This window comes from Mya arenaria, chromosome 10 (assembly GCF_026914265.1).
Source record: "Mya arenaria isolate MELC-2E11 chromosome 10, ASM2691426v1".
NCBI classification, from domain to species: domain Eukaryota; kingdom Metazoa; phylum Mollusca; class Bivalvia; order Myida; family Myidae; genus Mya; species Mya arenaria.
This window is the reverse complement of record NC_069131.1, coordinates 7522054-7594142: the sequence shown is the minus strand read 5'-3', so window position 1 is coordinate 7594142 and position 72089 is coordinate 7522054. Positions and strand designations below refer to the sequence as shown.

At 35.9% G+C, this 72089-nt stretch overlaps 3 protein-coding genes across 3 annotated transcripts; all 3 read right to left on the bottom strand.

Moving 5' to 3' along the window:
• Positions 1 to 4072: 4072 nt before the first annotated feature.
• LOC128205036 (cytochrome P450 2D28-like) lies at positions 4073 to 10094 on the bottom strand. Its single transcript, XM_052906436.1, has 6 exons — positions 9511 to 10094; positions 6916 to 7128; positions 6415 to 6550; positions 5723 to 5988; positions 5305 to 5432; positions 4073 to 4523 (listed from the first exon to the last, which is right to left on the bottom strand). Exons 1-6 carry the CDS (start codon positions 10069 to 10071, stop codon positions 4298 to 4300), a joined length of 1530 nt encoding a protein of 509 aa, XP_052762396.1. The 5' UTR covers positions 10072 to 10094; the 3' UTR covers positions 4073 to 4297.
• A 21194-nt stretch (positions 10095 to 31288) lies between these two features.
• LOC128205384 (methyl farnesoate epoxidase-like) lies at positions 31289 to 45747 on the bottom strand. The gene is made up of 5 exons (XM_052906966.1): positions 45605 to 45747; positions 45028 to 45163; positions 44111 to 44376; positions 43694 to 43821; positions 31289 to 31610 (listed from the first exon to the last, which is right to left on the bottom strand). The coding sequence occupies exons 3-5, from the start codon at positions 44225 to 44227 to the stop codon at positions 31385 to 31387; spliced, it is 471 nt and encodes a 156-aa protein (XP_052762926.1). The 5' UTR covers positions 44228 to 44376; positions 45028 to 45163; positions 45605 to 45747; the 3' UTR covers positions 31289 to 31384.
• LOC128206032 (cytochrome P450 2D26-like) lies at positions 44243 to 69041 on the bottom strand. Its single transcript, XM_052908157.1, has 8 exons — positions 68481 to 69041; positions 66107 to 66319; positions 65552 to 65687; positions 64660 to 64900; positions 63559 to 63733; positions 45605 to 45817; positions 45028 to 45163; positions 44243 to 44376 (listed from the first exon to the last, which is right to left on the bottom strand). Exons 1-8 carry the CDS (start codon positions 69039 to 69041, stop codon positions 44243 to 44245), a joined length of 1809 nt encoding a protein of 602 aa, XP_052764117.1.
• Positions 69042 to 72089: the final 3048 nt, after the last annotated feature.

Here is a 72089-nt window from a genome sequence, read left to right as displayed (position 1 = left end):
TCAATGAGAAGACAGAACTTATGAGGATGAGGGTTGGGGAGCCTGCTATAATGACGTTTTTAAAAAGTCGCTGTCGAACATTGTCCCTATTACATTTTTTTCAGAATTACAAAAGTAATTCTTTGAAAAGTTTTATTCCAAAATTTATAGTAGTAGTTTTATATTCGAAAACGAGATACCCATCTTTTTCAAACCATCCAAACGCTGAGCTCTTATCACATTTGAAATTAGTTATTAATGATGGACCATACTTTTCCACTTAAACATTGAGATTATTATCGAGTTATAAAACAGACCGCAAACTAAATACAATTAAAATAATAAATAACTTCACTGATATAAACGAGTGTCAGTGTCATTGCTCAACTTTCATATAAGGTCGTATTCAAATGGTTATGTAAATGTAAAGTGTTCAAAAAACTGATGTATGATTTGCCTTGAAGTTTTTCATACCGCATCATCAATCAACTACCTTTACTTATTCTTTTTGTTGTCAGTATTATTAAAACGAATACATGTTTAACTTTCAAAGGCAGTTTGATATTTCCATTGCGTTTAATCTCCATCATAATCAGCAATTTCAACAGTGTATGCATGATAGAACAAACGATATTGCGTTCAATTACAGTGAAAATATGTCATGATGATTGTATTCAAAACTTAATAACTGTACGAATATGGAAACTAGGACTTACCATTCTTTGTTTCTAAATCCACGAGTCATAGTATCTATAACTGGCGAAGTCATCGATACTTACATCGAGATTCTTTCTATGTTTTATTATGTTTTCTATTTCATTTCATTTTATGCCAAACATAAAATATTTATTATCTTAACCTTAAGTAAAGACAAACAAAGGAACACAATATAGGTGTGCCAACAAGCGGGGTATTTTATTTTGTATATTCTGACAATTCAATAACATTCACACAGGCACTGATTCCCTGAATAGCCATAACATGGTGAATGGCTCAATGTTCCTATACACAGTGATGAATGCTTCTGCATTGTAGTAATGTCCGGAATCAATGCCACTCACAGCCCTCTACACGAATAAACTCCCATTCGTACGTTGGTAACACAAACAATACCAAACTGAAAAATAAATATGCGTTAATAACACAGAAACAATCATCTATTTGTATATCATTTTTTGTAATCAATAAAACACGCTACTAGTGTACAATGACACGATCCTCTCCGTACCCCACTTGCTTATCGAATGATTTCCCAAATCAGCACATAACCCGATACTTGTAATTTCCTCGAGGAAAATGTAAAACTTATATAAACTACAGTACCCTACAAAATCTACCTCACAACCGAATTTTACATTATCAATTCCGATAATAAATACATTTATGTTTTCTATTTCATTTCATTTTATGCCAAACATAAAATATTTATTATCTTAACCTTAAGTAAAGACAAACAAAGGAACACAATATAGGTGTGCCAACAAGCGGGGTATTTTATCGACAGTAAAAGAACGGGTGCGTAAACAACAGTCAAAAATATATCAATGAATGAAATATACCTAAATTGTATAACAATACATGTAATCTATAAACCAAGATTAAGAGATACAAATTTCTTAGTGTCATCCGATTCCCTGACATAACGATCTTTTGCATATTCAGATTTCCATCTGCCATGCCTTTTGAACAATCGTTCAGGGACACCCCCATTAGCAGCCGCCGTAGCACCCCCTGAACGGAAAGATCTATATTCTGCAATGCATAAAATAATCCTCGCACTCAGAGTACGACTTCGCAAGTATCTGATACAAGCGGAACTGTCCAAGGGACTAAACATATTATGTTATACTTCGCACACAGTGTACGAACCTCATTTACATCAGATGTAAATGGTATAAGAAACACACATTTTCAAATAATATCTTTACGTAAGTTATTTTAAAATAACTACGAAATACGATGATAAAAACCTTTCCCTGGCTCTACTATACGACATGGGTTTAACACCCGATAATACACATCTTTTTGATTTTTGACAACACATATTTCTAAAAATATATTCTGTGGAACTTTCCTCAATACCAACTGTTATAAGATATTTTTCCAAATATGATACTGGACACAACAATGAGTTTGTTCTAGATATTGTCACCGTTTCACCATGACGTAGTTGATCTGTTTTGCTTTTACTTATGAATATTTTAACACAATCTTCAAGAATGGATAAATCTGATCTTTTTATAGAAACCAGTTCATTAAATCTTAAAAAACCTGAAAAACTTATTAGACACATAGTTACAAAACGAATGTCAACCAATGCCTCTGAACTTCCAAAATGGTGTACAATACATTTCATATCTTCTACAGAAAATGCACATTTTTGAACGACAGGTCTAGAATTTTATCTTATGAGACCATTTTTAGCAAACGTAACTAAATCGGAAGAACACGGATCTTCAAAACCTGCATCTATATTCTGCAATGCATAAAATAATCCTCGCACTCAGAGTACGACTTCGCAAGTATCTGATACAAGCGGAACTGTCCAAGGGACTAAACATATTATGTTATACTTCGCACACAGTGTACGAACCTCATTTACATCAGATGTAAATGGTATAAGAAACACACATTTTCAAATAATATCTTTACGTAAGTTATTTTAAAATAACTACGAAATACGATGATAAAAACCTTATTTTCTCATCTCATTCTCATTTCACCCAAACAGTCACTATCATCATGAAAGTACTTATCATTGTTTAGGCCCTCCGATGCCGCTCTCTCGTTTGACAGACGACCCGCCGACCAGCTCGCACTCCCGCCGGAAGTGTCCTTTCCGTCCGCAACCGAAACAGATGGCGTTGGTGTTGGCGTTGGACCTCGCTTGGTAAGGGTGGTAGGGGCGAAAAAGCTGCTGTCTATCCCTAACCATGACCATGGATGTCGCTCGATTGGAGAACGCAGGACTGGAGAAGTAGCCTTGGCCGGAAATCGCTGACGTCACGGTGGCCGTTGGCGGTGGACCAGCGCGGCAAGAAAATGAAACAAAGCTTGTTCTCCCTGGCCACGTGGCATGCCAGCTCCTCCTTCCGGTGTGTCGCTACGACCGGCCTCCGACTCCTTCCTCAAAACACTGCCTTTCCGTCCCCCCAAACATAGCCTGGCAGTGGCTTATTAAATTAAATAGCAATATTAAGTATTTAATTTCTAAATTTCCAATGTCCAAAAAAAATAAATAGTGTTCACAATAATAAAGCACGCTACTAGTGTACAATGACACGATCCTCTCCGTACCCCACTTGCTTATCGAATGATTTCCCAAATCAGCACATAACCCGATACTTGTAATTTCCTCGAGGAAAATGTAAAACTTATATAAACTACAGTACCCTACAAAATCTACCTCACAACCGAATTTTACATTATCAATTCCGATAATAAATACATATATATGAGTATTCAATTATATACTTTTTGCATGGATCAAATCTTTGAATAACACCTTTATGACCTTATTGTTACAATTTGTTATATTAAAGGGAAACATCATACAAATTTTGTATTGAAGTATATGGCAAACTTATCAAAATGTTTCTCATGTAATATTATGTTTTTTTAAAAAGACTCTCGGTGAAAACTTTACAAAAAATCAAATTTAACATTCTGTTATTTTTAAATAGACCTTTACCAAGTAATAATGAGTTGTATAAATAATCGATAGATAACCTTTAGTGAGTCTTAAAACATGTTGTGACGCCATAACTATAACAATATTGGATACATTTATGAGCACATTATTTTCATGATGTACACCTTTATACTTGTATTTAAAACATTTTAATTAAAATATGTAATAAAACAACGAAACACAAATAACAATACATTATATTTTCAAAAGAAATGTGATTGACAAACATTCAGATTTATACGACCAACCATGGCCTATTCTGAAGCACGGCGATTTTAAAGTACAAAACACACAATGATAGAGAAAATATTGAGGGATTCGCATTTTGTAGGATAGTAAAATAATTTATATGTCAAAGCATTTGATGAAAAGTCATAGCAATACAATTAAATGTATTAAAAGAAGCAGAACATAGGGGCAGGAGGATAGCGATAACCAAAGCAAACACAGGTGTTTGGTTGAACTAATTCTTGAAGTTATCCATCGAAAACTATAATATTATTGACAAAATGTCAACAATAGTCAATAAACAATATTTATTCAAATGTTCATGAACTTTAATTGTAAATCCAAATGTATTTTATATACTACTAAAATATTCAGAAATTGTAATGTTTCATTTTACGTTCAGTTCCATTCTCTTTTCTCAATGCGACACAGGTAGGGTTTGGGCCGCAGTGTTAATTCAATGTCAAAATTCTCCAGGTGTCGAGGATCATAGTCCCGCAGTGGCTGGTCCTTTGGAGGACAGAAACTCCAGTTGCGTAGCAGAGTCGCCACGTACAGGAAATAGCGAGCGCGGGCGAACGGTTCCGCAAGACAGGCGCGTTTGCCAATTCCGAATGGCATCCAGCTGAAAATGGAATAATATATATTATATTAAAACATACTTTTAGATGTATATATGCCTATTTCACAAAATGTGCGTGAAACAAAATTGGCTTAAATCATTTCAATCTAAAGGGAAAAGAGTAATATCAATAAAATAACAGCACTAACTTTATGAATATATTTGTAATAACTTATCTTCTATTGCACATTTGAAACATTTTCGGGTCTTTAATTTTACTGGGGCCGATAACCAAAGGGTGTACTTTATTTGCAAGTCAGATATCTTAATACAAACGTTCACTGTCTTAAACGAGGGGACCATCAATGGATACCAGATCTACAGACAAACGTACATTGATTCATACATGTGGTCATATGGTACATGATCTACTGAGAAACGAACCTTTTCCATACGGTTGATCCTTTTGTATTAAATTTGCAGACAAATATTTCACATTCAATACAGGCGACTCCTGTTACCAGATTTACAGACAAATGTACCCTTTTCTTTTTAGATGGTTCCTTGGTTCCAGAGGTTCAGGAAAATAAACATTATTCTATACTGGTGGTCCTTCCACGCGTTCAAGATTTACAGTAAAAAGTACCTTGTTCTATTCGGTTGATTCCTTGGTTTCAAATTTACCTAAGAACGAATCTCGTCTTATACGGATGATTTCTGGTATCAGATCTGCATACCTAATTTCCATGTTCTTTACGGGTGCTCCCTTGGAACCCGATCTACAGAAACACGTTCCTTAATATATACGGGTGGTCCTTGGTACCAGATCCTTAGGCAAACCTACCTTGTTCTATATTGGTGGTCTCTTGGTAACAACACACCATTTTGGTCGATGAAACGTTCTGGCCGAAATTTCCAGGGATCTCCCCAAATTGTTTCGTCATGATGCAGTTTCCACACATTAGAAATTATCTACAAGGATCTTAAAGTCTACAGTTATGTTTATCTTGCATTTTAAGAAATGTATTTAAGTAGAGACTTATGACAGTAATAACATGACTAACGGTAATTGCTGACTATCTTTTTATGAAAAATAATAATGTAACTGTATGGCAGCTTTTTGGAAAACAAACACACATGGAATGTATCCAATAGTTTATATTTTTCAAATAATCATAATGTAACATCATTAGTTTAATTCAAACTAAACGTTATAGTATTCTTATAACAGTTTACAAATTCTACAAGCAAATATATCTTACTATCGTTCCTTCATTTATTGTGTACCCTTTATACTCGACATCCTTTCTGGACACACGGGTTAGAAGCATTGGGGTGACGAGCAGCAAACGATGGGTCTCTAACTCAAGGGCTTCCATGAGTGGTGACTTGGCCTTGTCTCCACTTCTGACTGCTTCGCCCTGTTTTGTTATTGCCTGCAGTGCCTTGGCCAGGCGGTCTTGGAACTCGGGATGGTGAAGAAGGAGGAATATGGTAGAGCTCAGGATGGACCACGTCGTGGTTATTCCTGGATAAAAGAAGAATATAATAATGTAATAATGTCACTGGAAGCCATTAAGCAAACACGACAACTTCAGGAAACTAAACACAACTTGGTTGAAAAGGAAAGGAAATGGTCGCTACAAATATTGGGACTCTAAGCATAAAGGCTTTCTTTTCCTTATTTTTTATTGGTTTCAACAAGTATGATGCAGAAATCCGCAAACATTTTTAATAATCGGGATACGATTGTTAAAGTTCGGATATCCTTTTAAAAAGATATGTAAACGTATTACTGTAAGAATCTAGCTTTGTTTATATCTTTACTGTGCTTAGGTCACATTGCTTGCGCCCGGATTTTCAGCATCGATATAGCAAATACATATGCATGTACGGTGTTAAAACGCTTCATTTACAATACGCCTTTTATAAGCAAAATCTTGAAATACTACACCTGCTATGACCGTTTCCATTATGTTACATATAACTCTTTCGTCTGTGAGGACGACGTCACCCTTCGCTTTCTCCTCTTCTTGGGCATCAAACAACACGTCGCAGATACCACGCGGCTTTCCAGGGATGTGGGTTTTCTAATATTGGCAGAAAAAAACACTCAATCAACCACATTAAATTACAAATAGCTAAAATAAATTCGACTTGATTTTTGTAAAGTATTCTGCATTTACTTGTATCAGAGTCAATATGTCTGAAATAGGAACGATTTGAAAAAGGTAAGCTCATTCAACTTTCAATAATAAAATGCAGAGTTTAAAGAATTTATGAATAATTATATGTATAATAACAATGTTTTGTGTTTAAGAACAGAGAAAAAAGCAATGTTTTAAATAAAACTAAGCACGAGTAATTAAGCAAAGCACGAGCAAACAATGCGATTATTTTATTAATATCTGCAACAAAGAGAATTGGTATGTATTGACCTAATTCGTGCGAATACCTTCTGTGCAACAAAGTAGTGTTTAATGAGTTTCGCTTTGCTGTCGTTAAGGCGCTGCCAATTGCGTTTGTATGTCCCAGGCAAGAAGCGGAGCAACGGTAGGAACATCAGAACGGCGCTACGGGCATTGTCCATGAAGTATATATTTGAGTCGACGAAGTTCCAGAACATGTCCTCATCTTCGTCCCCTTCCGGTATCACCTCGCCAGAAAGCTGTTTGGCAAAGGTCAAATATAGTTGGGATTCGACTAGGTTGTACATCATGACTATAAAATGATATATTTAATGTTTTTTAACTTACTTAATTGAGACATTGATATACAGGGACAATCCAAAACAAAAACCTGCAAATTACCTACCAGATTTTGTTTGTGTTATCAAAACTATTATAATGACCATGAATTACTTCCGATATACAGTACTGTTCTGAACAAAATATGGTTCTGATTCATAAGAAAAAAACGTAAATAGTTCGTGTATTAAAACGGCAGTACTCGACACACGGCTCTTACATGATGCAGAACCAAAACATACAAAGGCATTGTACAGTAGTTTTCACGTTTTCTTCGCTTTGGGCTTTCGGTGCCGTTGGATATATCCCTATGTTCATTTCCTGGCATTCATTTCTTCTAAACATTCCTTTCCAATTGTCTTGGGTTTTGGATTGCTTAACACTGTTGGCGCTTTTTTCTACTCTAATCTAGTTTGGAAGTTGTTTTAAAATGTTGCATCGTCATTAAATCATTTCCAATTAATGCGATGGTTTCTTATTTTCTCTACCTTTTAAAAACAGATGATTTACACATAAATCAATATTTCAATATAGTGTGCTGTATTTCTATTGCTAGATATGCATATGGATATATTATAATGAATTGTCATAATTGCAAAACACATACAAGTCACATATCATGAAATGAGCTCATATTAAACACTACGTACTCGTCCAAAAATGTGTTCATAAACTATCAGGTTAGTAAATGAAAATATTAAAAAAAAAAAGACATTATCGTTTTGCTTAAACAAAAATAAGTGATTTTAAGGCTCAATCAAGGCACTTTTAGAATATGGTGATCGTTCCTAAGAACACGATTCAACACAAACCGTAATATATCTTTATCAATCATGTGCAAGTCGTCAACAATGCATCTCGCCAAGCCGACAGGGAGACAGCTCGACCCGACAAATTTAAAACTTTTTTTAACCTTTGTTAATTCGCCTTTTCGCTCCGATACCCCATCACTGTAAACTATGCAATTGCTGAAAGTGTGGACAAGAATACTTAGATAATTGGATACTAAGGTATTGTCTGATAACATTTGGCAAAATATGTGTCTAACTTATCAAATTAAAATATCAAAAAGTGCGTTGTCCAGAATATGTCATTGTCAGTATTTGTGGTTAGAATAAAACAATATATTGGCATAGCTTCTTGGAAAGCACTGCTTTTTAATTCAATATTGGTATGAATCGTTAGTTTAAACATATTTTATTGACATAAAATACACAGCATGTTAATAGCATATTCCTATTCATTATGAATCTAATCAATGTTTTTATACTGTTTACAATTATTCTAGATAAAATTGACATACTCGAAGATTGAAACAGGTAGGAAGAATCAATTATGATCTCCATTATTACTTCATTCGTGTTCGTTAATGTGTATGTAACTGTTGAATATCGCAGGGCGAATGCGAAAAGGTTCAAAGTGGTATTTAACAAAGAAGAAGATAGAACCTTTTCGCTTTCACTCCTCGATGTGCATTTAAGAATTGTTTGACTTGATATATTGCATTGACGTTTGGGTTTTGCCTTGCCTTTTAACATGGTTTATATTTCGAATACTTGGTTTGTTTCTGTAGTAATTATTTTATTGCCTTCGTAACATACACCTGGTCATGTTGATGGCGGACGGTGTAGGGGCTTGACAAGAACGTCAGAGTAGATACATTCGGATAATGTAAGTCTAAGTCTTAATCGCGGTCAAACAAAGATATTTTGTTTTACTTTGATTTCATATAAGTCACTTTAGGTTACTAACCACGTTTCAAAATATTGGTCATTTCATTTCGTACTATTAAACATTTCACATATAGTAATTGATAAATAAAAAAATAATAATTTTTTACTATTGTGAATTTGTTTCATTTTAGTATGTTGATAATTTGCAAACGTGTAAGGCCATTGATGTGATATACAGGATACAAGGTGAGGTAAAAAGGCAGTTGTTGTTCACTTGTATACAATAGTGATATACGGATAACGACTTCAACTTCGCTCGTGTACCATCCGTAAAATGTGTGTGGTTGAGCTTATAAAATGGCTTTCTATGGGTAATAAAAAGCCTGGCACAATTTGGGGCTGTCCAACATTTAATGATGAGTCGAGGAGATCTAACTGAAACACTATTTGAAGCAAATGGTGTTTAAAACCACACATAGTTCAAACTTCTACACCTACTACCAAGTGTTATGAATATTACAAAAAAAAAAAATTCTTTTTTCGAAAAGCCATCCTCCATAAACGATACTCTTTATTTTGTTTTCGTACAAATAACTCAATAAATTGATTTCAATTAAGATATTGACTTACTGCAATAGAGACGACATTCGACAGCGACCTTTGCAGGAGCGCCATCATATCAGCTTCATCGCCCCTCATCCTGATCTTTTCCATTTTCTCATTGAGATTTCCAAGCTCGGAGAAAATTTTATTCTCAAACATATCTATCCCGTCTTCTCCGTAGAAGTGTAGCCCTTTGACCATATATTTCCTCATAGTGTTGTGTACATGGCTGTAACCTTCTTTGTAGAAGGCCGTTCCCTGGCTGCCATAATGACCATACTCGCCGCAGAACGTCGGTCCACGGTCGTTAGTAAAGGCTTTAAGATGCTTGTCCATAATAACTTCTCTCATAACTTTCTCGGAGTTTAAAATCAAATAATCGATACCAAACATATTCACCACAAAAAAGTCCCCATATTCGTTAGCCAGTTCATTCAATTTCTTGAGTAAATTTTGTGAGTTAAACTCCAGACCTTTCCCTACGATTGGAAGACCTTTTGGACCGGGTGCTTTCTTAACAGAATAATTTGATCTTTTGAAAATCCAGTATGTTGCTAATAAAACGAAAATGAAGTATAACACAAGCATTTTGAGTGTATAGTTCGATTATGTAGTTGTCATCCTCAGACAAGCATTATTTCTATCATTGATTAGTTGCAAAATGAGGAGTAGTTGTCTATTTTAAACTTTCAAATTCACTCTTATGATAATGAGTAATGCATACATAGTCACGGTTTATTTATTTTTTTACTTAAACTGCTCTATGTTAAATAACCTTTACATTTGTCTGGTTTATGATCTTCGTTGCAGTAGCGATAATTTGCTTGCCTTACTGCATTGAAATCACGTGCGAATAGTTTCGAATTAATTATGATATTAGTGTTTAGTCGTGTTACTAAAGTATACTGATATAAAGTTTTCTATATCGACTGATTTGATGCAACATAAATTATGAGGTGAATTGACATTTTTGATAATCTACACTGAAAACTACACGGAAAGGTCCAGTAGTCGAAAATTAAAATATAAACCATGTTTATGGACACAAGGTAATGTGCAAAACAGTATTTAGCCGCACAAAACAAAAGCAACAAACCGTGATCGAACACACATTTTCAAAGTATTTTATTTAAAACTGTATGCGTTTTGGATAATTACATGAAATAAATTAGATGACAATAGAAACAAATGCTGGACGAAATCTGCACAGGTCTGTTATATCTTAAAAACATAGTAAATAAAATTACAGTGTATGGTAAAAGTGATTACATTTTATGCATCATTGTACAACTGGGGTGCTTTAATAATTCGACAGCACAGCCATGCATCTCTGATTATTTATATTGTGGATGAACATTATATCGGTACAGCCAAATACGTTATTCGAGAATTGGGTGTCAATAGTTATAAGATAGTTTACAAGGTTTGTGAAATAACTTAAGTATGCTAAATAACTCTGGCACGATCTTGCTCGAGAGAATATAGTCTTGTGATGTAGGAGTAATTGGAGTGCACATTTCCGGCTTGCCGCCCCACAACGATGCTCACATAAGCCCAGGCCCGGGGTCGAGCCTGGGTCGCAGTAATGGTATGCACTTCACCCTTCTATATGCTAAAATCTAAACTTGTATTTAAATGTAATGACTTTTTCATGTGTGCTGTTGCTTTCTCCTGAGTATTCAAAATTACAGGACTCCTAAGTCTCCTAAGTATGATCAGTTATTACATATTTAATGGTACGGGCCAAAACGGCATTGAACGAGGAACACAAACGTAAAAATACCACACACACACACACACACACACACACACACACGCGCGCGCGCGCGCATCGAAATAGCTTTATCGATAGAAGAAAGAGAAATTGCATGTATTTATGCCATTTAGAACAGGATTGTGCATTTATGTGCATGGGGACTGACAAATACACACCTAATACTAATGACTCTGGTGATATAAGGTGAGTCGCCATTTTCAAAATAGCTAAAAATGTGTGTTAAGTCAGTTTGATATATATATTAGAATTGGCTGAGAATTCTTGACGAAATAAGTTAGTCTACATACTATCATTTTGTTAAGATATAGCTGGTAGACATTGTAAAATCTCGAATTTTAATGTTTAACAGATGTTGATCCAAAATTAATGTGAGCATAATAATAAATCTTTGAAAATGTAAACGAGCATGAAAGGTATGTGTTACATAAAATGCACGGCATGTTCTCTAAACTGCATATCGATCATTCAATCGAACGTATACATAGCTTGAATGGTAGAAGCAGTTACATGTTAAGAAACATAGTCGAAAATGCATCGAGCAAAACCGAATCTTTAACAAAAGTGAAACAGAAAAAAGTAAATACAAAAATTGCCCATAGATACCAACACAGATTTTGTGAAAGCCAAGAGCTCCCAACTTGTTGAAGATGAAAAGCCCAAAGCTCTAAAATTGCAGAAAACGTGAAACCTACTTTTGTATGTAAATCGGATACGCGTGGAAGGACTACCAGTATAGAGCTAGGTGAGTTTTTCTGAAGATATTTAACCAAGGGAACATCCATATAGAACAAAATACATTTGTCTGTAAACCTGGTAAACAGGGATCGCCCATATCAAACATGGTATATTTGTCTGCAAATCTGATACAAAACGATCTACCGTATGGAAAAAGGTTCGTTTCTCAGTATATCAGGTACCAAGGGACCACCTGTATGAATCAAAGTACCATTGTCTGTAGATCTGGTACATATCGATGGAACCCTCGTTTGAGACAATGCACATTTGTCTAAAGATATTTGACTTGCAATAATGTACACTGTTTGGTTGTAAGCTTCAGTAAAATTAAATACCCAAAATGTTCCAAATTACATGTGCAACAGAAGTTCAGTGATTACAAATACATTCATGAAGTTATTTATGTTCCATTATTATTTTTTCTCTCTTTCCTTCCGATTGCTATGCGTTCAGTCAATTTTATTTTACGTACATTCTGTGCAATAGGCATCTATACGTCAACAAATATGTATTAATGTAGATTGTAGATTGAGCTGAATGCCTTTCGGAATTGGCAAGTACCAGCCACTACGAGACTACGACGACTCCTGGATAATTTTGACCTTGAATTTACACTGCGGCCCAAACCCTACCTGTGTCTCATTGATAATTGAATTGAACATTATACTTTCGGAATATATCAGTACTATATCGAATATAACTTTGGATACATAATTGTAGTACAAGTACATTTAAATATATATTTCATTCACTTTTCTTCAATAATATATTAGTTTTTCGTGAATAACTTTAAAAAGTAGTTTAACCTAGCACCTGTGTTTGCTTTGTTCATCGCTATCCTCATGCTCTCTTTTATACTTGTTTCAATAAATTTTATAGCATACCTATGACTCTTCATCGAACGCTTAGAAATATAATGTGTTATTGCAACTATCCTTCAAAATGCGAATCCCTTAATATATTCTCTGTCATAGTGTGTTTTGTACTTTAAAATCATCCTGATTCAGAATAGGTAACGTTAGGTGGTATTAACTGAATGTTAAATCTGTACTCCTGTCAATCAAATTGCTTATGAAATTACGATGTATCGTGATTTGTGTTGCGCTGTTTTATTATAATTATTTTTGATAAAAAGTTTCAAGTTCACGTATTAAGTTGTACAACGTGAAAATAATGTGCTTATAAATGTAGCCAATAACCTTTTAAACTATTCGAATCGACATGTTCTTACCAATTAACTATAATGATTTTAAGGAATACTGATATATTCTGGGGTCACCGCGTACCTAACAGGAATAACATATGCAGTATCATATGTTTAAGAATCACTAAAGTAAGCTATCCAATATTAAAACAAAACATTATTAATGGTAAAGGTTAATTTTAAAGTCACAAAATGTTAAATTTGATTATTTTTAAAGTTTTTCCAAGAGTCTTTTTATAAAGACATTATGCTATTGAAGAACCATTTAAATGAGATTGCCATATAAATAAATTGAGTTGTATTATTTCGTCTCTTATATGGGTCGTAAAGGTGTTATTGAAAGATGTGATCCATGTGAAAAATAAATAATGGTAAATTCATATATTAACACAAAGAAATAATCTCAATGTTAATTTCAATACTTTCGCCAGTTGTACATATTTCGACTCATTGATTTAAAAACAGATAATGGTTAGTCCTAGTTTCAATGTACGAACATATGCTATAAAGTATTCAATAAAATCATCATTGCTTATTTTAACTATTATTAAAAGCAAGATCGTTTTTTATATCATGCATAAAATGTTGAAAATTGCTGATCATGATGGAGATTAAACACGGTGAAACTCGAAAGACCATAATCGCCCTAAAATAACCTTACTATGTCTCATAATTATATAATTCCCGTCCCATCTCCCCAAAATAATCATACTCGCCCCATTATACTCATACTCGTCCCAATATAACTATTTTGGTCCCGTAATAACCATACTCGCCCGATTAAAGCCATACCCGCCCCTAATAATAACCAAACTCGCCCAATAAATCTCATACTCATCCCATTATTACCATATTTGCCACATAAAACATACTCATCCCATAATAACCATATTTGCCCCATAAAACATACTTGCCCCATTATAACCATACAGGCCCCATAATAACCACACTCACCCAATTATAACCATACCCGCCCTATAAATACCATAACCATCCCATGATAACCATAATTATCCCATTATAATCATATTTGCCCCATAAATCATACTTGCCCCATTATAACCATATAGGCCCCATAACAACCACAATCACCCCATAAGAACCATACCCGCCCCATAAATACCATAATCGTACCAATGATAACCATACTTGTCCCATTATAACCATATGCACCTGATACATACAATATTCTCCCCATAAATACCATATTCAACCCTTTATAAGCATACACGCCCCATAAATAACATAATCATCCCATGATAACCATACTTATCCCAGTATAACCACATTTGCCCAATAAATCATACTTGCCCAATTATAACCATACAGGCCCCATAATAACCACACTCACCCAATAATGTCCATACCCGCCCCATAAATACCATAATTGTCCCATGATAACCATACTTGTCCCATTATAACCATATTCACCTCATACATACCATATTCTCCCCGTAAATACCATAATCAACCCTTTATAACCATACCCGCCCCTTATAACCTAACTCGCCCCATAAACACCATACTAATCCTATTATAACCATATTTCCCCATTAAACATACACCCACATCATAACCATACACGCCTCATAATAACCATACTCGGCCAATAATGAACAAACTCGCCCCATTATAAGCATAGTCGCCCCATAAATTCGATACCCACCCCATTATAACCATACTCGCCCAATTATAACCATACACGCCACATAATAAACATGCCCGCTCTATTACAACCATAGTCGCCCACTCAATTCGATAGTTGTCCCATGATAACCATACTTACCCCATCATAACCATACTTACCCTATTATAATCATACTCGCTCCATTATAGCCATACACGCCACATAATTTCCATACTCGCCACATTATAACTGTACTCACCCCATAATTACTATACTCAACCCCATTGTAACCATATTCGCCCCATAATAACCATACACGCCCCATAATAACCATATTCGACCCATTCTAACCAAAGTCGCCCCATAATAACGATGCTCCTCCAATGAAAACGATAATTGTCCCATGATAACCATACTCACCCCATAATAACCATGCTCGCCCCATTATAACCATACTCGCCCCATTATTTCCATAGTCGCCCCATAAATACGATACTCGTCCATGATAACCATACTCGTCCCATTATAACCATATTCGCCTCATTATAAACATACTCGTCCAGTTATAAACATACGCGCCCAATTATAGCCATACTCGCCCCATTATAACCATTCTCGACCCATAACTACAATACTCGTCCCAGTATATCCATAGTCGCCCAATAAATACGACACTTTTCCAGGATAACCATACTCGTCCCATTTTAACCAAAAATACAATACTTGTCCCATTATAACCATACTCACCCCCAGTATAACCATACTCGTCCCATTATAGCCATACACGCCACATAATAGCCATACTCTCCCCATTATAACAAAAGTTGCCAAATTATTACCATACACATAATATAATAACATAATTCAAATCATGTTTAGTTTTTTGAGGCTCATCATCTGCATTCCTGAATATTGTCCAACATGAAACATCATTATGTTTCATACCTAATCATAATGGCTGGCATTAATAAAAGTATTGTGTAACAAAAACGTTCCTGACTTACCCCGATCTCAATACCACACCACAAGTATGCTTTTTCAGGTGATCAATGATGTCATTCAATCAGTTTTAAAAAAGTTTTAATTAGTTAACTTTTCATAACACATTATTAAAAGGATGGCAGTGTTAAGCCATTAAAACAAATTTGACGTCTACCATTTCGAAAGCCCTATCTAGATAGAGGAAGTGTCAAGGAAAGGCTGATGTCATTGCGTAAATGACTGAGAGGAACGCCTGAGAAATTTTGTCCAGGTGTTCGCAACTGATGCCGCCGGACGAAAATTCTACAAGCACTTGCGTAAAATAGATTCACATATGGCATAGTGCTTCTTTGATACGTGCAATGCTTTAAAAGAAATGTTCTTTGTAGTATGTACAGTAAAGATGGCCGACGAAGATGCATAACTTGATTAGATTTAGGAGACTTCTCACTCATAACATGTACCACGATGAGGTTGTCAAATCGCTTGACATCATTTCCATTCGCAATATGTTTGCCTCTCCAATAGATAGCCGATACAACCGAGCCTAACTCAAGAAATGCAAATATTTAAGTTAATGCATATATAACGCCTCCAACATTAATGACGCAACTCCATTGGACCTGGACTGGTCACGTGAAGACCGCATCTTTTTCCATATTGGGTCACCAAGTTTATATCAGTAGTAGGAAACTGCTGATCCACAGCTCCACATTTGATCCGCCCAAGAAACGTATGACCTTCGATGACCCCTTGATGGATCTGAATTATTCATTGACCTTACTGTGATCCGTTCATTGACCTTTGATAAGTACTGCTCGGGTGTCTGACCTTTAACATTAGATCCGATGAGTTGGATGTGGTTCATAGGTAATACAGTTGCCCCAATGGTTCTACATTATATGTAAGCAACCGTTTGTTCAAATAAACCCTAATTAAGCAAGGACAACCATTATACTTTTGAAACCATTTAATTTACTCAATGAATTTAAAAACCATTGTTCATTTTTAATTTCAGAAACAGAAACTCTAAAAGAGATGGTTATTTTATATCCAAAGTGAAATATAAATGTCATTATTTAAAAACACACTTCATGGTTCAGTTTTTATGTCCTCCCTATAAATTTTGATGAGCACAAATGGGTGAATGTTTAATATATATGTACAATAACTCAATCCCTACATTATGTATGTACATCGAGTGTTTAACACGTTCCGTATGCCTCTATTCTAATTTATAGCTCAGGTATACAGCATATATAACAAATGCTTGTTTGAATCATCTTGATTGAAGTTTGATTTTGTAAATCATTTAACAATGCACATTTCTTGATTCCATTTCATGTATTTTCTTTTTTTAAGTGTTTTATTTCGGTTTCCAGCTCACTAGAACCATCGGGATATCGAGATATTCATGGACCTAATATCTTCAATATACCAAAAACTTACCTTTCATCTTGCTACATTTGTTCAATTCGTTTAAAATCCAATGTGGCGTTGAAATATATATGTTTATATACATATATTTCATTAAGATAAAAACCTTGAACGGTCATCCACTTTATTTGTTCTGACAAAGGCAAGACAAACACAAAAAGAGAAGTCTGCTTATTTCAACTATTTTTTTATTTAAACAAACATGAATAAATCAATAGAAGTATATATGGTATTTGGAACTAGTAGAGATAGAGATTATAAGAATATTCTTAAGAATAGATGATCTGAAATTGATGAAACCAGATTTAGAACGTCGTTTTAATAAATAAATCCAAACTTAAATACATTTAAACATTAACAATTATATTAAAAGTTATAGCAAACATAAAAATCTCAAATGCTTTATTTTTGTAAGCTTATATTCCAACCTGAGTTTGCTTTAGTAATAACATATTCATACTAAATGTACTTCGCAGAAAATAACAACAACAACAACAACAACAACAATAATAAATATACAGAGCATTAGGCACTAATAAACTCTAAGAAATCAAGAGGTGGAAATAGAATAAGTTTACACTTTAATATAATATCAGTACATACACATGTATTACAAACATAAATTTTGAGTGATAAACCTTTAAACTATTTAATAAATAATGAAATTTTGGAGAATATTAATTACTGATAATAAGATTGCTACTGTGTATTTAATAGCTGAAAACGAAACAAAAACTTAAATGATTGGTGAGTGCTGAAAGATTTCATGTGATCTACTATCGTCTCATTAGGTTGAAATACCGTGTTTTTGCACATTTCTTTCAAATCAAACTCGGTTTCTTTCATAAGAACCATTGTTTTGGACATTTATTCATCATTATTAGTATATTAAAACAATTTTATTAATTGTGGTAAGTTTTATTTGGGAGTGAGAGTGCATATTTCAATAGTAAAAAAAAACAATCATAAGGGAGGTAAGATATTGGAAAGGGTGTTCTTTTTCTTCTTTTCAATAATTAAAACACCTGAGCTTTAACAATATAAGTAAATGAAAAGTGTTTAATTTGTCATATTATAACAATCCGAGTTTTCCTTAACTATTAACATAACATTTTGCATTAATGAACTCATATTTAAAAAAAAGATAATATAAAAGTAAACATTTTACTGATCATCGTAAAACATTTGCACACCCTCTGATGTTATGAATATTTAACCCCAAAAAACAACTTCAGTTATCTTCTTATAAAAATCGTGGAGAAAAGCATTTATCACATGCATACCCTTGTTTTCCGTGTAATATACCCATTACGAATATTTTTATCTTACACATGTGTAAGATAACATATCAGACATTTCTATTGGCTAGACTTATCACACGCGACCTAGATATCCCTCCGCATTGTTTGTAAACAAAATGGTGTAAACGCCAACAAATACTTACCTCAATAATGAAGCGGTAGGACTTCCGGGAGATAAATGGCTAACGAATCATAGTGCCAGAAAGCATCTTGTTCGAAAACTTTCTGATAACAATGTTCCGCCAACCAGATAATGCAGATTACTAGTCACAGAAATATCCAGTCAGTCAACAAATACAGCCACATTAGTGACAAACAACACGAGAACATTTCAAACATCTCCATCTTAACAGGCAATATGCGACCAATGCCATAAAATTTGCTTGCCAGCTGTCGGTTATCAAAACACAAATACGAATTCCGCAGCACAGGTTTCTCATCACACGTACGTCCCGAGACCGTAATTCTCGAACTTGAACAGCTTGTTCTCTGGAAAAATTCTTGATGGAACTTTTTCAACATCAACATCCATGCAGTGCAGAGTAAGGCTTCGTCGTAATCATCTGCATGTTGTGAAAATCCATGTACACTAAGAAAACGCTTCAAAGTCATCGTAGAAAGCGACAGCGAATAACTTTTAAATCCGTACACACAGTAAAACTTGACAGACCGATGTAGGTCACATAAACCGCGTAAAGCATGTACTCTCAGTATGACCTCATCAAATTGTGTACTGATTGTGATTTAATGGTTAAAATTGTTGGTTATTCATGTTGTTGGATATTTAACTACACATGTTTATACTTGTGACTTGTTCAGCGCTTTATCAGAATTAAAACTTGATAACTGCTAGCTGTTTTTGTCATTTTCATTTGGAACTATTTATAAGGCGCATCGTTGACATTCCACTCAGTGTACTTTGGCTGTCAAACAATGGGTTTAGAAAGTGGAACGTGGAACTAAATTGGTAATAAAAACACCGTTTTAAGCATGTGATAAAAAAGATCTGACACTCGTTGTCATTTTATACAAGATTTTTATTAAACTCGACCATGAAAGTTGTTAGTAAGCTCGCCAGAGACTCGCTTACTAACAAATTTCATGAACTCGTTTAATAAAATCTTGTATTAAATGACAACTCGTGTCAGATCCTATATATCTCTCCCTATCTTTTACCCGGATTATATTACGAAATTCACCTTTACCCGATATATAGTGTTCAAACAAATTTACCTGCACCCTGAGGTTAAACACGTGAGAGACCAGTCACCTGGGGTGAAAAATCATGGGGAAAATGAGATATGTTAACTTTCAATTTAAACATTTTATTACTGTTAAAACATAAAGAATGTTTACCATAAAACGGACACACACGAATGATGAACAGTGGAAACCATAGGCAACTCAAATTTAATATATTACTATTAATGAAACCATTTTCAATGAATTAACCATTTTTTAATGAATAAACCATTTTTTAATGAATGAAACCAAAACAAATTAATATTATCTAAAAAAGATATACGGATTTATCGAAAAGATTTTACAGTTGACAGAAACATGAATGAAGACCATTTAGGTTTGAAATCATATGTATTCAACCATTTGTTCAACTATACCTTAACTAAGCACAAATAACAAACTATTATAATATTGAAACCATTTTATTTACTCAATAAATTTATAACCCAAAGTTTATTTGGAAATAAAGAAACAGAAACAGAGAATCTCAAAGAGATGGATATAAAATTACACTTATCGATCAATAACGCACTCACCAGCGAAGAAGAAGAAGAAGAAGAAGTAGAAGAAGAAGAAGAAGAAGAAGAAGAAGAAGGCGAAGGCGAAGAAGGCGAAGAAGGCGAAGAAGGAGGAGAAGAAAAAGACAAACAATAACAACAACAACAACAATAACAATAAAAACAACAACAGTCACAACAACTGTTGCAAGAACAAGAACAGCAATAGCAACACGAACAACAAGAACAAGAACAATAAGAGCATGAACAAACTTTTAAACTCCAATGGTACATCTTACATCATCAATACAGCTCTACATCGATGTGTTGCGGTAGGTATACAAAGATTATTAAACATAAAACTACATTTCGTCGTCTGTATAAAAACCTGTTCGGTCTTTTAAGTTGATTACAATCATTTAAATGCGAGGGCTGCTCAACAAATTCATGAGCCTTTCACATACAAATGGAAGGTAAAAATATATATATACATCGCGATATTTGTCAGAGTTTCTGCTATTCATCCGCATGAATTTATTTTGGTATATCGACCTCTATATAAATATAAGTACTCATTTAATATTGGACAAGTTAGATGACGTCAACCGATTTATGTTTTAGACGAGACGAAAGCAACATTTATTAATGCTATTTTTTTAAAGAATATTTTTGTATGATTTTTTTTTTATGAAAAATTCACATTTCATTACATAAAACAACAATCATTTTCTTTATTTTCAAAATAATTGTTGTTGTCTTTTATCTTACTGAAGATGCGTCTTGTTGGACATCCAAATGACAATAATTTTCCACAATTTGTTAAACAGAATTATTTCCTATATGATATTTATTTTCTTTGAATAATACGTGCGTATTTAAGCTATTTGTTGACATGTAATTCTAAACTTGTTAAATGGACACACACCTTAAAGACGTAGTTCATATAAAGAATGATACACTTATACACAACTCAATGACGTAGCTCATATAAAGAATGATACACTTATACACAACTCAATGACGTAGCTCATATAAAGAATGATACACTTATACACAACTCAATGACGGAGCTCATATAAAGAATGATACACGTATACACAACTCAATGACGTAGCTCATATAAAGAATTATACACTTATAAACAACTCAATGACGTAGCTCATATAAAGAATGATACACTTATACACAACTCAATGACGTAGCTCATATAAAGAATTATACACTTATAAATAACGCAATGACGTAGCTCATATAAAGAATGATACACCTATACACAATTTAATGACGTAGCTCATATAAAGAATGATACACTTATAAACAACTCAATGACGTAGCGATACAGTTATAAACAACTCAATGACGTAGCTCATATAAAGAATGATACACTTATACACAACTCAATGACGTGGCTCATATAAAGAATTATACACTTATAAACAACTCAATGACGTAGCTCATATAAAAAATGATACACTTATACACAACTCATTGACGTAGCTCATATAAAGAATGATACACTTATATACAACTCAATGACGTAGCTCATATAAAGAATGATACACTTATATACAACTCAATGACGTAGCTCATATAAAGGATGATACACTTATAAACAACTCAATGACGTAGCTCATATAAAGAATCATTCACTTATACACAACTAAATGACGTAGTTCATATAAAGAATCATACACGTACAAACGACGTAGTTCATATAAAGAATGATACACGTACACATAACTTAAAGACGTAGCTCATAAAAATAATCATGCACTTATACACAACTTAATGACGTAGCTCATATAAAGAATCATACAAGTACACACACCTTCATGAAGTAATTCATATAAAGAATTATACACGTACATACACCTGAATGGCGTAGTTCATATAAAGAATCATACAGGTACTCACACCTAAACGACGTAGTTCAAATAAAGAGTCATAAACATTACACACACCTTAATGACGTAGTTCATATAAAGAATGATACACTTACGCAAAACTTAATTACGTAGTTCATATAAAGAATCATACACTTACACAACTTAATGATGTTGCTCATATAAAAAATCATACACGTACACACACTTGAATGGCGTAGTTCATATAAAGAATCATACACGTGCACACGCCTAAACGACTTTGTTCACATGAAGAATAATTCCCGCACACACACCTGAGTGACGTAGTTAACATTAGGAATCATACACGTACACTCACACACATCTGAATGGTATTGTTCATATATAGAATTCACAAGTCACGTTTCGTTCACAACATTTGTAAATATTGTTGTCGATAAGACATATTTCACAGGTAAGCACATATTACACAATATATGTATGTTAGACATTTGGTCAATGACAATAACTTTCTGTCTTCTATTTCAATTAATATAGAAGTGAGTAAAACTCAAGCTGTTTGACGTGTGGCCGTGTTACCACCAGACAGGAAAATATAAATAAGGACAGACAGACGTATGTATTGAATATCGAAGATATATATGACAATTTGTTGAAAATATGCTTAAATCTGTGACCCGGCTGTTTGACCGTTTTTGTTTGACGGTTTTACAGATTAATTTGTGGTATTCGAGATGTGTGTACCAATGGTAACAATGATATTCTGTGGCACGCATATGTTCGAAGCATAAGAGAGATAGCGAAACATAACTTGTACGGGAGCGTGTATTTGTTGGCTTCTTTTTGTGAACTGTCATTCAGCTGTGTGTGTACGTGCATTATGACGTATGTGAATTTCATCGTTCAGGTGTGCTTACGTGTCTTTTATGTGACAGCATCGTTTAGGTAAGTGTACGTGTATGAATGTTTGTTGTATATCATACATTTATGAATCAAGGTGTAACCACGAGCTGGTCCCTCCTCAGCTCTACCATGTATCTACTTCTGCATCACCCAGAGTTTCAACAACGACTTGCCAAAGAGCTTCAAACAGTTGCGGAACTTGGTCAGGAGGTCACAGCTCAGGACAAGGTCAAGTCACCCCTCATGGAAGTGTTGGAGTTAGAGACCCTGCTACCAGTAACTCAAACGTTTTTGGTTAGGATGGCTTCAAAAGATGTTGAATATCAGGGATATACTATACCGAAAGACACAATGGTGAGATCTTTTTTAATAAATAAGTCCGGTGGATGGCGTGTAATGAGAAACTATCTTCGTGAAATTATTCTTCGTAAAATGCATATTTCAATGAATATTATGCAAATCAATAAACTTTCAAAGTGAGGGTGCTTCCTATTAATCTATACATCTAAAAACAGTAGTTTTTACCGATTAAAAATCTCCTCGGTGGTTTAATAATGAGTCAAGTATAATGCAAGTTGTCAGAAGAAAAGTTTATATTGTAATACGATTTGTTCCATATGAGTTATTAATTTCGGAGCTTTCATGTTACTGTATTATGTTGTTAAGAGCCTTCAGTATTTAATATTTATACACATGAATATCACGTGATACGACATGACGAATTCATGACACGCTCTCTCTCTCTTTCTCTGTAGATAATTGCCAACATGTGGAAGGTTCACCATGACATTCAGGCCTGAGAGATTCCTCGATGCAAATGGCGAGCTTCTACCTAGGGACCACGTGTACAGAACCAGGTGTGGTTTTCCATTTGGATGATGAACGAGTATTACATTTTGTAGTCCCTATAGTCTTTTTTTAAATCATAGTATAAGTTCAAATGTGAAATAACCTGACTTTCGAAGCACAGTATCACAGAAAGGTCGAGAATGATTGATGCCGTGTTGACAAAAACATTAAACGACAAATAACAGCAACATATGGATTTGTTCACTTATATAACATTTAAAAGATCATTTCCCTATATCTTGGTATGAAAGTAAAGGTTTTCAAACAGTATATTTACATAACGAGTCGAAATATGCCACAGTATGAGTTTTGTCTGAACATAATGTCCATTCACGTGACAGGATTATGGTATTTGTTCTTAGAATTAACTTTGGCTTTTATTAAGTCAACCTTATCCTAACCTTTTTTCAGAATAATGTTTTTAAATGATTAAATCAGAATCCATCCGATTGGTAAGTTCCATTGGTAGAGACATGATCGTTAATAAATAATGGATAATTAAACTTTAGCCATTTCTCTTATATTGCATGTATATGATAAATACAAAAGGAAACCAGCTTTTAAATGAAATATAAACAAAGGGGGACAAGCCCTGTTTAATCCTTACATACACGAACATGTCTATAGCTTTCATTAATTTTAACGTTGATTTTTACTATTTTCACTGTAGATTGCAAGTGGAGATAGTATGCAAGCACAATCGTCCAACCAACGTTCATTTAAGCATTTTTACGTTATGAAGTATAAGTACATACTGGGGCGTAAAGATCGAATGAATTATGTCCTTATATACGAATGGACGTCATATTGTTTCTTTTGTAGATATTATCTTTAACTTATCATGATACATTGAATGAGTAAACAATCTTGGCTTTGTGATAAATGCACATATGGTGTTATGGTGACCTAAATAAATTGGTCCTTTTAGAGCGATACATTATACGTTTGCTGTAAATAGGTTTACAAAGCAAATATCAATTATTACTACAAAGACATTTTGACGTCACAACAGCGAATAACATACATATCTTAAAACCCAGGTTCATTTTCAATAGATTTTATATTGAAAAAAGGGACTCTTTATAGGATTTTGCTCATCATAGGGACTTGAAATTGTGGGTTCTTCGGCAATTTTATTAGGGGGTGGCAGGCGTTCGTGTCCCGGGGAACCATTTGCCCGTGCTCGGTATTTCCTCTACATCACAACCCTGCTGCGTAACTAGAAATTCCGCCTCCCGAAGAACCCACCACGGGGATTCACATCATTAAGCATGGATAACTTTAAGTACCTATATGTGTCGCATCGAAAGGAAAGAATTGGATTAAAGAGCTGTATACAAATGACGTCATACAAACTAGTGTAATAAATTTTAGCATGACGTTATTAATATTAAACTGAATGTATGATTAAAATAGAATATCACATTGTGCTCATTTAATGCGACATTTACATATATAGAAAAACATTATAGCATTTTTTTTATTTCTTTTATAAAAAAACGTATTTAATGGACACTTTTTGAATATCCATAATAAGATATTATATTTAAAAATTTGTTAATATGTTTTCATTATTTGTATACATGTATGTCAAACAAATGATTGTTGCTTCATATGTTGTAGTAAAATTTCAAATGTTAAAAAATTGACAGGGATCAATTTGCAAGTGATCAGGCTCCTTTAGATAAGCCGACACATTATTCCATACCTTAAAGGCTGTTTTTAACCAATGTAATGGCCATTTTTAGAGTAACAGTGATAATACATGTTCCAGAGTAACAAACATGGACTTAAAGTGACACTCTTTTTCAAAATCAATACACACACACACATGTATAACAAACATACATATTGAGTGATAAACCTTTAAATACTTACTAAATAATGCATTTATGGAAATTATTAATTACTGTTAACAAGATTGTGACCGTGTATTTAATAGCTGAAAACGCAAAAATATTAAATGATTTGTTTGTTGTCCATCCTATTTTGTCAATTAAAACAGTTGTCTTAATTGTGGTAAATCTTTTTTGGGAGTAAGAGTGCATCTTTAGATTTTTAAATAAGCGGATTTCTACGGATATTTTAGATTGGGATATTTCTTTAATGCGTGTTGTATTAATGGCTTGTGTTTCTTGTTTGGTGTTGTTGTTCGGCCATTTATCTGCACCTTTTCACTGGATCCTGGTTATTATTTGTATTTCTAGAAGAGCTCCTGTAATGCCAATCGTTTTGTCATATGAATTATATGAGTAATTAAGATCAAAGATTACTTATTATGTATATCGTAATTTTATATGAATTAGATACAAACAGAAGAAATAAGCGATATTTTTGTATTTTAAGCTAATTCAAAAGGCAGTTGTCTGGCTAATATTGTTCACAAACTAATTCAAACTGTACATGATGTATGCTTTAAGTCTATTGTTTCCACATATAATATGAACAATGATTAAGCCAGTAGTTTTAGAGGAATAGTCCAATGCGCTAAGTGTTTCAAATACAACAGAACACCATTATTTGATCTATAAATAGACTCAAAAATATAATTAACTTGTATGTGTGTGTGACGAATTTAGGGACGTGCGAAGAAACAATAACATGCGACGTTGGTGACACATGTATGTTCCTTTGGGGATCAACGCACACCATCGTCACTCTTGTAGAATGAATACTGGCATGGAATCACTGTGGTATAAAATATATGCATTCTAACATTATAACTGAATGCATGTTTGATTTTTGATGGCAAAATACAGACGTTTCAGGAGAGTAGCTGTACTAAAATCGTGGCATATTCCAGAATGATAGACTCGCATAAAAGCACATCATCTAGAAATATCCACTCAAGTTTGTCAGGGACTCATACATAATAAATGATCATACTGCATTTTGGGGTGCGTATTAAACATATGCATATCATTTATTTAAAATTTAAAAGCCTTCTTGAGCATCCAACGTATTTAAATTTTAAATACGTTGGATGCTCAAGAAGACTTTTCCCATACATATTTTTATGGGGAATTTAAACAAAATACTGGTATTATGATATGTGTTCTGAGTACTGCTATTTATCGGATTTAATAATAAACAATATTGAATCATTAAATGATCTCTGTATCATTTATTTTTGCAGTTATTGAGTTTTAAATACATTTATCAAAGACAGAAAACAGAAAATCACCATTGATTGAATATGTGATACCCGGCCAGTAGTCTCCCAGGCGTTGATTTCTTTTTTTACAACAGTTTTTATATTCCGGTTCATTTAAACACAGATCAAATTTTCTACAATGTATTGGATCAGGGACGTGATATATATAACACATGGACATTTCCGCCAAAAACAGAAATGCCTTAAAAGGGCTAGACACCCGTTGATATAATTTCATAAGAAAGGAATATTGTCAAAATATTACATTAAGTTGACATCATTGTATAGAACGCAATAAATCTTACTTACTCATGTATCACATCGCTTACGACACGTGCATCTTTCGCAGTATTTGCGCGTTTTTCCAATTCGAAATTTACTACAGTTTTCTACAACGTAAATCACAGTAAGTATAAATATAGCGTCGTTATATTTATCTGTACTCATAAACAGGTATGATTTAAACTGGCAAACCGGTATGCGCTATTATAAACGGGGAACACAGATGAGACAGCAGCATGATTGTTGCATTTTTTATGTTTCCCAGATCATATCATCGGCTTCCTACTAGCTCGCGTTGACAATTATTGGCTTGTTTTGAGGAAATATTGCATTTGACGATTTTTAAACCATCTGGTGTCTAGCCCTAAGCGGGAGGTATCCAAGGGAGAACGAGGGGTGTCTCAAAAGTTCTTGGCTTTTTTCAAACGTTCATTATATATTACAATAAATTATTACGATAGGAAACCTAGTTTTTAACAGTTATTGAAACAAAGGCAATAACGACGACAGGTCGCCCGCTACGTTATCCTACGTCAGTTTTCAATAATTTAATCACGCGACAATTTTTCTCGATGAAATCACCGGCAAGCTATACACATTTTGTGGCGCGAGATCCACTTACTTTAAGTAAGTTAATCATGAACATGAATCCGTTCGAGTCCCAGAAGTTATATTCTAACAGTGAAACGCCTGTCGTTCTGAATTATGTCTCTGACCATCCGCATCATCGTTGATCTCACATTCGGGGAACAGCCACACCTTCCATCTTCTGCGATAGACTAACGTCCGTCTTTAAATCATCAATTCCACTTATATACAAGGGATCTGTTGCAGTTCTTACCGGACACTTTAATCATTTAAAGGGTTTGTGCGGGCATTTTCCCCGAGCTCTTTACAAAATTGTATCACTAACCTTTTTTCAAGTCTCTCTTAGAAACGATGTCATTATTTATGTACATGAACTGTTTAAAAACATTAAAATAACAGGAAATGACGATGTGACGTTGCATTAACTGACACACAGAATTATGCGTAAAACACAGAGAGGAATTGTTATTTTGCGATTTAAGGTGAAGACATTGCTTGGAGTTAGTATAATAAAATTAGTGTGCGCCGGGTGGACGCTACTAGCTTTCCATAGTTATGTATTGTATGGATGGAAAATGCATCGATTTAACATTTGTTTCATTTCATCAACACCAAAGATTATTTAACGTCACAAATAAGTGTATCCGTTTAAACAAACTTCTGAGACACCCCTCGTTTATGTGACGGTTTAAAAAACCCTCGTACTGAGCTCTGCTCAGCAAAATGAAAATCGTAATCAAGTGTAACAAAATGACTTTATTTATGGGTGTAAATGAACCATGATCCCTTCAATGTTATTGTTGAAAAGTATTTTGTTGACCATTTAAGAGTGACTGTAAACAATGTTTTGTTAATATCCATGCTGGTCCACAACAATTCCGAATTAATTCAAGTTAAAGACTCCAAAGGTTTATTTCCTGGTGAGATTAATATAAGGACTTACCAAATCTCAAAAGGTCAAGGGTACGATCAGACGTTCCCTTTAAATTGCATACTGATTTTGATCCAACCAAGCCTATCAGTTTGCAATGTGACATCAGCAAAGTAGGTAAAGATGTACTATATACGTCCAGTTGATTGTGCGTCGAAATCTTTTACAAAATGCGATATAAACAATGCTCGAATTAAAACGAAAATGAATTATATTATGTTTGGTTGTCGTAGATTTGACTTGTAGGTCCACAAAATAGAGGTCATATTTAACAATAACAATATTAATGAACTTATAATAGAGGATGAAATGACATCATACCAAAAAAAAATTATATATATACTGTAATATATATACATCTACAATAGATACTACTTTCCGTAGCTTTAACTAGAAATTTCTTTTAAGAACAATACCAACCAACCAACAGCTTTTTAAATTGAAACTTGTAGCTTATGTACATTCTGTAATTCAGGTACTGAATCTATTGAACATTTGTACTGGGAGTGTTACGAGACACAACAATTATGGAATAAATTAAACATTTTCATAGATTCAACAAACAATTAATATAATTACAGGTAAACGTGAAGCCTTATTGGGAACAAGGACAAAAAACAAACACAACAACATATGCAACGTTCTTATTATTCTAATGAAATTTTATATAAATTCAACCAAGTATAATAATAGAACACTATCCTTTGATGCATACTTGACGTATTTGAGATTAAGGATTAAAATAGAAGAACAAATTGCGTTGAACAAAGATAAACTTGAAACCCATAACAAAAATGGGAAGTATTCAAACATACAATATAACTTAATAATAAAAGACACAATTAGCCATACAAAGAAATCTTAGACTTAAACAATACAAAAACATTAATATAATATATAAGCTAATACAGGGGACATCGATCGTATAAACACCATACGATCGGGTGTGTATGCAATGTGTATGTGTGCGTGTGTGTGTGTGTGTGTGCGTGCGTGCGTGCGTGCGTGCGTACATGCGTGCGTGCGTGCGTGCGTGCGTGTTTGCGTGCGTGCGTGCGTGCGTGCGTGTGTGCGCGTGTGTGCGTGAGAGCGAGTGTATGTGCGTGTGAGCGAGTGTATGTGCGTGTGCATGTGTGTGAGCATTATTGTCTCAGAATATATGTATATCCTATCAAAATACATAGATATGTTGTATATTTTGAGAATTTAAAACTGTACTGATATATATATATGAAAAATAAATGAGATAAAAAAATATCTGAGGTCAAACAAATGTGTAGTGTTTTCAACTTCCTTAAAAAAGGGTACTACAATATAAAATATCGATTTGCACCAAAGGAGATCTCTGCAAACCCTTTAGAAAAAGATCGTCACATTGTAGTATTAACTCAAATCGTGCATCTGCCTTTTTAAGCCTGTGCTTGTATGTACCTTTTTTGCGACAAAATGTGCCGCACAATTATGATATATCAAAGCACTGATACATCCGATATTGTATTAAAAGACGTTTTCACGAAATGGTCTAAACCAATGCAGATGGTGAATGCCTACCTGAAGGCAAAATGGCGTTTAATGGCGTTGCAAAAATGCGACAAATGGCGGGGAATTTATTCATTGCAATATTATTTCTTATTATCGCCCCACCACTTGACGCATTTCCCCGCCACTTGGCACATTTCCACCCCAGTACTTGACACCTTTGAGCCTATGGCGTGAAAAAGGACAAACATCAGCGACCATAAAATCAACTTCTAAACATCAACCACTAAAAGCACTTCGCGATTCTATTAAAGAAATTTATGTTTTAAAATGCGGATAAGAAGACAATATAATTTCACAAATAACACATGTATCATTAAGGCTTATTAACACCATATCATTTGTTTCGAATCGCCAGCATATTTTTTGTCTTTTAAACATTAAGGCACCACGAAGTGTTTGTCTTGTATGTTTGTAATCCCGTGAAAACACCTTTCAGATTGTACCGATTATATACTGGGTCACCATAACAACAAACGGGACGTTGAAACGCATAGATAAATGATGGATAAAACATATTCAAATCATACAATTGGTTTGGCCAAATCATCATTTACGTTTAGTTCAATCCATATTTATATCATGCCATGCCGACAAGATCTAAGTTGACAAACGTGTTAACATTTAAAGCCCTAAGTTGACAAAAAATTGCCGTAGCAACAACGAACCATACTATAATAGTGTTGACTATATCACAATTTCTAGAACAATTATTACCGGATATGTCAAAGCAATCAAAGACATTTAATAAGAAGTCTAGTTAATGCACTGTATAAAGGCGTAACAGTTAGAGTTAGAGAATAACAATAAACAAAGTTAAAATAGGCATTCGGCTGAACTAATGTTTTAAATTGGTTATATAAAGCATAATATTTAAGCGTAGTATCAATAAAACCAAAAATAATATAGAAATTGATTTTTACCTGAAAATAACATAAGTCTCGCTATTACTTATAGAGCTCAAGCTAAACATAATTTTGTATTTCTTTTTAATTCCATTCTCTTTTTTCAATGCGACACAGGTAGGGTTTGGGCCGGATTGAGAATTCAAGGTCGAAATTCTCCAGGTGTCGAGGATCATAGTCCCGCAGTGGCTGGTCCTTGGAAGGACAGAATCTCCAGTTGCGTAGCAGGGTGGCCACGAACAGGAAATAGCGAGCGCGAGCAAACGGTTCCCCTGGACAAGAGCGCTTGCCAATTCCGAATGGCATCCAACTGACAAAGGGAATAAATTAAACCGGAGTTGAAACTTCGACATACGTCTACATATTTTATTGTTGTTGGACATATAGATCCACAATTTAACTCAGTGTGCGTGGTTTATATTGTCCAGAATCATTCTAAAGAAAAGAAATTAAAACAACGCCTAAGTTGATATTTTAATCAGAAACCTCAATTTATTTGTAATAACATTACTCGTGCAAAACATGTGTATGTGTATGTGTATAGGTACATTTTCGGACTTACTATCTAACTGGAGCATATACCTACTAAAATCCCTCGTCGCAAATAAGCATTCTTTGGGAGAACGTACCTTATTCTACACGGACGATTCCTGGCAACCCGATCTTCAGAAAAACGTACCTTGTTCTATACGGGAGGTCACGGGATACCAGATCTTCTGACAAACGTACATTGTTTTATACGGGAGGTCACGGGATACCAGACCTTCAGACAAACGTACCTTATTCTATACGGGAGGTCACGGGATACCAGATCTTCTGACAAACGTTCATTGTTCTATACGGGAGGTCACGGGAGACCCGATCTTCAGACAAACGTACCTTGTTCTATACGGGAGGTCACGGGTAACAGATCTTCAGACAAACGTACCTTGTTCTATACGGGAGGTCACGGGATACCCGATCTTCAGACAAACGTACATTGTTCTATACGGGATGTCACGGGATACCCGATCTTCAGACAAACGTACATTGTTCTATACGGGAGGTCACGGGATACCCGATCTTCAGACAAACGTACCTTGTTCTATACGGGAGGTCACGGATAACAGATCTTCAGACAAACGTACCTTGTTCTATACGGGAGGTCACGGGATACCCGATCTTCAGACAAACGTACCTTGTTCTATACGGGAGGTCACGGGATACCAGATCTTCTGACAAACGTACCTTGTTCTATACGGGAGGTCACGGGATACCCGATCTTTAGATAAAAGTACATTGTTCTTTACGGATGGGCCAGTGGTACCAGATCTTTAGATAAAAAGTACCTTGTTCTATACGGGAGTTCACGGGGTACAAGATCTTTAGATAAAAGTATATTGATCTATACAGGAGGTCACGGGATACCCGATCTTTAGACAAACGTACCTTGTTCTATACGGGAGGTCACGGGTTACCTGATCATTAGACAATCGTACCTTAATCTATACGGGAGGTCACGGGTTACCTGAGCATTTGACAATCGTACCTTGTTCTATACAGGAGGTCACGGGTTATCTGATCATTTGACAATCGTACCTTGTTCTATACGGGAGGTCACGGGTTACCTGAGCATTTGACAATCGTACCTTGTTCTATACAGGAGGTCACGGGTTATCTGATCATTTGACAATCGTACCTTGTTCTATACAGGTCACGGGTTACCTGATCTTCAGACAATCGTACCTTGTTTTATACGGGAGGTCACGGGTTACCAGATTTTTAGATAATCGTACCTTGTTCTATACGGGAGGTCACGGGTTACCAGATCTTTAGATAATCGTACCTTGTTCTATACAGGAGGTCACGGGTTACCAGATCTTCAGACAATCGTATCTTGTTCTATACGGGTGGTCACGGGTTACCTGATCATTAGACAAACGTACCTTGTTCTATACGGGAGGTCACGGGTTACCTGATCTTCAGACAATCGTACCTTGTTCTATAGAGGAGGTCACGGGTTACCTGATCATTAGACAATCGTACCTTGTTCTATACGGGAGGTCACGGGTTACCAGATCTTTAGATAAAAGTACCTTGTTCTATACGGGAGGATACGGGAGACCCGACCTTTAGATAAAAGTACCTTGTTTTATACGGGAGGTCACGGGATACCCGACCTTTAGACAAACGTACATTGTTCTATACGGGAGGTCACGGGATACCCGATCTTTAGACAAACGTACCTTGTTTTATACGGGAGGTCAAGGGTTACCAGATCTTTAGACAAACGTACCTTGTTCTAAACGGGAGGTCACGGGTTACCCGATCTTTAGACAAACGTACCTTGTACAATACGGGAGGTCACGGGTTACCAGATCTTTAGATAAAAGTACCTTGTTCTATACGGAAGGTCACGGGAGACACGATCTTTAGATAAAAGTACCTTTTTCTATGCGGGAGGTCACGGGAGACCCGATCTTCAGACAAACGTACATTGTTCTATACGGGAGGTCACGGGATACCTGATCTTCTGACAAACGTACCTTGTTCTATACGGGAGGTCACGGGATACCCGATCTTCTGACAAACGTACCTTGTTCTATACGGGAGGTCACGGGATACCCGATCTTTAGATAAAAGTACATTGTTCTTTACGGGAGGTCACGGGATACCTGATCTTCTGACAAACGTACCTTGTTCTATACGGGAGGTCACGGGATACCCGATCTTCTGACAAACGTACCTTGTTCTATACGGGAGGTCACGGGATACCCGACCTTTAGATAAAAGTACATTGTTCTTTACGGATGGGCCAGTGGTACCAGATCTTTAGATAAAAAGTACCTTGTTCTATACGGGAGGTCACGGGAGACACGATCTTTAGATAAAAGTACCTTGTTCTATGATGGAGATCACGGGATACCCGATCTTCAGACAAACGTACATTGTTTTATACGGGAGGTCACGGGATACCTGATCTTCTGACAAACGTACCTTGTTCTATACGGGAGGTCACGGGATACGCGATCTTCTGACAAACGTACCTTGTTCTTTACGGGAGGTCACGGGAGACACGATCTTTAGATAAAAGTACCTTGTTCTATGCGGGAGGTCACGGGATACCCGATCTTCAGACAAACGTACCTTGTTCTATACGGGAGGTCACGGGATACCCGATCTTCTGACAAACGTACCTTGTTCTATACGGGAGGTCACGGGATACCCGATCTTCAGACAAACGTACCTTGTTCTATACGGGAGGTCACGGGATACCCGATCTTTAGATAAAAGTACATTGTTCTTTACGGATGGGCCAGTGGTACCAGATCTTTAGATAAAAAGTACCTTGTTCTATACGGGAGTTCACGGGGTACAAGATCTTTAGATAAAAGTACATTGATCTATACAGGAGGTCACGGGATACCCGATCTTTAGACAAACGTACCTTGTTCTATACGGGAGGTCAAGGGTTACCTGATCATTAGACAATCGTACCTTGATCTATACGGGAGGTCACGGGTTACCTGATCATTTGACAATCGTACCTTGTTCTATACGGGAGGTCACGGGTTACCTGATCATTTGACAATCGTACCTTGTTCTATACAGTAGGTCACGGGTTACCTGATCTTCAGACAATCGTACCTTGTTTTATACGGGAGGTCACGGGTTACCTGATCATTAGACAATCGTACCTAGTTCTATACGGGAGGTCACGGGTTACCAGATCTTTAGATAATCGTACCTTGTTCTATACAGGAGGTCACGGGTTACCAGATCTTCAGACAATCGTATCTTGTTCTATACGGGAGGTCACGGGTTACCTGATCATTAGACAAACGTACCTTGTTCTATACGGGAGGTCACGGGTTACCTGATCTTCAGACAATCGTACCTTGTTCTATACAGGAGGTCACGGGTTACCTGATCATTAGACAATCGTACCTTGTTCTATACGGGAGGTCACGGGTTACCAGATCTTTAGATAAAAGTACCTTGTTCTATACGGGAGGATACGGGAGACCCGACCTTTAGATAAAAGTACCTTGTTTTATACGGGAGGTCACGGGATACCCGATCTTTAGACAAATGTACCTTGTTTTATACGGGAGGTCAAGGGTTACCAGATCTTTAGACAAACGTACCTTGTTCTAAACGGGAGGTCACGGGTTACCCGATCTTTAGACAAACGTACCTTATACAATACGGGAGGTCACGGGTTACCAGATCTTTAGATAAAAGTACCTTGTTCTATACGGGAGGTCACGGGAGACACGATCTTTAGATAAACGTACCTTGTTCTATGCGGGAGGTCACGGAATACCAGATCTTTAGACAAACGTACCTTGTTCTTTACGGATGGGCCAATGGTACCAGATCTTTAGATAAAAGTACCTTGATCTATACAGGAGGTCACGGGATACACGATCTTCAGACAAACGTACCTTGTTCTATACGGGAGGTCACGGAATACCAGATCTTTAGACAAACGTACCTTGTTCTATACGGGAGGTCACGGGTTACCCGATCTTAAGACAAACGTACCTTGTTCTATACGGGAGGTCACGGGTTACCAGATCTTTAGATAAAAGTACCTTCTTCTATACGGGAGGTCACGGGAGACCAGATCTTTAGATGAAAGTACCTTGTTCTATACGGGAGGTCACGGGATACCTGATCTTTAGATAAAAGTACCTTCTTCTATACGGGAGGTCACGGGATACCTGATCTTTAGATAAAAGTACCTTCTTCTATACGGGAGGTCACGGGAGACCAGATCTTTAGATAAAAGTACCTTCTTCTATACGGGAGGTCACGGGAGACCAGATCTTTTGATAAAAGTACCTTGTTCTATACGGGAGGTCACGGGAGACCCGACCTTTAGATAAAAGTACCTTGTTCTATACGGGAGGTCACGGGTTACCAGATCTTTAGATAAAAGTACCTTCTTCTATACGGGAGGTCACGGGAGACCAGATCTTTAGATAAAAGTACCTTCTTCGATACGGGAGGTCACGGGAGACCCGACCTTTAGATAAAAGTACCTTGATCTATACAGGAGGTCACGGGATACCTGATCTTCAGACAAACGTACCTTGTTCTATACGGGAGGTCACGGAATACCAGATCTTTAGACAAACGTACCTTGTTTTATACGGGAGGTCACGGGATACCCGATCTTTAGACAAACGTACCTTGTTTTATACGGGAGGTCATGGGTTACCAGATCTTTAGACAAACGTACCTTGTTCTATACGGGAGGTAACGGGTTACCCGATCTTTAGACAAACGTACCTTGTTCTATACGGGAGGTCACGGGAGACCCGATCTTTAGATAAAAGTACCTTGTTTTATACGGGAGGTCACGGGATACCCGATCTTTAGACAAACGTACCTTGTTCTATACGGGAGGTCACGGGATACCCGATCTTTAGATAAAAGTACCTTGTTCTATACGGGAGGTCACGGGATACCAGATCTTCAGACAAACGTACATTGTTCTATACGGGAGGTCACGGGATACCCGATCTTAAGACAAACGTACCTTGTTCTATACGGGAGGTCACGGGATACCCGATCTTTAGACAAACGTACCTTGTTCTATACGGGAGGTCACGGGATACCCGACCTTTAGATAAAAGTACCTTGTTCTATACGGGAGGTCACGGGAGACCCGATCTTTAGATAAAAGTACCTTGTTCTATACAGGAGGTCACGGGATACCAGATCTTCAGACAAACGTACATTGTTCTATACGGGAGGTCACGGGATACCCGATCTTTAGACAAACGTACATTGTTCTATACGGGAGGTCACGGGATACCCGATCTTCAGACAAACGTACTTTGTTCTATACGGGAGGTCACGGGAAACCAGATCTTCAGACAAACGTACATTGTTCTATACGGGAGGTCACGGGATACCCGATCTTCAGACAAACGTACCTTATTCTATACGGGAGGTCACGGGATACCAGATCTTCAGACAAACGTACATTGTTCTATACGGGAGGTCACGGGATACCCGATCTTTAGACAAACGTACATTGTTCTATACGGGAGGTCACGGGATACCCGATCTTCAGACAAACGTACCTTGTTCTATACGGGAGGTCACGGGATACCAGATCTTCAGACAAACGTACATTGTTCTATACGGGAGGTCACGGGATACCCGATCTTTAGACAAACGTACCTTGTTCTATACGGGAGGTCACGGGTTACCAGCTCTTTAGATAAAAGTACCTTGTTCTATACGGGAGGTAACGGGTTATCTGATCTTAAAATAAAAGTACCTTATTCTATACGGATGGTCCAGAGGTACCAGATCTTTAGACAAACGAACCTTGTTCTTTACGGGTTACCCGATCTTTACACAAACGTACCTTGTTCTATACGGGAGGGCCCTGGGTACCATATTTTCAGACAAACGTACTTTCTCTATACAGGTGGTCCCTGGATACCCGATCTTCAGACAAACGTGCCTTTCTCTATACAGGTGGTCCCTGGATACCCGATCATCAGACAAACGTACCTTGGTCTATACAGGTGGTCCTTGGATACCCGATCTTTAAAAAAACGTACCTTGTTCTATACGGATGATCAAGTGGTACCAGATTTTTAGATAAAAGTACCTTGTTCTTTACAGGAGGTCACGGGGTACCAGATATTTAGAAAAAACGTACCTTGTTCTAAACGGAAGGTCACGGGATACGGTGATTCGCTGCTCCTATATATGTAATAGCATTGTATGATATCATCAGACGTGGAAGGGACTTCCGGCTGCAGAATCGGCGAAACGCTTGCAGAAACGTTTCTGTTGTGAGATCCGGCACGAGTTCAAGGTGTACAGCTCGAGTCGATGCACATGTAAACAAACATATATACGCTTTCTTTTCATGTCCGTCCTTACCGCGTACATACAACGCACCAGTAAAGTCTACACCAGTTACTGTAAATGTTTCCGCGTCCTCTACTTGTATTTTCGGTAACGGTGGTGGATCAGGCGCATGGTAGGAGTTGCCGTTAACTCGTCTGCATATAACGCAGGCCCGTAACACGGACAGCACGCAACGTCGGATAACCGGTATCCAGTATTTCTGTCTGAGGTATGTAATGGTTGAACTTGACCCAGAATGAAGTAACCTCTCGTGGGCATCGATTACAACCAAACGTGTGAATGGGTGTTTCTGAGGAAGTAGGTATGGAAACTTGGTGTTTTCTGATAGAGGCGCATTGTGAATACGCCCACCACAACGAACGAAGCCGGTGGCATCAAGGAACAGTCTCAACTGCTTAACCAATGGAAGGCGATTTCCATTTGACTTCAGATGCTTAATTTCATCACCATACGTATTTTGTTGACAACTTCTGAGCCATAATTCTTCTGTCTCTTTAAGCTCACTCGCTGTCAGGTGTTCTAGTCTTCTGGCTGAAACTTCAAGTCTGCAGGTTTGTGCAAACCGTAATACGTAGGCGGTGATGCGTAACAGCTTCCCGAGAGTGCTGTATCTGGTCACATCGATGATAGTATGGATTCCTGCAATGGTGTTTCTCGAAGATTCTGACGATGACTGTGGCTCAGGCTCGTCACAGTGGTCTGTCCCTGTAATGCACACGGTAGTTGACTGGTAATCCCATGTCGGTCACTTGTCTGTTTCGTCTATCCATTGTGGTCCTTTAAACCACAGTGTGTTGTCACTGAACTGTACAGCCGATATACCACGTGTCAATAAGTCCGCTGGGTTTTCATTTGTAGGACAATTCCTCCACTTCCGGTTGTCCGTCAGTTGATGGATTTCTTCCACACGATTTCTCACAAAACGTGGTAATGACTTCATTGATTGTAACCAATGTAATGTTATTTTGCTGTCTGACCACAGTTCCATCTTGGAAATGTTGAGTTGTTGTTGCACGTGTCTACCGAGTCGCGCACCGATCACTGCGGCAATTAACTCTAACCGAGGTAGGGTAAGTTTCTTCAATGGTGCAACGCGGGACTTTGCCATTACTAGCGCTGATTGGTTGACTCTGCAGATGTATACAGCTGCGCCATATGACGTCATACTAGCGTCTGAAAACACGTGCAATATTGTTTCGTCTGCTGCGTTGACGGTGTCGTCTGCTTCAAAGTTGAATAGGCATCTGTTGAATGAAGAGGATGAAGCACTGTTCATGTCTCGCGCTATTTCCTGCCATTTCTGTTGTAGCTCGTGTGGAAGTGGTGAGTCGCAGGCATATTTTTTCTCCCACAATTCTTGTAATATGATCTTAGCTCGAATGGTGACTGGGATGAAGAGTCCAAGCGGATCATACATTCTGGATGTGTGCTGCAAAATGGTACGCTTTGTAACAATATCGGCCATAGGAATCAACCTCTCTGGAAACGATATAGTGTCCTTGACTGCGTCCCATCGCATACCAAGAACTTTCGAAGCTCCATCGTTGTCAAGTACATGGTCAACTTTGACCATTTCACGCACGATACTGCTGTTGGAATTCCAGGAGCGTAGGTTGAAATTGGCGGCCGACATCAATGCACGTGTATCTCTGAAGAAGTCAACGACCTCTCGTTCCTGCGAAAAGCTAGATATTATGTTATCAACATAGATATCTCTCAGTAAGTGGTTACTCACCCAGTTGCCACTGTTGTTTTCTAGATGCTTTATGATGGTTGCGCACAGGATGAATGAAGAACACGTAGCCCCAAACAGCACGGCCTTGAACCTGTATGTGGTCAGCGGGGAGTCGGGGTCACTTGGGTCACTCAGCCATAGAAATCTCGTCACGTCCCGGTCTTTCTCGTCCAGCGAAACGTGAAGAAATGCCTTCTCGATGTCTGTTGCAATCGCATATCTATTCAACCGGAAACGCATAAGTATACCGGCTAAGCCGTTCAGTTCCGGCGGTGTTGATTGTAGGCAGTCATTTAGGCTAGGCTTATCAGCAGATTGACGACAACTGCAATCGTATACAATACGTACTGGGGTGGGGACTGAGTCCTTTTTAACTCCATGGTGTGGAATGTAATAAATGGGATGATCGTTTTTAACGTTTGTATCCACCTCTTCAATAAATCTCCGATCTCTTTGTTCACGAATAATTTCACCGTATTTTTGCAACATGAATGGTTCTTTTTGCAACCGCTTGATCAAGTTTTCTGTACGTCTCACGCTAACGTCATAATTGGTCGGCAACGGCAGATGGTCATCTTTCCATGGAAGCTTGGCGATGTAGCGACCCTCGTCATATGATATGTTAGATTACATGTAAGCCTTCAGGTTACAGGAACCGGAAGTATCGTCTCCTTCCGGTGTGATTCCGATGGACTCCAGCTTCCAAAAGCGCTCCAAGTCCAGGGTCGTCGGCGGAGTTGTGATGACATTCAACATGTACTGAGCGGATGGTTGTTGTGTTTTGCCGGGTAACGGACCGGAAAGCAGATATCCAATTTTCGACTTCACGGCAGTAGGTCCGTTGCCCCTGACGACATGATTCAACACTATTTTCCAGTATGAATCCGCACCAATCAGTAATGAAATGTCAAAACTTTCAGCATCAGTCACTGGGTGTGCCAACTTAATTCCCCGGAGATAACTCAATTACTTCACTTCCTTTTGAATGTTTGATAACGGCACTGCAATAGTTGGGACTATCAAAACATCGATTTCGATTTTCTCATGTCTATCTGTAAGAAGATTCACTGTCGCCGTAGCCATTTGTCGCACGTTCTGTGTACTGTCGCCGAAGGAAACTAAGTGGATTGTCTCAATTCCCGTCTGTCTTAGTTTGAGTTTGGTTGCCAATTTTTCAGTAATAAATGACTTCTGTGCCCCTTCGTCAAACAAAATGTTGGCATATGATGTATATTGTTCGGAACTCACGCTAGCAATGGCAGTTTTGAGAAGAACATTTGGACGGTGTTGTGTCGTTGTGTGCAGTATGGCAGTGTCCGGTTGCCTGTCTGTCTTTGACTGAAACAGCGCTGCTTCGGGGTTCAGTTTGCCTATTGTCCTCTGCTGTTCGCATATAGCGGTGTGATGCCTTCGCTGACAATTGCGACATCTGAAAGTTTACTTGCAGACGGATACTTGATGGTCGTCTGATAAGCAATTGAAACACAATCGTTTACGTTTCACGCATTCAGTTCTCTCATCAACATTGGCTAGTCTTTCACAATCTGACGATTTGTGATCTTCATTGCAAAAAGCACATGTCACTCGACTAAGATAATTTGTAACTTGTTTTGATACCTTTCGTTTGTGCGTCTGCTTCCTGTTTGTTCTACCATTTCCGGCAAGGAAGGATGCTGTTAGCATGTGATGTTCCTGGAACACTGGGATTTCTCCTTTCTGTAACACGTTGATTTCCGTTCCAATGGCTCGTCTCACTTCCGGTAGCGTCCACGGTCGGTCGCCATGGTCTCGGGCCATATTACGTCACAGCTCTTTCGGAAGTTTGTCTCTGATGATGGGAACCAACAAGTCGCCATATCATTCTTGAGACTGGCCTAAGCACTCGAGGCCTCTGATGAATGTTTCCATTTTATCACGAAAAGTTTGTATGCTGTGCGGAGTATTCTCCGGCCGTGGCAGTTCAAGCAAGGACTGCATATACGAGCTGATAATCTTATGCGTCTGGCCAAAACGTTCTTTTAGTAGCTCAACGGCTTTTGCGTAATTTGCATTCGTTAATGGGAAACCAGCAATTCTTGAGGCAGCGCTTCCATGTAACAATGATCGCAGATAGCTGAATATTTTAACATCAGACAGGGTGTGGTTCGAATGCACTGATGACTCGTAGCAATCCCAGAAAGTTTGCCATTCGGTTATGTCACCATTAAAAGTCGGCAGCGAAAGGTGTGGCAATTTGTGATAAAGCTGTGGCATCACTTCTGATGGCGCTGACGGTTCGTTTATCCGTATCGCCTCTGCATTTCGATTCTTGTTTTCATCACTCTTGGATAAGTCTGTGTTCTCGGATGCATGTTGTGTTTGTCTACGGTGTGTCAGCAGTTTCAATTCAAGGTCGATAGAGTATTCCTCACTCTCAACAAGCTCCGTCTCCAAGTCAGCAATGTCTGCATGACTTACGATTTTCTCACATAAGGCTTTGATGGTTTCCACCTTCTCCGCTAGAATTTCCAGCAACTTGATGCGCTTGAAATAAGATGATTCCTCCTCAAACTTCAAAAGTAGGTTTTTGACAACTTTCCTATGTCCATCTCGCATTGAAGTTAGCTTTGTTAGCTGCATGTTGGATTGGTCACGACACCAAAATGTCTTTGTAAGACTGAGTAAGTAAACAACACGTCGTGTCAGGTTCGATCCTTTTACTCAACAATCATATATACTAATCAACGGAAGTGACGTCGACATTAAGTCCATACGCCGCGACGTCACGTTACGTAAGTTCGCGCGTAATGTTATACAAATACAATTCATGACACATACCTTGTTCTATACGGGAGGTCACGGGTTACCAGATCTTTAGACAAACGTACCTTTTACTTTAAGGGAGGTCACGGGAGGTCACGGGTTACCAGATCTTTAGACAAACGTACCTTGTTCTATACAGGAGGTCACGGGTTCCCCGATCTTTAGATAAAAGTACCTTGTTCTATACGGATGGTCCAGTGGTACCAGATCTTTAGACAAACGAACCTTGTTCTTTACGGGAGGTCACGGGTTACCAGATCTTTAGATAAACGTACCTTGTTCTTCACGGGAGGTCACAGGTTACCCGATCTTTAGACAAACGTACCTTGTTCTATACGGGAGGTCACGGGTTACCCGATCTTTAGACAAACGTACCTTGTTCTTTACGGGATGTCACGAAGTACCTGATCTTTAAATAAAAGTACCTTGTTCTATACGTATGGTCCAGTTGTACCAGATCTTTAGACAAACGAACCTTGTTCTTTACGGGAGGTCACGGGTTACCAGATCTATAGACAAACGTACATTGTTCTTTACGGGAGGTCACAGGTTATCCGACCTTTGACAAACGTACCTTGTTCTTTACGGGAGGTCACAGGTTACCCGATCTTTAGACAAACGTACCTTGTTCTTTACGGGATGTCACGGAGTACCAGATCTTTAAATAAAAGTACCTTGTTCTATACTGATGGTCACGGGTTACCAGATCTTTAGATAAAAGTACCTTAATCTTTACGGATTGTTCAGTGATACCAGATCTTTAGACAAACGTACCTTGTTCTATACGGGAGGTCACGGGTTACCAGATCTTTGGATAAACGTACCTTGTTCTTTACGGATTGTCCAGTGATACCAGATCTTTAGACAAACGTACCTTGTTCTATACGGGAGGTCACGGGTTACCAGATCTTTGGATAAACGTACCTTGTTCTATACGGGAGGTCACGTGTTACCAGATTTTTAGATAAAAGTACCTTGTTCTATACGGGTGGTCACGGGATACCAGTTGACCATTCTCGTCCAAGAAACGTTCCGGTCGAAATTTCCAGGGATCTCCCCAAAGCTTTTCGTCATGATGAAGTTTCCACACGTTCGAAATTATCTATATGAAGCAAATAGCTTAAAGTGATTTTTGGTTGTATCGAAATGGTTGGATATTTAATAGGTTAACTCGTATGGCGCTAATAACCTGCCCAAATGCGATTGCTAATCGACCTTTGGTAGCCTACAAAACACATATCCTACTTTTAATTGACTGTGTGAATAAATAACCCTTGGGAAAACAGTACACAAAGATTGTAGCGTGTGTTCGATGTTCTTTTAATAATAGTGATACGTTAATGTAAATGAAATATTTTTTAACAAAATATATCAATGCAAAGAGAACTTACAATTGTTCCTTCCTTTATGGTATACCCTTTATATTTTACATCCTTACTGGACAATCGGGCTACTAGTGTAGGGTTAACGAGCAGCAAACGGTGGGTCTCCAACTCCAGAGCTTCCATGAGGGGGCACTTAACTTAATCCCTACTTGTGATTTCTTCGCCTTGTTTCGCAACTGCCTGCAGTTCCTTGGCCAGGCGGTCTTGGAACTCCGGGTGGTGGAGAAGGAGGAACATGGTGGAACTGAGAAGTGACCAAGTCGTGATGATTCCTTGGTAGAAGAAGTTTGTTTTTTTGTATAGAATTGTCAATTCAAGATATGACAGATCAAAAGTCAAATCCAGTAGTAAACTAATTTTATGTCAAGCAAAGAATGCTCTCTATCAATCCAAGGACACCAGACAACAATGTCAGCTATTCTTGTTTTGTTGGTTCGAACAAGTGTGAGGCTAAACTTTGCCTGTTTTGCTCTGTGATTTTGCAATCCGTTTCAAAAATGTACATCCACATTTCTTCAAGATTGATATTTTGCCAATTGCCTAAACTCGTATGTGTTTGTTTAAGATTTTGATTGACTTTTGATGGTTTAATATGTTTTATGAGTGCCCATTAATAAGATCGCAAGAATAGTTGACCAAAAGCGTGAACTGCAGGGCATACCACTTCCTTTGGTGGAATTCTATTATATTCTAATTCAGGAGAAATAATGCATACAAACATGTGTAAATATCTCCCTGTGATTATGGTAGTCCTATCAACAAATAATTTCATTCGATTTGTTGAAGGTCCGATTGCAATGTTGTAGGCAGGATGTGTGTCTGATTCGCATTTTTGTTATAAGCGCTAATATATTTACGGTACAGAATATTTTTATTGGTAAGCCTTTTATTGTTATATTTTATAAACACAAGACAAACTTAACCTGCTACGACCACTTCTAATATGTTAGATATAACTCGTTCATCAGTCAGCACCACGTCACCGTCCGCCTTCTCCGCCTCCTGAGCGTCAAAAAATGTGTCGCAGATTCCACGTGGTTTTCCAGGAATGTGTGTCTTCTATTTAAGTAATAGCAAAAACCATGGTCAATCGATTTTTTGTTATATACAGCTTTATGGGACACAAACAGTTCTGCAACAATCAGCACGTATAGTCAATCGTTCTAAAATTGGGTTGATCTCATAGAAAAAGAGATAGTAACATTTTATCTCAACTGTTGTTATATATATATATATATAAAGCGTACTGTTTTGGGGGAAATATTCATAAAAAATGGTATTTTGTTTACACAGTTGTAATAGACATCATATTCGTAGGCTTATATGAAATCACATTTGTTTTAAGAAATTCACCGTCAGGATAGAATAGGACAATATATCACCAAACGAAGAACCAAAACTAAAGAAACAAGATATATTTTTTTCATATTGTAATACATGTGCAAATCAAATGCTATTCATAAACCTTTATAAATATATCAGAACAATTTGTAGGAATACCTTTTGGGATACATAGTAGTTTTTGATGATTTTTGCCTTGCCGTCGTTAAGACGCTGCCACATGCGACTGTACGGTCCGGGCAGGAAGCGGAGGACAGGAAGGGCGGTTAGAAGGGCGTTTCGAGCATTGGCTAAGAAGTAGCTATTTGTGTCAATGATTTTCCAGAACATGTCCTCATCTTTGTCCCCTTCCGGTATCGCCTCGCCAGATAACTGTTCAGGTAAATGGCTAATGCATTTGTTTAGAATATACATCATTGTGTGCTTATAGACATATCCAAGAATGCTTCATACTCAATTAATTGACATGGAGTTACACCAACAAGCCAAAAAGCGTATAACCTTACAAACCTTCGAGTTAAAACCCCCAATCAAACACTGTTTTATTGACCGTCTGAATGCAATTATCCGAACGTCAAGGAATATATTTTGACGCACATGTAGTCTATGTACTATGCTGTGAATAAGTCATGTCCCTGTACTTTTATACAGGCTTTGTAGTTCCAATTGAACAACTCACGATTAGTTTGTGATATCGATATCGCGGTATAATGCTGAAACCAAAACAATTGAAAAGAAAACAAGCAACAGAAAATCTTAAACATCCATCAGACGAACCGACAATATACACCCCAAGCATCCATACAACGATCTTTCAATATACAATCGGATACATTACGGAAAACATCACAAGGATACAATGAAAAGGACAAAGACAAGTGCTCTAAATAAAATTCATATAATGACAAGCGTACTAATTAAAAATTCATATAATGACAAGCGCTCTAATTAAATATTTATTTAATGACAAGCGCTCTTATTAAAAATTCATATAATGACAAGCGCTCTTATCAAAAATTCATATAATGACCAGCGATCTAATTAAAAACTCATATAATGGGAAGCGATCTAATTAAACATTCATATAATGACAAGCGCTCTAATTAAAAATTCATATAATGACAAGCACTCTAATTCAAAATTCATATAATGACCCAGATTAGAGGCATAAACGACACATCGTAAAAAGCACCATGAAAAAGCTACACACAGGAAACGACCGCTAAGCATTGCAGAGATTAAATAGCATTTTGGTCAGATTACAATACAAAAGGACATGGTCAATCAAGGAGGAAGAGGACAAGAACATGTCTTTACACTTGGTTACCGTTCAACATAAACAAAAATAAGACATACCTTTAAAATAGATAAACGGCGATCAATTTGCAAACAAGGTCATGAAGAGTGTATTAGAAAGCAGTATGAACTGAACAGGTGCATTTTGATTCATTTGAATATTAAAGTGTTTTCAGTATTTTGAGGTCGAGATAAGTTTAATTTTACACACATTTCTTACTCCATAATATAGAATATACAATACAAGTTTTTATGGTCAAGGGAAATCGTTGCAGAATTACGTAGACGTATTACGAAGGCAATCGCAATGGCATTTATATGAATAATGAAAGGCATTGCAGTTATCTTGCTAATTTATATACCATACAGTTTACTTTTAGAATTCCTTGATAAACATACATAGTTTTTCATATATAGGATGTATGCACTGTGCTGTTTGTGATCTTTTGTTTTTGTGTTCTATGTCTTGGGCGTTTACCCAGTGCCATTTAATCGGGTTTATGTTTAAACTTTTTGCTACTGAACTTGTTTCTGTAGTTTTTCACATAAGTATGGGTTCAACAGAAACTGAGACCAATAATAAGAATAATCCTACTGCTAGGCAGGAGGTACTATTCGGAACGGATTAATCTTCAATATGTAATTTATTGTTAATAATATCACGGATAATATCTGGTTTTTCCAAAGTTATATTTAGGGAGGTCACTCTCAAAACGATCTGTTATTGTTAGTCGATCTATCTTCACTTTGTTTACAATTCAGAACACAGTGGATTTTAAATTTGATTGGTATTTTTGAAAAAAAAATGCTTTTTGTTTTGGATTTATTTCTGAAATTTGTGAATTACAAAGGCTAATTTTGTGAAAAAATAGCAGGGTTCTTGTTTCCTATAAATAATTTACCATTTTCAAATAAGAAGCATTCGTCACAGAACTGGCAATAACGCGAGGCTAGCAAGGGGATGATAACTATCTATTGACGATGTATATCTATATATTGACAATGTATAACTGAAAACAAGTTATGTTTAAAAAATAATTTAAGTGATTGCACTTTAATAGTATATTTCGTGTGTTTTCACAGACATCTATTGCCTAAGTATATATTAAACAAACGGCCAATCATCGTTATCAATCACTGTGCAAGTCGTAACAATTTTTGCAAGGGAAGACGGAAAAGTAAAGCAATTCGAACAGCTCGGACAAAGTAAAACAAATTTTCGAACCGTTAGATTAAAATTATCTACTATCAATGCCTTTGTGTACTGGTTTATGAATACTATCTTTAATTGTAATATGATATCAGAATGATATTTAGCCAGAATGTAAGACGCAACCATAATTAACCAATTTTAGAAACATCACAGCTATTGAACCTCTTAAACAATATCAGATTTTATCTGATTATTTTTGAAAATTGAACCAGAGCAGATATGAAGAGCCACAAATGATGAACTTAATCAATTGATTTGATAACATGGAAGTCAATGCAATATAGGTGTTTATATTATCAATCTTTCACTTAAATACTTCAAGTTATTACTTAATTAGCTAAGACAAACAAGAAAATAAACTTATGAAGTGAATGGATAAATTGTCAATAATCAATATTTTATTGAGTTAGAATTTAATGTAAGTAAATGTACTTAGAGCCCGTGAAGCGGTTAACCGTATTACAATATAGATATGAAGTGCATTGTCAACTTGATTTGGACTATTGCATGACTTTTATGGTAGTTGCAACACGGTTACGTCCCTTCGCCCTTGAGTACGTAAACCGACCCACAAAAAGGTAGCTGTTAGATATCTCCATTAACCTTAGCATTATAATATTTTAAAGAATGACTTAATCATCACTCCTTATGACAACAACACTATAACCCAATTGTTCAGAACGTTGTTAAGTTAATATTGAGAGTAACGGCATCGTTCTTAACTTTTGAAGGTGAAATATTATATGATGTGCTAATATATTTAAGCAAAACACGTACAGCTAAAACAGCTCAGATCGTGTAAGGAACTTTGCAGAGCATGCTCGTTATCAGTGAAACTTCCAGAACAACAATATTAAAAATTAACGACGATAACACTAACAAAGTTGTTAACTTGATCATAGTTCTGAACACTGATGGGTTAAAAGCCAATGGTTTATCGACATAAGCAAAAATAAAAATGATTGTTCCCATGCGTCGTTTTTAACCCAGTTTAATATTTATTATTATTACTATTTTAATGAAATGGAATGAACACGTTTTTATCATCTGATGCTAAATGTACTGCCATTTGCAAACCTGATAATGAAGTACTCTTTTTTCTATATATCGACTGGAATTACGCTCCATTATGTTCGTAATAGCGAACATATGAAGAGCTAATTGATATAAAGAAGTGGCTTTGCCTGTTTTTTTTTGTTCGTTTGCTTTTAAGCTACTGCTATCAAGTTTGGAAAATCAGTATTTATTCCATTAATAACCATCATTAGTAGTTCGCATACTTACTGCAATAGAAACGACATTCGAAACCGACCTTTGAATGAGTGCCATCATATCAGCCTCCTCACCACTCAACCTTATCCGTTCGATCTTCTGAGTTAGATTTCCAAGCTCAGAGAAAACGTTTCTCTCGAAAATGTCTCGTCCATCTTCTCCGTAATAATGTAACCCTTTCACCATGTGTTTTCTCATCTTGCTGTGTACATGGCTGTAACCTTCTGGGTAAAAAGCAACACTCTGGCTGCCATAATAACCATACTCGCCCCAAAAGGTCGGGCCACGGTCGTTTGTAAAGACTCTTAGATGCTTATCCGTGATAACTTCTCTCATAACCTTCTCCGAGTTTAAAATCAAGTGATCGATACCAAACAGATTCACCAGAAAAAAGTCTCCATATTCTTTCGCCAGTTCATCAAACTTCTGGAGTAAATTACTTGAATTAAACTCCAGACCTTTCCCTACGATTGGAAGACCTTTTGGTCCGGGTACTTTCTTTACTCGAGATTTAGATCTTTTGAATATCCAGTATGCTGACAATACAAGGATGAAGGCGTATAACACAAACATCTTGTTTAAGCTGTTGAAGGTAAATGATAACGTTATGCAATCGTTCGTTAAAGCTTGGGATAGTGATGAATCACGAGATTTGTTCAACACCGTGAAAAACATTAGAGACTGTACAGTAACTCAGAGTAGAATCGAAGTATTTCGATTTTTGAAGATCTTGATTAAAATCGGGTCTTCTTGCTCTCTCCTGTTATATCGATGGAGCAAGGGTGTAACACCCTGTTATATTTATTTAATCCCTTTGTCTGAAGATTTCGGTTTAAACAGTATTTATTTCAAAAGATCATCATAATGATACACAGAGTTATAGCATAATCAATGTTTTTACGGCATAGTTGTATTTCCTGATGAGGTTGATATTAAGTGTGGCCAAAAAAAAAACCTTGTTGTATGTCTAGAAATACATCAGATAAGATAAATTTCATTTCCCATCATGGGTCATATTATATGACATGTTAATCACAGTTTACATAATGCAAAAATTGAAACAAAAAGGTAACACAGTTAGTAAATGTAAATAAGGCTTCATGTTGATTTTTCAAACACAAATAGCATGAGCTCATTTGAAAAATTAAAAAAAAACATGTTGCCCATTTCCTTTTTATGCCTTACTAACTTTTTTAATTGTTGTGATTAGTGACAATAATGAAATATCATAAACTAAACTACTACTTAAATATTCAGATTTGATGTTTAAATCTGATTATAACTTTCTAATGGGAATCATGTTTATAATCAACCACAAAATAGTATTTATAAAACATATAACAGGAGACAACAGCAGAAAGAAGGCATTCACTCATCAATTTACAATCATTATTTAATCACTACTGATAACCTTCCAAATGAGTATTAATAGATATATGTTATGCACAATGTTATTGATAAACTAAAATATTTAGATATATTTGTGAAATGTACATTGTTATTATGTCATTTCACCAAACATGATGATCTTATTTGGAAACATTCAAATACATAGCTGGCTAAGTGTAATTTCACATATATACTTTCATTATTGAACAGCCGAATAAACTTGTTATTTTTATAAAGATTCGAAGTTGTTATTTCGACTAACAATACTATCATAAAATAATTTTCTTTGCCTATCATAAGACTTACAGTTGGTAATAAAATGGACCTCATCTTCAACCTCTGTAGAATTACAAATTTTACAATGTCTTTTGTTAGCTGTAGTATTATTGTATTTGCCAACTTCTATTTCTAGCTTCCGAGAGCTTATTCTAAAGTTCTAAAGTAATGATAAACATGTTCTATTCATCATGGGTCTTTATCAAAATTAAGTATTGTTCTCTGCATAAATTGGTTTTAAATAAAGAATATTCATTCATTCATTCATTCATTCATTCATTCATTCATTCATTCATTCATTCATTCATTCATTCATTCATTCATTCATTCATTCATTCATTCATTCATTCATTCATTCATTCATTCATTCATTCATTCATTCATTCATTCATTCATTCATTCATTCATTCATTCATTCATTCATTTATTCATTCATTCATTTATTCATGCATTCATTCATTCAATTGTGCATATATGTATGTGGTATTTGAAGATATTTCAGTAGAAACTGAAAACTAGATAACCAGCTATTTATACTATTTTTATAAAGTAAAATGAATTTCTGCAAATGCATTGTGTAAAAAACGCCGTTGTCTTTTAGTATATTTTGTTTTTCTCGCAACCTGACTGGTACGTTGAATCTGACCAAAATTGTACACAACCACTGGTCAAGAGTGGGAATATAGGAAATGCAAATTGTTTGATCGGTAACCTAAATATTCTTGGATATATGAACATATTATAAAAGGATATTTGTTAAAGTTATTCATATTGTGTGTAGTGTAGGTAATATCAATGTCAAGGTTATTTGGGCTAAAAAAAGAGAAGGAACATGAGTCCTTGATTTATAACATCGATGAAATAGCAAGCTTTAAGTATTTTCGATAAAGAAATATGGTAATCCATCAATGCATAAGTAAGTTATAGCGCGGACTTGAGCGTATGTACCCTGACCTTTAAATGTCATGTGTGACCTTGACCTTTGAGGTATGGACCCGGGTCAAGGTCACTGCACATTGTCTCAATGAGGACAACAATTGTATCAAGTAATATGGTTATCCATCAATGCATAAGTAAGTTATAGCGCGGACACGAGCATGTGTACTCTGACTTTTAAGTGGCTCGTGTGACCTTGACCTTTGAGGTATGGACCCGGGTCAAGGTCACTGTACATCGTCTCAATGAGGACATTAGTTGTACCAAGTAATATGGTAATCCATCAATGCATAAGTAAGTTATAGCGCGGACACGAGTATGTGTACTCTGACCATCAAATGTCTCGTGTGACCTTGACCTTTGAGGTATGGACCCGGGTCAAGGTCACTGCACATCGTCTCAATGAGGACATTATTTGTACCAAGTAATATGGTAATCCATCAATGCATAAGTAAGTTAAAGCGCGGACACCAATATGTGTACTCTGACCTTTAAATGTCTCGTGTGACCTTGACCTTTGAGGTATGGCCCGGGTCAAGGTCACTGCACATCGTCTTAATGAAGACAAAAATTGTACCAAGGAATATGGTAATCCATCAATGCATAAGTAAGTTATAGCCCGGACACGAAATGTTACGTACAGACGGACGGACGGACGGACAGACGGACGGACGGACTGACAGACGGACGAAGTGCATTCCTATAATCCCCTCCCTACTCCGTGGCGGGGGATTAAAAAAACTTGGCGATGCTAATGACTATATCAATAAGCAATGGAAAATGCCCTATGGCATCAACAACTGCAGCATTTGTTGCCTTTTTGTGAACAGCTAGTAAAATTTTAAGAATTTCACGTGAAGCTTTTCACATAGCATGACACTACTTTTATGTAATTTGAAAATAGCTTTCAATGCTCTTTTATAAAGGTCATTTTGATAGTATGAAAATGTTCCCGAAGAAGAAAATATAATTCCTAAATATTTATATTTTGTAATATGTTTTATCTCACAAGCTTTATAAAAAATACTTGGTAGATGATATGCGTCCACTTATGCAAAATGTAATAATAATAGTTTTATTAAGAAACTAGACAAAGATAAACATTTATTCCAAACACTAAACGACCTCTCCAGGGCCTTATTCGGAATAATGTCTAAATAATCTGACAGCTAATAAAATGTTACGTCAGAGCAATATTTGAGATAAAACTAACAAAACTGCATCAATCAATTGCAACATATAACATCTTTAATAATAAACATTTCTTCCTCTAGACACATATCTTTTGCATATTAAGATAAAGGCATCGATATTTCCGATTGATAAATCAGAACACAACCGACTATTTAGTTTTGTTTTAGTATTGTTGTGTAATAATTTGATAATAAAGTGAAAATCGTGTTAAGGTAAGATGCTGAACATTAACAATTTGGTAGAGTGTTATTTGTAAACTATCAACATTAATAGTTATTCTAAAACAACTTTACATATGTCCAAAAAAGGCACTTGCAAAATACAGCCAAACAGCTGTAAATAGAGTCTTAAACATATGCTTCATGTTGTATCATAATGTATTATCAAAACCAACCCATTTTGGATAAGTTTAGTCATAAATTTTAACGACATAACTTACATTTCGTAGTCAGAGTTAACATTCAACCTTTCAGGTTATTGACATTTACAGATAATGTTTCATTCAAAAATAAAACTAGGCCACGCACTTGTTGAGAACATCATATGACGTCAGTTTGTCCAACATCTCTACTTGCAAACGTTTATTTGTAGCAGCACGGACCAAGTATAATAAAAATTATATAATAATAATAATAATAATAATAATAATAATAATAATAATAATAATAATAATAATAATAATTATTATAAAAATAATAATAATAATTATAATAATATTAATAATAATGATGATGTTGATGATGATGATGATGATGATGATGATGATGATGATGATGATGATGATGATTGACCAATAAAAATAGACACATAGATAAATTTATGTATGTTAGTATTTTAATAAGCTCTCAGCTGCTTACTTAAGTTTGCGATTTAAACGCCGACAAGTTAAATTGAAAGCTATATTGAGTTTACTTACATAACATCTTATAATTTAAGGTCATGTTTCATGGTCTAATCCCGTTCCTTTATGTTTACGATTGCACTTAACATGTTAAAAGTGCCCTTGCCCTTAATTACGTGTACTGCCTAGTTTATGGTGTAGGTTATTAGAGCGAATAGGCGAATGTACGATTTTAAGGGTAATGGTAGCTCAAAAACATAATTATAGTATTCCTTTATCTGGTTTTAAATCGCAATTTCAGACGATGTCTACTGAGACGAATTTTAACATACATATGCAGAATGAAATGATCTTAATACGCCTCATGATTTGATGATATAGATCCCGTTTTTTGAGGTAGTTATTGAGTTCGATAATGTATGAAAAAGCTATTTAAATTCTCAAGAGTAGAAAGTCTGCTGGAGAAGGTAATTTACTGAAATAGTACTTTATTGAAGCGTGTAATAGTTAAGCCGACTTAATTACCGATATGTTCAATAGAATGTTATTTTTTTAGTTTTCCCTGAAGCATGTACGAAATGCATTATTATTCCAATATATTAAATACGAGATGAAAACGATGTAGCGATCGAATTTTTGAGGTATAACTTTGTTGTGCAACTTTTCGAAATTATTTACTTGCGTCCTAAATCAGAGGATAACTGCCTGGTGCGATTTAAAAACATCCATATCTGACTCTCAGTATGGATTTAAAATAAGGTCCACTGTTGATGCTCTTTTTATACTCAATTCACTTATTGAACACTATTTTAATGCAAATTAACGTTTGTATTGTTATTTTATTGATTTAAAACGTTGTTTTGACTCGATATATAGAAATGCGTTATGATCTAAGCTATATAATTTTATAATCAATATGTTTAATAATGTGTAAAAGGATGTGATGGATATTAATATTTTGATATCGCATTATGCTTAAGGCAGGGGTAGATAATCTCTCAGATAATGTTTTCATCGTTTATCGAGGACCTAGAGCTATGTTTACACAAAATAATAAACTGTTGCTTAGACATTAATGATTTATGTCGCATTCTTTTCCTGTTTGCAGACGATATGTCTATACTTCACCCCAAGATCTACAATATTTATGCGAAAAGCTACAGAAACAAGCTCAGTAGCAAACAGTTTAAACATAAACCCAAGCGTACTTGTCTTTGGTTGTACATTTTTATTTTCTGTTCTTGTTATGGTTGGAGTATAAACATGAAAATTGTTTCATTTAATTCAGAATGTATTTTAGCAGTAAGTGTGATTAAAACACTTGTTCTACATGAAAATGCACGAAACATTGAAAACTTATTATACATACTTTTGACTATATCATGGAAGGACTTTTTTATTAAATTACAGAGTATATTTTCAATAAATCTGCATAAAATCATGAGGTATATAATCAAAACATTTATACATGCTGAAAAAAATATATTACTTAGATCCTTCCTAGTGACCCAAGTTTTTTTTTAATATCATGGATGATTGCATTAATATCACGGATGACCCAGTTGCAAACCTTACCTTGCTGTAATAAGTGCATTCTGACCAGGTTTCATATTATTAAAGTATAAAATATGACCTCAACAGTGTTTTAACACTGTTTTCTATTATTTGACTTCGTGATCTAATTTTTGACCTCTGATTACCCAGTTTCAAACTCTACCTATAGATCATCAAGAATAACATTCTGATCAAGTTCCATGAACATATAGTCATAAATGTGGCCTCTAGAGTGTTAACATGCTTTTCCTATTATTTGACCTGGTGACCTACTTTTTAACCGCACATGACCCAGATTAAAACTTGACTTAGACATATTTATATTAACATTCTGACTGACTTTCATGAAGATACAGTTATAAATGTGACCTCTAGAGTGTTAACAAGCTTTTCCTTAAATTTGACCTGGTGCCCTAGTTTTTGACCGCACATGACCCAGATTCGAACTTGGCCTAGAGCTAATCATTATAAGCTTTCTGACTAAGTTTAATGAACATACAGTTATAAATGTAACCCATAGAGTGCTCACAAGCTTTTCCTATTAAACATTCTGACCAATTTTCATGAAGAAAAATTTATAGATGTGACCTCTTGATTGTTAACAAGCTTTTCCTTAAATTTGACCTGGTGACCTAGTTTTTGACTGCAAATGACCCAGATTCGAACTTGACATAGAGATCATTAATATTAACATTCTGACCAAGATTTCTAAAGATACAGTCATAAATGTGACCTCTAAAGTGTTAACAAGCTTTTCTTTTAATTTGACCTGGTGACCTAGTTTTTAACCCCAGATGACCCAATATCGAAATCGTCCAAAATTTTATTGAGGGTAACATTCTGACCAAATTTCATTAAGATTGTGCCAAAATTGTGACCTCTAGAGTGTTAACAGTCAAATTGTTGACGACGGACACCACATTAGCTCAAAAATGATCACATACCAAAAATGTTGCACTGAAGTATACTATGAGCAGGGGTAATTATAATTTTAACTAGAATTGAATGGGCACAAATCTATTTAAATATGATGGTAAAACATGTCAAACATTTAAACAATTACTAATAATTATAATTGTATATGAACAATATGTAGCCAAGCAGCTCTGGCAAATTGTCTGCAAAATATCTCAGTGAGAATACAGAATATATTCTTATTTGTTTGTTACAAAAACATGTCATATTTTGTATTATTTACACAAAAAAGTTTGACAGGGGTGACTAACATCTGCATTCTCTTGAAATATGGGATTCTGTGCTGCATCCAGTTTCAAATTGTTTGACCACTTCAGGTTGCTGGTACATCAGAATCTGCAAATAACATAAATGCAATGTTTTTAACAGAATAACAGTACTAACTACTACTGTTAAGGTATACCAGTTAACAATCATTTGAGGCATACACAATTCTATATGTAGTAATAAATTTGATATAGTCACATGGACACAGTGTAATTTGATGGATTCAAAGATCAAGACAAAATAGATGAAATATATTATGTTTGAATATTTTGCAATAAGTATTAAACAACTCCAAGGTAATTGTCTACAAAGAAGCATTTTGGAGGAGATAGAAATGCACTTGCTTAGAATCTCTTCTTACTTGAAGACATTTTCCATTCTCTAGACGTGGTATGGAATTCCAGACAGAACTATCTTAAACTGGATTTTATGTCAATAAAGGTCCTCTAGAGCTTCAGCAACAAGGTGGCTATAAAAATATTCATTTGTGCATTTACAGAATGTTTAAATGTATTAAGAAGTATTTAGGGATAAGTAAAAAACCTTGATGTAACTGACACACTTTTTATCCCATTTGCCTTGAGATATTTTAAGTTTTGTTTAACTGCTTATATAATTAGTTCTTAATGTTATGCTCAAATTTATAAAAGAGCAAACAAAATAGTTTCACAAAATTGACAAACACGCAGAGGTTGTTTTTTTTCATAAGAAAATGATATAATCTCATGACCTTGACCGGAAATAATTTACAACCAGCATGAAACAATGTTATTTAGGAATGAAACAAACAGAAAAGATAAACTCAAAAGATTCAAACCCGATACTGTTTAGATACATTTTCATAAAGTGATTGTGAATAAATTACCGCATGATGTCTACTCCAATTTAAGTTTGGCTGGCTGGTCTGTCATCATCCCCATCTCCAACCTGTCATAAACAATAACAAATCAATAATACGTTATTAAGGAATTGGATTACTAAAAAGATGCACTATACCTGGTTGATGGAATTACTAATAAACTTATTTTCATAAGGACATTCACTAAAGGCTTCGAGTTGGGTTGGTGAAGCTGGCGTTTACACTAAATTATGTTTGGGGGAGGGGGGGGGGGGGAGGGTTACAATTGACTAGTGCATAAATTGTTTATATAAGAACAAAAAGACACATGAGTATTTAATAAAAACGACATAGATGTATAAAATTATGTCTAAATGACTAAATAAACGCTGAATATTTTCCCTTTCTCTTTCACAATTTTCAATGTTTACCTGTCAATTAAAAACAATACAGCAATACGACTAGCGCAATCACTGTTCATTTATTTCATTCAGTTATTTCAGTAATAAGTTCATTTTTTTAAAGAACAGCATTATGACTCACGTATTTAGAAAGTACAGAAAGTAACGTTTCTGATTTGTTTTTGTGTGTTATGGGTCATAATGCAGATCGTTCAGAATATTCAAAATGGCCGCAGAGCTGTCGAAATGACATCAACAAAATATTTCAACTACTATAAGATCTTGTTAAGCAGCTTATTGTCCCAAAAATCGTTGTAAAAACGAAACTTATCCGTTTCATCTGATGCTAACAAATAAAAAAATGAGAAAACCCTGTGAAATAAAAGTAGAAATGGTAATATTTACATTGTGTCAGAAGCGTATTGGAAACCGTACATCCAGGATACAGTGCTGATTTTGACAAACGACAAGACGGATTTAAGCAGGTGCCCTTTTATAAAATAACGTCATAGCTATCTGTGTAGTTGTTTATTTACATGTTTTACAACTACAATATGCTGAGTTAGTAACAATTTAGAGGATGTTTTCAAAGAAATCAAACAGTCGGAACTGAGAGATAATGTGCAGTATGTGACAGACTACAATTCAAAGAACATTGGAAATAACGGTATTGAGCATTTTCTGTTTAATATGTGTTAAACTGTTATTTAATCGATGCAAGTTATGCAAAGAAGACTGCACTGTACACCTGAGACCAATAATGATCCTACTCCCAGCATACACTAATGATATAGTACACTAAGTAAAGGGGACAATAAAAATAAATAATAAGGAAATGTAGTGAGACAACCGGCCTTTATCTCTGTACTGGTGACCATAGCTAGTATTCATGTTCTAAAGCACTAGTCTGACAATTGGCCATATATCTCTAAACTGGTGTAAATAGGTAAGGGACACGTTCTACAGCACTGTAGTTTGACTTTACTGGTGTTCTTATTTTGGGGACCCGTTGTAATGCACTGTAGTTTGACAACTGCCCAAATATTTCTATACTGGTGTTCGTAGTTGAGGGACCCATTCTAAAGCACTGTAGTTTGACAATTGATCATATATCTCTTTATTGGTGATCATAGTTGAGGGACCCGTTCTAAAGCACTGTAGTTTGACAACTGGCCATATATCTCTATACTGGTGTTCATAGTTGAGGGACCCGTTCTAAAGCACTGTAGTTTGTCAAATGGCCATATATGTCTATACTTGTGTTAATAGTTGAGGGACCTGTTCTAAAGCACTGTAGTTTGACAACCGGCCATATATAGAGCTCTATACTGGTGTTGTTAGTTGAGGGACCCGTTCTAGAGCACTGTAGTTTGACAATTGGTCATATATCTCTATACTGGTGATCATAGTTGAGGGACCCGTTCTAAAGCACTGTAGTTTGACAAGTGGCCATATATCTCTATATTTGTGTTTATATTTGAGGGACCCGTTCTTAAGCACTGTAGTTTGCAACTGGCCATATATCTCTATACTGGTGTTGTTAGTTGAGGGACCCGTTCTAGAGCACTGTAGTTTGACAAGTGGCCATATATCGCTATACTGGTGTTCATAGTTGAGGGACCCGTTCTAAAGCACTGTAGTTTGACAACTGGCCATATATATCTGTACTGGTGTTCATAGTTGAGGGACCCGTTCTAAAGCACTGTAGTTTGACAAGTGGCCATATATCTCTATATTTGTGTTTATAGTTGAGGGACCCGTTCTTAAGCACTGTAGTTTGCAGCTGGCCATATATCTCTATACTGGTGTTGTTAGTTGAGGGACCCGTTCTAGAGCACTGTAGTTTGACAAGTGGCCATATATCGCTATACTGGTGTTCATAGTTGAGGGACCCGTTCTAAATCACTGTAGTTTGACAACTGGCCATATATATCTGTACAGGTGTTCATAGTTGAGGGACCCGTTCTAAAGCACTGTAGTTTGACAACTGGCCATATATCTCTATACTGGTGTTCATAGTTGAGGGACCCGTTCTAAAGCACTGTAGTTTGACAACTGGCCATATATCTCTATACTTGTGTTCATAGTTGAGGGACCCGTTCTAGGGCACTGTAGTTTGACAAGTGGCCATATATCTCTATACTTGTGTTCATAGTTGAGGGACCCGTTCTAAAGCACTGTAGTTTGACAATTGTATATATATCTCTACACTGGTGTTCATAGTTGAGGGACCCGTTCTAAAGCACTGTAGTTTGACAACTGGCCATATATCTCTATACTTGTGTTTATAGTTAAGGGACCCGTTCTAAAGCACTGTAGTTTGACAACTGGCCATATATCTCTATACTGGTGTTCATAGTTGAGGGACCCGTTCTAAAGCACTGTAGTTTGACAACTGGCCATATATCTCTATACTGGTGTTCATAGTTGAGGGACCCGTTCTTAAGCACTGTAGTTTGACAAGTGGCCATATATCTCTATACTTGTGTTCATAGTTGAGGGACCCGTTCTTAAGCACTGTAGTTTGACAACTGGCCATATATCTCTATAATGGTGTTCATAGTTGAGGGACCCGTTCTAAAGCACTGTAGTTTATTTTCAATGTAATAACTGCTTCAATGACAATTTTTTTTTGCTTCATACTGTATTGCATATAAGTAAAACACGCTTTCCTACTAAATGCAGTACTATTTTAACTCATATCCATATATGGAAGTACGATCTAAAAAGTACATGTACTCGGGTGTTTCCGTAATGAATTTTCATTAGTTTACGGAGCTCAAATCCCGCCCAAAACATGTACAATTTGCTTGCCGGCATGCACGCGCTTTATACGAACAATGCATGACAAGCTTTTCTGGTTCTCATTTTCATGGTTCAGTGGTGCCCAAATTTTTTCATACCTATCACTCCGGCAAAAAGATGTAGTCCCTTGCATACACGTACAAACCGTAAGAGGGCTTGTACAGACAAACGCTTCGCGTTTGTCTTCAAGCCCATAATAATTACCAACAAGGTTGTTGTTTGTACGATATTTATGTACATGAAATTGTTTTAAACATTTAAATAACAGGAAAATACGGTGTGATATTGCATTAGCTAACAGTGGGAATTACGCGTAAAAGCATAGAGGGGAAGATGTATTTTGCGATTTTAGGTGAAGACAGTGCCTGTAAGTAGTATCATAAAATACTGATATCGCCGGTCGGATGTTTTCCATAGAAACGTATAATAGGTAGAGTATGAATGCAAACTTATCGATTTTATATTTATTTTATTTCATAGACCAATGATTATTTAACGTTAATAACAAATAATTATATTCGTTAAAATAAAACGTAAGAGAAAAGTCCCCGAATTTCTGAGACATCCCTTATTTTGAAAACACTCGTAGGGAGCTATGCTCAGCCAAAAATGAAAATCGTGTTCAAAGTAACTTATGTTCGTAAATGATACAGAGTTTATGAAGTTCATTTAGAACATGATCACTGCACTCCCGCTGAGATTGATATAAGGACTTACCAAATGTCAAAAGGTAAAAGGTACAATCAAGGTACCAATCAAGCCGGTCATTTTTCAATGTGACATCAGCAAAGAAGCTTTAGGTATACTTTATTGTAGTACATACTGTACGTCCAGTTGCCTATGCATCAAAATCTTTACGAAAAGCATTATCAACTGTGCTCGAATTAAAAAGGAAATGTATTCCATTATAGTTGGCTGTCGTAGGTTTTACTTATTGGTCTACAGCAGGAATACCATGTACGACATTAACAATATTGATGACCTTATAATAGAGAATGACAGGACTGTCATACCAGCATCTGTCAAAACAGGAAATGCTGTAAGTGTCCATCTAGGACATTTTGTCGTAGATATATATTTGCAAAGAGCTAGACATTTATTTTCGTGCCTAGGCTAACTTCTAACGTCGAAAAAATGTGTATTGTGTTCAACTTCTTTAGAAAAGGTACAAAAAAGTGAGAAGCGCTAAAGGGGGTCTCTGCGAAGATCGTCCCATTGCAGCATTAAATCCAATCATGTAGCTGCCTTTTTAAGACTGTGCTTGCTTGTACCTCATTTGATTAAATGAAGTATTCATGGAATGGTTTAAACCAATGCAGATGATGAATGCCTACTGGAAGGTGAACATGCGCTTATTGGCGAAAATGCGCCAGTGGCTGAATGCGCCAAATGGCGAGGTGACCATGCATTGCAATTTTATTTCGCATTATCACCCCTTCTCTATGCGCATTTCCTCGCTACTTGGCACATTTCCGCCCAAGCACTCGGCACCTATTAGCCTTGGCGCGTAAATGGTAAAATGGCAGAAATCAGCGACCAAAAAAATCAACTTCCAAATAGCAATGACTAGAAGCACTTCCCGATTCTATTCAAGGAAAATATATTGTATTTTGCTTGTAAGAAGACAATATAATTCCGCAAAGAACACATTTATTATTTATATTTATATGAAAAACTACTTAAACAAGCACAGAAGTCGAAATTTTAAGCATAAACCCCTTTTAATGGCACAGCGCCATAGACACAGAACACACAAAAATTAGGGGTGTTTATCAAGGATTTGAGGTACCGCCTTGGAACGGTCAGTGAAATGTAAATAAGTGGGTGTTTTGTGCACCCGAACACTCATCCCAACAATCCCGAATAAAGTAAAAACGTAAATTGTATCAAAATATGCAATAACTTGAGGAAACTTAATAATCAAACAAAAAATAATGAAATAATAGGTTAACCCAAAGTATTTCTATGATAAGGGATCCCGACTCTATCTGCACACGAAGGAATACTATTTAGAGTACTTAATGCAAAACTTTATAAAAATATATGATGCAGTTATTGTTTGAAACTATAAATATCCCACACATTCTGCCTTGGCAAATAAAAGGTTGAAAGCTGTGTGTTCATAGAGTTAAGGCTTATTAACACCATATCGATTGCGACGAATTGCAAGCAAAGTTAAGCTCTGCTAAGTATTTGACTTGCATTTTTGTAAAGCCATGAAAAAAAAATCATATTGTACCGTTTCTTTGTGTGGTCACCATGCATAAAAACAAACGGGTCTTTGAAACGGATAGCTAATTAATGAATGAACCCTACTCAGATTGGCTTTGTCAAATATTCATTAAGGTTTTAATCACCCACATTTATATAATATCATGTCATCAACATTTCAGTTGACAAACGTGTTAGACGTTTAACGCCCTTAGTTGACAAAAAATGTCGAAATTACATGTTGCACATGTCGAGTTAGTATGACCTAGGGGTTTTGTGGTGTAAAACGTTATCTCTAATAATTCCACATCTAGTGATCATTCGTCATATTAACTACAATAAATACCTTTAATACTTTACATTTCCGACACATTATGAAAACACAAATAGTGATACATTATATTTGTATAAGCAATTTCATTGACAAAAGTACAAATTAAACACTTTTTTGTTTTCAAATTGCTCATGTAAAACATAATAGTCAAGCTTGGTATCAATAAAAGCAACTATATATAGGAATTGATTCATACCTTAAAATAAAAGTCTCATAATTACTAATGTAGTTCAAGATTAACATATTTTTTTATTCCATTTTCAATTCCATTCTCTTTTCTCAATGCGACAAAAGTAGGGTTTGGGCCGCACTGTAAATTCAATGTCAAAATTTTCCACGTGTCGAGGATCATAGTCCCGTAGTGGCTGGTCTTTGGAAGGACATAATCTCCAGTTGCGTAGCAGGGTCGCCACGTAAAGGAAATAGCGGGCGCGGGCGAATGGTTCCCCTATACAAGAGCGCTTGCCAAGTCCGAATGGCATCCAACTAAAAACAGAATAGATTAAACCTGAGTTGAAACTACGACATACGTCTACATCTTTGAATGATGATCGACATATAGATGCCAAATTTAACTAATTTTGCGTTGTTAAGAATTACCCGGAATCATTCTAAAGAAAGCTAAGTCAATCTTTCTATATGGGTGGTCCCTGGTTACCCGATTTTAAGACAAACGTACCTTGTTCTTTACGGGAAGTCCCCGTGGTACCAGATCTTTAGACAAACGTACCTTGTTCTATACGGGAGGTCCTTGGGTACCAGATCTTTAGACAAAATTACCCCAGTACATACGGGTGGTCCCTGTGGTACCAGATCTTTAGACAAAATTACCCCAATACATACGGGTGGTCCCTGTGGTACCAGATCTTTAGACAAAATTACCCCAGTATATACGGGTGGTCCCTGTGGTACCAGATCTTTAGACAAAATTACCCCAGTACATACGGATTGTCACGGGGTTCCTGATATTAAGACAAAAGTACCTTGTTCTATACGAGTGGTCACGGGATACCAGTTGACCATTCTTGTCCAAGAAACGTTCCGGTCGAAATTTCCAGGGATCTCCCCAAAGCTTTTCGTCATGATGAACTTTCCACACGTTTGAAATTATCTATATGAAGCAAATAGCTTAGTGATATTTGTATTGAAATGGTTTGATATTTGATAGGTTAACTCATATGTCGATAATATTTAGATTTAAGGCCATGGCTTATCGCCATTTAACAACGTTAAAAAACGGCGAGGATACATTATAAATAAATAACACTGGAAAAAAATAAACAAAGATTGTAGCGATCACTTTATGTTCATTTGATAACAATGTAACGATATCAATGCACATAAAATAATTTTTAACAAGTTTTTTTCCGAATCAAATATAACCTACTCGCGTTCCTCCCTTTATGGTATACCCCTTATACTCTACATCCTTTCTGGACAGCCTGGTTAAAAGCGTTGGGTTCACCAGCAGCAAACGATGGGTCTCTAACTCCAGGGCTTCCATGAGTGGTGACTTGACCTTGTCTTTACTTGTTACTTCTTCACCCTGTCCGGCAACTGCTTGTAGCTCCTTGGCCAGGCGATCTTGGAACTCCGGGTGGTGGAGAAGGAGGAACATGGTGGAACTAAGAAGTGACCACGACGTGATGATTCCTTGGTAAAATAAGCATGTATTCTTTGAATATAAATGTCAATTTAAGATATGACAGCTCCAGCACCAAACTCAGTAGTTAATTAATTATAGGTATAGTTTTATGTCAAATTAATAAAGGACTCTAGCAATCATCCAGGGACACCAGACGACTGAATTAGCTCTATGATACTTCCTATTTTGGACAAGTGCTAGGCTAGACTTTGGATGTTTTTTTCAAACCGTTTCAAGTATGTAAATCAACATTACATCAAGAATGTTATGTTGCCGATTGGATGAGTTCAAGCGTGTTTGTTTGTTTGTTTTAGTTTTTTTATTGACTGTCTTTTGATGGTTTATTTTTTTATGAGTGACAATTAATAGGATCGCCAGAATATTTGAACTAAGGCGTGAACCTATTATCGTTTGATGGAGTTGTAGCTAGAGAAATATTTATATAAAAATGTGTTAATATCTTCTTGTGATGATAGTTATCCTAAGATAAAATAATGTCATTCGATTTGTGGAAGGTCCGATTGCAATGTTTGGAGTGTAAGGCAGAATGTGTGTCTAAAACGCATTTCTGTTGTAAGCGTTTAAATATTTATGATCCTGAATAGTTTTATTTGTATGCTCTTTATTTGTATAATTAATAAACACAAGAAAAACTGAACCTGCTACGACCACTTCTAGTATGTTAGAGATTACTCTTTCATCTGTCAGCACCATGTCACCGTCCGCCTTCTCCTCCTCCTGGGCGTCAAAAAACATGTCGCAGATACCACGTGGTTTTCCAGAGATGTGTGTCTTCTGTTTTAGTAATAGCAGAAATCATGGTCAATCGTTTTTGTTACATACAGCTGTTTGCTTGGGACACAAACAGTTCTACTTCAATCAGCAGCATAAAACAAGTTGTTCTAAGATTGGGTTATCTCATATACAAAAAAGATAGCAATATCAATTTTTCACTGTTCTTAAATATATAAAGCATACCGGTGTTTGGGAAATGTTTCTTTAAATGCATTTATGTCATAAAGAAAATAGTATATGTATACACAATTGTAATAGATATCGTATTCGTAGGCTAATATGATATCACATTTGTTTAATGAAATAAATCTTCGTATATAATTATTCTCTTTGTATGGTAATAAATGTGCAAAGCAATATCATTTGCTATTCATTACCCTTATATAATACTAGTATGTCAAAACAATTTGTGGGAATACCTTTTGGGATACAAAGTAGTTTTTGATGACTTTTGCCTTGCCATCGTTAAGACGCTGCCACATGCGACTGTACGGTCCGGGCAGGAAGCGGAGGATAGGAAGGGCGGATAAAATGGCGTCTCGGGCATTGGCTAAGAAATAGCTATTAGTGTCAATGATTTTCCAGAACATGTCCTCATCTTCGTTCCCTTCCGGTATCACCTCGCCAGATAACTGTTTATGTAAAGGGCTAATATAGATTAGACATATGATGAGATTGTTCATCATGAACAGATTGTGCTTATAAATGTATCCAAGAGTGGTTCATACTTAATTAAATGACATGGAGTTACATCAACAAGCCCGAAAGCAAAATATGCGTATAACCTTACCAACCTTTGGGTTTAACCCCCCCCCCCCCCAGTCAAACCCTGTTTTATTGACCGTTCCAACGCGATTAACAGAACTTCAAACAATATTTTGATGCATTTGAAGTCTGACTTTGCACTTTGTTGTGAATAGAACTAAGCCATATTATTTTAAATAGGTTGCGTAATTTAAATTGAACTACTCATAATTAGTATGGTGATATCGATATCACGGTATGATTTTGAAACCAATACAATTGAAAAACAAAACTGAAAAACGTAAACATCCATAGACCCCGAATATCATTACAACGTTCTATAAATAGACAATTGGGAACATTACGGAACACATCACAAGGACACAATGAAAACATTACAGGGACCAGCGCTGTAGTTAAAACAAAACAAATGTTAAGCTTAATTAGAGGCATAAATACTAAGAGTAAAACCACCATCAAAAGACCACACACAAAACAAGGAGCGCTCCGCTTTGTAGAGAAGAAAAGTCAAATTACAATCAAAAAACGGCATGGACCATACGTCTAAGCACTTGGATACTGTTTAACATTAACAAAAATACCTGAATTTTTTGCGCCTCTGGTACAATTGAAACTACAGAAGCTAGTTAAGAAGGCAAAGATAAAGCTATGACTTCTTTAAACAGACACACTAAAGAGAAACAAAGCTGTAAAATGTAATATGAATTATATTCAGATATCATATACTTCATATACAGCCATTTGTATAACGTTGCTATAATAAACCACTTTTTAGAAACATCACAGCTATTGTATCTCATAAATGAACTCATACCACTATACAAAGAGCATATTTGATGAACAGTGCGCTTGGGTTAAATATTAAGCATTAATCTGATTATGTTTGCAAAATGACCCGGGGCAGATATGTAGATCCATAAATGATGACCTTTATCAATTGATTTGATAACATGGAAGTTAATGTAATATAGGTGATTATATTATAAATCTTTAATTTAAAATACTTCACCTAAGCATTATCATATTTTCAAGAATAACTTAATCATCAACCCTAAGGGTAACAACACTTTGGGCAATTGTTCAGAGCGTTGTTAATTTAAAATTATGAGTAACGACATCGTTGTTAAATTTTAAAAGTGAAATGTTATATGATGTACTCAAATGTTTAAACAAAACACGTACAGTTAAAACAGGAACACCGCAGAGCATGTTAGTTATCAGTGAAACTTCCAGACCAATCATGAGTTGAAAGTTAACGACGACGAAGCTAACAAAGTTGTTGATTTTACCAAAGTTCTGAACTATCAGCCAAATTTATAGAGACCTAACGGCTTATGAATTAAAAGACAGCTGCTTTATCCATTCGAATACAAACGAAAAGTTAGTTATCCCATATACGTACATTCCTTATTATGTGTAGAGAATAATCAGCATTTCATTGCTTTATTTCTGTATGTAGCCAAACTCGTTCATATAATTCAATTATGGGCAAATGTCAATGAGGTATGTTTTTACATAACGTTAAGAAAATTAATGCAACACACCTTCATCATTTTAAAGTTTTGGTAATCTATTCACCATTGACAAAGTGGATTAATTATACACTAAAAACTACAGACACAACCCCAGACGTCTAAAAATCAAATCTAAACCCTGTTTAAGGGCTCAACCGACAGAACTACAGACCTTTAAAACAGACAATTAATAAGGTAAATACTAAAGATAATTTAGATTGTAGTCTGTTTCAAAACAGTCTTTATTTAATAACATAACTGTTTCAATTAAATGGTATGAATCCGTTTCTATCACTTTATTCTAAATGTACCGTTATTTGCAATTCTGATAATGAATTACTCATTATCCTTAAATATCGACTGGCTTAACGTCCCATTATGCTTGCAACAGCGAAACATTAGAAGAGCTGTTATATATAAAGGAGTTTCGGTGCCTGTTTTTTTAACTACTGCTATCAAGTTTGTAATTTTTTTCATTCAATTAATTACCCTTATTAGTATTAGGCATACTTACTGCAACAGAGACGACATTCGACAGCGACCTTTGAATGAGTGCCATCATATCAGCCTCCTCACCTCTCACCCTCAACCGTTCGATCTTTTTAGCGAAATTTCCAAGCTCAGAGAAAACGTTACTCTCAAAAATGTCTCGTCCATCTTCTCCGTAAAAGTGTAACCCTTTCGCTATGTATTTTCTCATCTTGCTGTGTACGTGGCTGTAACCTTCTTGGTAAAAGGCCACACTCTGGCTGCCATAATAAGCATACTCGCCCCAGAACGTCGGACTACGGTCGTTTGTATAGGCTTTCAGATGTGTGTCCGTTAAAACTTCTCTGATAGCATTCTCTGAGTTTAAAATCAGGTAATCAATACCAAACAGATTCACCAGAAAAAAATCCCCATATTCTTTCGACAGTTCATCAAATTTCTGGAGTAAATTACTGGAGTTAAACTCCAGACCTTTCCCCACGATTGGAAGACCTTTTGGTCCGGGTACTTTCTTAATTCGAGATTTTGATATTTTGTATATCCAGTATGCTGACAATACAAGGATGAAGGCGTATAACGCAAACATCGTGCTTGAGCTGTTGAAGGGTAATGATAACGCTATGCAATCGTTGTTTAAAGCTCGGCATAATGACCAATCACGAGACTTGTACAACAAAGTTAAACGTATAAGGGACAGTACTCAGAGAAGCTTGTAGCTTTTCGAACTTTTATGATTATAAAAGGTTTTGATTAACGATCATGTTGAAATATGATTATTGGCCCGTGCCTCACCTAATCCATAGGACATAACTGATTTGTGTTTTTTTTTCATCTTTGTTCTTGAATGGACTAGAAAATATTAACTAAACATGTCGCACAAAACATATCCACACCCACACATTTAAGGTTTTCCAGACAGCAGACAAGTCCCTAACATTATTCAAACATAGATTCATAATATATGTATCGATTTTTGTTTTGTTTTATCCCGTAACAAATACAATACATAATCTCATGTAAATGATATTGCACACAGTTCCAACCGTCAATGTCAAGCTTTGAAACAATACTACAGAAACAAGCTCAGTAGCAAAATGTTTAAACATAAACCCGGTTTAATGGCACTGGGTAAACACCAAAGACATAGAACAAGTCACATTTTGCAAAAAACAACAACACAAAATTGTGATTTTGAAACGCAATTATTTACCTTTCATAACTTAAACACTTGTTTTGATTCCATACATTGGTCATGTGGCTTTTTTAAACCAAAACGGATTGCGTCATTTTTTCTTTCGCCATTCCTTACCGATTTTGAAAATAGTTGTATTTCAGAATACTTATCATTCCTACCAATAGTGATTTCAAAGGAAGCGCATTACAAAAAAAAATAGGCTGAGACAAACATTTATTGCAAACTCAAATTATTCCCTCTCTTGAAGAAATGCCTTATTCCAAACAGTGTCTAAAAATCTGACAGCTAATTAAATGTTACTACACAGCAATAAATAAAACTGTTTAAAAACAACATAAATCAGTTGAGGCAAACATCTTTAAGCTTTCCTCCTTCTGGACAGATTTGTTGACATATCTAAATAGATGCATTATTAATCCCGATTGTTGCATAAGAACATAGCCGAAGTCGGGAAAATGAGCGTTTAGTATGGCTTTTCTAATGGTATTGTATAGTAATATGATAATGAAGTCGACAAAGTATTAAGGTAAGATTCATCAACAATTTGGTAGAGTGTTATGCTTGAAAACTATCAAAATTAATATCTGTTCTAAAAAAAACTTTACATTTGTCCGAAATAAGGCACCTGCCAAATACAGTCAAACAAGCTGTAAATAGTAGATTAGTCTCTCATATCTTAAGCATATGCTATATGTTGCTGAATTATTATATCAAAACAAACTTATTGTGAATGAGTTTTTTCATTAATTTCAATTTCAATTTCAATCTGTAATTTCAATTCAGTTTATTCAATTTGCCAAATGCCACAATATATAAGTATATAAGTATTTTAGTTGCAACAGAAGACTTTAATATATATATATATATTTTGGTTTTGTCTAAATCAATTCCAATGCCAGTTTTTGCACAAATTTGCTAAATACCTTTCACAATAATAATAATAATAATAATAATAATAATAATAATAATAATAATAATAATAATAATTATAATAATAATATTAATAATAATGATAATATTAATAATAATAATAATAATAATAATAATAATAATAATAATAATAATAATAATAATTATAATAATAATATTAATAATAATGATAATATTAATAATAATAATAATAATAATAATAATAATAATTAGAAGGTGATAGAAAATTATAACGAGAAAAGAAAGAAACGACCAAAGTAAATAACCCAAACAATACTGCGTATATAAGCAAAAAGGAAATTTACTGAAAAATATAAGCAAAGTAGGACATGACGATTTCGCCAGTACAACGACAGTTGGACCTAAAAAGACTCGAAACACTATTATAATGTATTAAACTTTTTAACAGATATACGCTGACATACTGCAACACCCATACAGGTTACACTTACAGTAAAATACCGTTATCAACATCACCCCTTGGCCCCAAGAAAACTCGACACAGTTTACCTATCGTGTCTTCGCCTTTTCGCACCAAACAACCGAATATCTGAAATTTAGGGCAGGGTCAGTTGCAAGATGTTGAGATATTGCCATGTAGTCTAAGTACATGTGCAAACATAAAGGCCCATTAACATGACCTTAAATGATAAGAATTCAATATAATTTGTCAGCGTCTAAACTGCAAAAAGTAAAAACTCCGAGTCCTAGCTGTAGTAGTAGTAGTAGTAGTAGTAGTAGTAGTAGTAGTAGTAGTAGTAGTAGTAGTAGTAGTAGTAGTAGTAGTATCATACTTTCGTTATTCTCTTTAAGGTAATATTAGTTGAAATGAAGACATTTTTTTTAAAAAACGGCACTAAAATTCCCAATATCTAGAAAATTCCCAATATCTAGAAAATTCCCAATATCTAGAAAACCAAGACTAACGAGAAATGGTTAACATAGTCAAATCGAACGTGCATCCTTATTTATGAAAATATACATTAACCACCAGGAGATATTTTCCACAAAAAAGAAACACGAAATGTCCACCATCAAAAGCTCAAGTATTTTCGCTTCTAGAAGTAATATATTATACATTCTCTTATTTCCTAACACTTAATAAATTCTAGATCTCAACAGTCTCCGTAGCTTAGTGGTTAAGTCGTCCGCCTACGGAGTGGAAGGTCGTGGGTTTAATGCATGGACGCGTCATACAGAAAGACGTTAAAAGTTGTACAAGTAGCTGCCTTGCCAGGCACACGTTAAAGAACCAAGGGGTCTCTTCGAAAAAGAGCTAGGGTATCGCACCCGGACTTCCTTGTATTCCACCACTGTCTCTTTTGCGTGCTGGCCCTTCAGCCAAAAACAAAGGACCCTGTTATCCATGGCCGCAAGGTCTCGAGAATTACAAACATACATACAATAAATTCATTCGTGTTTGATAAGTCCGTGTTTACTCATAAGCCAACAAATGAAATTGTTTATAATATAAGACAATTTATCAACACATATATAAGGGTCGAGTTA

Excerpts from the sequence above, each read along its gene's own strand:
- LOC128205036 (XM_052906436.1), bottom strand. The coding sequence starts at position 10,071 with ATGCTTGTGTTATACTTCATTTTCGTTTTATTAGCAACATACTGGATT. Across the intron at positions 6,551-6,915 it reads ACTACTTTGTTGCACAGAAG|AAAACCCACATCCCTGGAAA; the intron begins GTATTCGCACGA and ends TGCCAATATTAG. Across the intron at positions 5,989-6,414 it reads AATGGAAACGGTCATAGCAG|GAATAACCACGACGTGGTCC; the intron begins GTGTAGTATTTC and ends TCTTTTATCCAG.
- LOC128205384 (XM_052906966.1), bottom strand. The coding sequence starts at position 44,227 with ATGGAAGCTCTGGAGTTGGAGACCCACCGTTTGCTGCTCGTTAACCCT. Across the intron at positions 43,822-44,110 it reads CCATAAAGGAAGGAACAATT|ATAATTTCGAACGTGTGGAA; the intron begins GTAAGTTCTCTT and ends TGCTTCATATAG. Across the intron at positions 31,611-43,693 it reads GACCACCCGTATAGAACAAG|TTGGATGCCATTCGGAATTG; the intron begins GTACTTTTATCT and ends TCCCTTTGTCAG.
- LOC128206032 (XM_052908157.1), bottom strand. The coding sequence starts at position 69,041 with ATGTTTGCGTTATACGCCTTCATCCTTGTATTGTCAGCATACTGGATA. Across the intron at positions 66,320-68,480 it reads CGAATGTCGTCTCTGTTGCA|TTATCTGGCGAGGTGATACC; the intron begins GTAAGTATGCCT and ends TTACATAAACAG. Across the intron at positions 65,688-66,106 it reads ACTACTTTGTATCCCAAAAG|AAGACACACATCTCTGGAAA; the intron begins GTATTCCCACAA and ends TTACTAAAACAG.